The sequence below is a fragment of the Nuphar pumila genome, chromosome 1 (genome assembly GCF_984573655.1).
Source record: "Nuphar pumila chromosome 1, dmNupPumi1.hap1.1, whole genome shotgun sequence".
NCBI classification, from domain to species: domain Eukaryota; kingdom Viridiplantae; phylum Streptophyta; class Magnoliopsida; order Nymphaeales; family Nymphaeaceae; genus Nuphar; species Nuphar pumila.
The window spans coordinates 67,948,865-68,020,953 of record NC_143249.1 but is presented as its reverse complement, the minus strand read 5'-3'; positions in this window follow the sequence as shown (position 1 = coordinate 68,020,953).

The following is a 72,089-nucleotide window of genomic DNA, read 5'->3' as shown; positions in this document are numbered from 1 at the left end:
TGAACTTGAATTCTGATGAAAGGTCAGCGTGAAAACTGCACCTAAGAGATCGAATAACGCGACCAATGGGTACCAGTACGAGCACTGGATTTTGAAAACGTACCAGTACAAGCATTATGTTTTGAAAGATTATCAGTACGAATACTGGGTTTTGGAAGATTACCAGTACGAGCACTGGATTTTGGGAGATTACCAATACGAGCACTGGATTTTGAGAGATTACCAATACGAGCACTAGACTTTAAATGGTTACCGACTGACGATGACTTGAACGCCTTGCCGAGGTCTCAGGATTTATCCCTTATCCTGAATGGGGAATTCGATGCAAATTGATGCAGATGAATGCATATGAATGCGAATGAATGCATGCAAATGCAAATGAATGTAAATGGGTGCACATGCGTGCCAAATGAGGGATTTGTTTGATCCTGCCTGCATACAAGGTATTTGTAGATAAAATAAAAAATTAAAATGCCCCAGTGTAATGGGGGAAGAATATTTTGAACAAAAGGATAAATGATTGATGTTCGAAGAGCGCTCTCTGAAAATGACACGGCAACTGGCTTTTGGTTGATTGAGAAGAGACTCGGAAGAGGTCATTCCTCATAAAAAAACATTTTGCAGAGAAGAAGAATAAAAGATGATATCAAGTTCATGAGGAAAATGGATAATTTATTCAATCATTGAAAAGAAATAACAAGTTGGTAAGAAAACTGGGTCTGTATTGTCCAAAAGCAAAATGATTAAAGATGACATAGCCTTGGCATTGTCAGTTTCTTGGGAAATTTGATCAGGATAATCAACTGGTATTTTCCCCATCTTCAATAAGGAGATTCTTGTCAATGTAGTCTTGGACAATATTTTTAAGGACAAAGCAATGCTCGGTATCGTGACCCATTGCCCGATGAAACTGGCAGAACTGATCTTTAAACCTTCCCATGGTTACAGGAGGATCTGCTATCTTGGGGAGTCTAACCACCCCTTTGGTTATCATATATTTCAGAACTTGTTCGAGCGGTTGTTCTAAGGGAGTAAAATTACGATCGTATCCCCAACCGTCATGCTTTGGTCTCCCTTGGGGCTTTAATTCTAGTTGGATGCTTGAGAGAAGGCTGTCATTCTGCCTGCTGATTCTGTCCTCTTGTTTTATTTGATCATCTCTGTTAGGATTTGAGCTTCCTGATCCACCAGTGCGGTTCTTTCTGCCACCTCTTTTATTTTTACCATTGTTGTTGCCTGTGGTATTCACCGAGAAGGTGACACATAATTTCTTGGTATCGGAGCTGCCTTTTGAGAGAGTGAGGCTCTCATACACTCCATTCTCTAATCCCATCTCGAGTCATTCAGCTCGTTCTACCAATTCGATGAAAGATTCAGAATTGAATCCACGATAATAGAGGACATCAACGAGAATAGAATATCTAGCAGACACGCGCCGAATCACTTGTTGCTCTTGCCAGTGATATTCTGAAAGAAGGAGACAAATGTCTTCTCCTTGATGGGAGACTTTCTGAGACTGTCTTCAACTTGCTCAGACATCATCCTAATCATCATTTTCTTGAACATCTGATATGTAGCCGGATCAATGTCATCCCTATCATTCATACTCTGTCTTCTGGCAGATCTTGGAGAATCCATTTCTTCTTGCCTGCTTCTAAAATCACTGATGCACTGACACAGTGGTGTCTTCTTGCTTGATCTGATCTGAACCACTTGGGAATACTGATGCTCTCTACAGAATGAGATAGATGATTAAATTTCAATTATGAAGATTCAGGATAGAAATGAATATAGAAAAAAATATTTGATGAGAATTTGGTAGACAATTGGAAGAACATCCCATTACTAGGGATTGGGTCACCGCTAGAGTCACGACAATTGCGTTGTCATTCCTTCACAAAGGAAATAAACAACTGAAAATTACGCCTCATTACCTAGGCGAGGTCGTCAAACCAAGAATGAAGAATTTGAAAGATTTTTATTCATTGAAGGGAAAACATGATTGCATTAATAATAAACTTGAGAAAGAGGGGGCAGACAGACAATTTGCCACCACTCTTTATAATCAGTAGAGACACGAGGACTGGAGAAAAGAGTGAGAATGATGAAAGAATCTCAGCCATATCTGGCAGAATGGTATGTTTTGGACCACTGTGCTGATGCAAGGTTGAACTCTGGCATAACCCCTGATAGTAGCCGAGCTTCTACGTACTTTTGTCTCTGAGAAAATTGCCTGACGCATCACTCTGGATAGTAGTAGGTATAGGAAAATGGGCCAAGTAACTCGAACTGCTTGCCATACACATATGTATATCTGGGAAGAAAGCGAGCCCTTCAGTGCATATGACCATCGCATACTGAATTCTTTCTCGAGTTGTTCTGGATAATGAGTTGACTTCTGCAAATGCCCCATACTGTCGGTAGATCTCGATCAGTTTCACATAGTCATTTTCATTTTCTTCAATCAGTGGCAAAGACTTGCGTCCTGTCATGCGAGCTACAGCATCTTTAGGGGTCCAAACCCTTGACATTGATTAGAAATTGCTGCTCTAATGGATCTCCAGGCTAACCAGCTGGCTCAGGCAGTCCCATAATCTCTGAAAACTCATCCATCAGTAGTGTCATCTCGCTCCATGGAAACCAAAACGTGCAGGTACGCGGATTCCACCGCTCTGCCAGCGCATGGATCAGATTGCCGTTGACTGTCAACTTTCTCACTACAGATGCCAGTTCCAACTCGTAATCGCTCAAGTGGTCCGGAAACATATGGGAGAAGTTTTTGAACCAGACATAGTACCACCGGGGGAAGAAGGGTCCGGTATTGAGAGTTCGATGCTCAGGAAGACTTTGTCGCACCTCGTAGGAGATGTGACCCTCAGAAAAAAAAAGAGTTGAGCTGACTGAATGCCATTGGATAGGAAGATTGGAATTAGACTTTGGAAAAATACAAGAATTTTGAAAATTGCAGGCAGGATAAAGTGAAATGCTGAAAATTCGAAGTCCAGAGGAACGAAAGAATGAAAAATCACCTGGAGTTTTGAAGAAAAAGTGAATAATTTGGAAAAATTGTCCAGGGTTTACAAAGAAATGCTTTATAAATGGGAAAATGAAGTATTTTGGAAAATTATCCAGTATTTTGGAAAAACTGGGAAAAATATGGGAAAATAAGATGGAAATGAATATCATACATTCAATCACAAACAATTATGCACATACAACATTCCCTAAGAAGCTGACTCTAAATGCATTGATTTTGAAAGAGCTTTAGGACCCTAATCCTGACTCTAGGCTCAGATCAACTGTGTCCAATCATGCTATGCCGATATACTCGAACCGAGGCTCGATGTACGTGGCATAAAAATTCATCTCCGGGTTTAGGCTTGTGTTTTCCCAACATCCTTGAGTGCCTGCCGATATACGTTGGACTATGGCCCTTGGTACGTGGCAGGGGGGCGTTAGCCCAAATAAGTGGCCCAGTTGTGAGGCTCTGTCCCGAACTATGGTTCTGGAAGAGAGCCCAGCAACGTGAAGACCGGGTAGACATAGGTGGGGTGGTTTTTGAAACATGATCACATGCAGACAAACAGAGGGCTCTAAGTCCTAAAGAGATAGAATTTTGAAATTTTTTTGAAGAAGCAAACATTGTTTTCATACAAGTCCTAGATTGAGGAGTGTTGTATTTCAGACCTAAGTCTATGTGAGCATGCATAATTCTCCTCAATAAGGTCCTACCAAACCATGCCTAGTCTACATGCAATCCATGTCAACTGGGTTCAAGTCTAGGCTCCTAGGTTCACATGATATCAGAAATTAAAAGCTGACAGTTCATAGAGCATAATTTTGATAATTGAGCTAAGTCAAAGCACATAATTGATCAGACGAAGACAGGTCCCATCACGGTCGCCAAACCTGTTATCATTGCAAAAATTTTTTTCCCTCCCTCGCAAGAGAGAAACAAATTTCGCGAGTCAAACTCGACCAAAGTTTTGAAATTGATTTTGAAAATTACTCGCCTCCGTTTTAAAAATTTGTGGGAAAATTCTGTAGAATGGGATCCGCCTGTCGGTACGAGGTTCAACCGTTCCTGGCGCCTTTACCAGGGGTAATTGAACCAAGGATCAATTACGTGCTTTAACTCGACTCAAATATCTAAATCATGCTCTATTTTTCCTAGAATGCACAAAGAATCAGGCTTGTGCTATGAATTTTTGAAACTAATGCAATGTTTGAGAAAAAAAATGATGCTTGCTTTGGAAAGTTTGAAATATGCTGGAAAAATGATTGGAAAAGTACTTGAAATTGGGATTCCTGGGAAAATCATTGAAGTTCATTGAAAATCAGAAATTTGCATTGGAAAGTGATTTCTCAGGAAAACTTGAACTTTGGAAAATCGATTTTGAAATTTGGAATTGCTTTTCTGAAAAAATGGATTTGAGAATTCTGAGAAAATCTAAGAAATTCATTGGAAAATGACTTTTGAAATGAAAAATGGATTCTCAGGAAACTGAGTTCTCAGGAAAATGGGAAATCTGAGAAAATCGATCTTTTTGAAAACTTGAGACTTTGAAATTTGAGAATTTTAAAACATTGGAAAATCTTGGTTTGAACTTGGGAAATGCTTTGAAATCTCTTTTGAAAACTCAGGATTTTAAGAAAATCAGATCCTTAGAAAGACTTGGAAATTCTTGAGAAAGCTGAATTTTCTGAAATTGAAATTGGAAAATGAATTTGAGAATAATGCAATTTGAATGATATGAATGAATGAATATGAGTTTAAAAAAGAATTTCAATTGAGGAATTGGAAAATCCTTTTAAAACTTTGAAAAATGCAGTGCATTTTGAAGTTTGCCTAAGTGTGTAGGCTGAATGTGGCTAATATGAAGATCAGAAATCTTGGTTTTCTTCGTATTCTGACTATGGCCATAAATATGAATCCCACCGAGTTTATAAACTCCATAAGCGCTTGTGCACGTGCCATTCGTGTAAACCATAGTGAATTTGAAATAATGTGCATGAATCATACATCACATATTAAAATTTGTATAAATTAAACTATATGTAATGCAACCCTATTCTAAGCAGAAAAGTAACTCTTATTCCAAATATTACATTGATTTTTACATTGAATTGAAATAAAAGAAATAAAAGTTAAATCTTCTTCTTGAATGTTCCTGCAAAACTAGAAAACAAGGTTAGCACAAAAATGTAGGTTTTTCTGAATTTATCCGAAAATATGGGAAATTATCGGATATTATTCAGATATAAACCCGAATTCATACCCCCTTTGATATAAACATGATAAATAATGAATAAATTTCGAAAATAAACTTGAAAATTCGAAATTGAGGTCAAAATGACCAAAATACCCCTAATGACCTTGAAATCAAGGTTTTCTGAAAGATTTTTTTATAAATTTTGGAATTTTGAAAATCAAATGAAATAAATCAAACATAATATGATAAAATATGATGACATGCATGAAATTTTGGAGAATTAGAAATTGAAATTTCGAAATTTAGGTCAAAATGACCAAAATACCCCCGACAACAAGACTATGGCCTTGAAACCAGGGTTTTTTTGAAATAAATTTTGCAAAAATGGAAAATGTGAAATGCATATGACATTGAAATCAACCCTAATATGATTCTATATGCTTATGTACATGATAAAAAACCCTAAAATGATGAAAATATCATAAAAAAAATCAAATTTAACCTGATTTTCGCCTAATTTTCGCTTCTGAATTTAAAGATAAACTAACACATGGAGCAAATGAACTTGGAATTAAACCAAATTTGGCATGGACACCTAAAATAACCCTAGAAACAGAATGGAGATCAAAAATCTAATTTTTTTGTATTTTTAAATATAGAAATTCAAGTAAAAGCCCTAAATTTTGTGATTTTTGCCTAAAATGTTGATTCTAAAGGGGATTTAGGATATCAAATTTCTATAAAAATTTCCCAAATTTTATAGGGTGAGAGGGGACAGTAAGGCAAGGATTTTTTCCTTTTAAACTTTCTGGTTTTGACCTATGGTCGGAGCTGTACCACTCCGGCAAGTCGGATCGGAATCCGGCGACTCTAGTAAATGAAGGAAATAGACAGGTTTCGGTAGAAAATGTGGGGAAAATGGAAGACAGATGGGAAAATGGCTGACATTGTGATAAAATGTCCCTGACAAACAGAGTAAGATTTGATCTTTTGACACCATTGGGATTCGGGTTACGGTTTGGAAAAGGCCACACTGTTATCAGAGACCTAAATCTCTGGAATTTCTGGACATTGGAATCTGTTAGACAAAAAGAGAAAATCCGAGAAAAATAATGAAACAGATCCAAAAATTTCCAAATTTTGGGAAATGACAGGAAATTATGTTAGGAACAACTTTTGTGTTGAAAGTTTTTGCAAACTAGCTACAGATTGGGCGGACATGATGCATTAGGGTCTGTCTATACCCTGACGAAGGAAAATCGATATTTTCCCAGGGTCTGAGAAATCCGATTTTTTACAGAGGTCAAAACTAACTGGAAAAACCTCAAAATTTCCAGATCATTAGTAGATTCAATTAGAAATCCACTGTGATTTTCGAAAGACAATCCGAATCTCCCACAAGGGTGGTGCCGGAGGTTCTTGTCTGCTAAAACACAAACTGGAAATTCTGAGAGACAGAAAACCCGATTTAGGGTTTGATCAGTTTAGATGGGTTTCGAAACCCGAACAAATTCAAAATTTTGGAAAAAGATCATAGAGAAATAATAACATCTATCATAAAATTTTTAATATTTTTGAATGAAATTCTTTACATGAAATCATAACTGGACTACATGCCTAAATGAAAAACCTATAAACTAACAAGATATGCATTAATGAACTAATGAAATATACCTAATGAAATAAATCAAAAAAAATACCTAAATTATACCATTTATATGAAAACAAAACAAAGTAAAAGCATGGAGGCAAAATATTGATTTGATATAGCCATTGAAATGAGGGGTTCAATCCATTGGCTGGATGAATCCTCTCATTTATGTATGCATTATCATGAAAAGTAAAAGAAAAAAAAAAACAAGCAAACTATCATTGTTTCCTATCATCTACATCACCAAGAGGGTCGTATTTCGATAGACCATCAATAGGCAAACCATATGGCACGTGGCATGATCAACACAAACATAAATAGGCCTTACCTTGGGAGCAGTTGCAGCTATGGAGACCTGGAACGCTGGTTGGCGTCTCCAAGTATTGGAACGGGTGTTGAAACTTTTGCTGAATGAAGGTTTGAAATCTTGGACTTGAAGGGGCTGCAAGAGGGATCTGGGCGTGAGAATGGCAATAGGGCGGCACTGTTGGTGAGCTGGAGCGATGGCAACAATGGCTGCTGTGGGAGCCTCTGGAAGAGGTGGTACCGGCTGGAGCTATGGTTTGGGAGAGGCTGCTGCACCGATGAAAGAGGGAGCTTCCTTGGAGGTTCTTATTGAAGATGTGGCCTGAAGAGAGTCTGCTTCAAAGGAGATGGGTGTGAAGGTCTTGCTGCTGGGCGTGGATCTTCAAAGGGGAAGCTGGCTGGGCATGGAGGAGGAGACCTGCAGTTTGAGATGACCGGAGGTGGCTGGAAGTAGTTGTGTTGAAAGGCTGTTGTTGGTACTCCCCTTGTGGTGGCTGTATGGTAGTAGGTGGCTATAGAGAGGTTAGAAGGCTGCAGCCAAGAGGTGAGGAAGAGAGAGAGAGAGAGAGAGAGAGAGAGAGAGAGAGAGAGAGAGAGAGAGAGAGAGAGAGAGAGAGACGGGAATAGGCAGCCGTATGGCTCCCCTTTTTTCTTTTATGCTAACTTAGGTTTTGATAAAATCAAAACCTAAGTTTCCTCTAATATGCCATGGGTAGCCCCACGTAAATGGTTGTAGCCTTCTCCCTTTGAAAAAGATGGAAAGGAGGTAAGGAAGAAAAGGGAAAGAAGGAAGGGAAGAAGAAAAAGAAAAGGAAAGAGGAAGAAAAAGGGAAAAAGAAAGAAAAGAGAAAAGGAAAAGAAGAAAAGGAAAGAAAAAGGGAAGAAAGGAAAGAAGAAGAAAAGAGGGGCTGGAGGTTTGGGTGACCATCTTGTGGGTCCCACCTCTCTAAAATAAAATAAATAAAAATTAATAAAAACAAAAACAAACAAATAAAAAGAATCTTTTTTTGTTTTTTTTTAATAAAACAGAAATGTAAATGAATGGGCCATCTCAGAGTGGGTCCAAATTTCAATTTTGAAATTCATTTTGAAAATTAGAGGGGTAAAATAGTCTTTTCAGAAAATTTTCAGATGAAACGAGCTATTTTTGGCAGCTTTTGAAACGGGCTTGGATTTTGAAGTTCAATACCTCATTGCGAAGCAAATCCAATGTAGAATTTGAAAATTTAATTTTGAAAGAAATCCAGATTGTTTTTCTCGAGAAAATGCTTCCAACAAAATGAGTTATTTTTGGCAGTTTTTGAAACGAGCTCAGATTTTGAAGTTCAATAGCTCGTTGCGAAGCAAATCCAGTATAGAATTTGAAAATTTGATTTTGAAAGAAATCCAGATTGTTTTTCTCGAGAAAATGCTTCCAACAAAATGAGCTATTTTTGGCAGTTTTTGAAACAAGCTCGGATTTTGAAGTTCAATAGCTCGTTGCGAAGCAAATCCAGTATAGAATTTGAAAATTTGATTTTGAAAGAAATCCAGATTGTTTTTCTCGAGAAAATGCTTCCAACAAAATGAGCTATTTTTGGCAGTTTTTGAAACGAGCTCGGATTTTGAAGTTCAATAGCTCGTTGCGAAGCAAATCCAGTGTAGAATTTGAAAATTTGATTTTGAAATAAATCCAGATTATTTTTCTTGAGAAAATATTTCCAAATTTAGACACCCGGGGGTAAAAATGTCAATTTTGGAAACCCAAGGTTTGAAATTGATTTCTGAAAACTTTTAAAACTCAATCTGGATTGAAATTTATAAAACTGGAGTTCTGGACTTCGAAAATGAAATGAGATGTGATGCGATGTTATGAAATGCTGAGAAATGATATGAAATGATGAGAAATGACATGCGAAATGCAGACCCTGAATAAAGAATTTTGGATTTTAAACCCCGATTAACACTTGTACCAGTTCAAAAAGCATTAAAATTGATAAAATTTGCAAAATAGCCCAAGAAATGGTTTTCGGGACTCTACTAGGTCAGAGTGACACTGAAAATTGAGGTTCGAGCTGGATTGAACTGAAATGAGCTAGATTGAGCTGGGTTTTAGAGTTTTAGAACTCAAATGAACTGACCAGGCACTGACTCAACTGACCTTTCTGATTGAATTTTCAAGAAAAGTTGCCATTTTTAGAGAAATGGTACGGAATGATCACTGGAGTGAAGTGAATTAGGAACCTGAACTGGGTTTGAGCTGAAACAAAGGTCAGTAATACTGAGATAAACTAAAATCGAGGCTCAAACACTAGCTCAACTGACTGAACTCGGCTCAATTTTAGCTGAAAGAGCTGAAATTGACTAAAATGGGCTCCTAAACACTTAGAAATGGTTTTGAACTGAAACGGAAGCACTCAAACTCCTGATGAGCTCAAGTTAGACTCTGAGGAGTATGACTGACTATGAATGACTGACTCAGAGACAATTGGTTTGGATTTGAGTGAGAAATGAGCTCATTTCTGAAGAAATGATCCCATTTTGGCAGGAATGGTCAGAAATGAAAATGGTCTGTTGATTGTGAGCTCAGATGAGCTTGAGATGACTGATATTTTACTGTCCTGAACTGACCAATGAGCTTGGTTGACTCCGACTGACTGGGGCCTGGGATGACCTAGGGGTAAAATGGTAATTTTCCTAATAAAAATGGGTAAAATGGTGATTTTCTGAAACTGACTCGGGGTTTGACTCCTACACTGACCTGACAGGGTTGGCACTGTACGAGGAGGGTTATTTGAGAATGGATGAGGAAAATTTGGGGTGTTTACACACCATCATGCAGTAATTTGTACATTTTAGTGGCGGTAGATTATGTGTCCAAATGGGTCAAGGCGGTGGCAACCAAGACCAATGATCACAGAGTGGTGCTTAAGTTCATTAAGCACAATATTTTCAGTCGTTTTGGTGTGCCACGTGTGATGATAAGTGATGGTGGCAAACATTTCAGGAATGTACAGATAGCTTCTCTTCTGAGAAGGTATTCTATCAATCATAGATTCACCATTCCTTATCATCCGCAGACTAGTGGACAGGTCGAGGTTTCAAATAGGGAGATAAAGCGGATTTTAGAAAAGACAGTTCGTCTGAACCGCAAGGATTGGTCCCAGCGCTTAGATGATGCACTTTTGGCATATAGGACTGCATTTAAGACTCCCATTGGCATGTCCCTGTATCGTCTTGTCTTCGAGAAAGCATGCCACCTTCCTGTCGAGCTGGAGCACAGGGCATATTGGGCCATCAAAAAATTAAATTTTGACCTCAACCAGGCTGGCAAAGCGAGAGCATTACAGCTTACCGAGTTAGAAGAACTCAGGAATGATGAATATGAGAATGCCAAGTTATATAAAGCTCGCACTAAAGCATTTCATGATAAGCACATTGTCAGAAAAGTGTTTGAGCCGGAGCAGAGAGTTTGGTTATACAATTCTCATTTGCATTTATTCCCAGGCAAATTAAGATCGAGATGGGAGGGACCTTACATTGTGAAAGAAGTGTTTCCACACGGAGCAGTTACATTATTTGATCCACAGACCCAAGGTACATTCAAGGTGAATGGGCAAAGACTGAGGCCCTACATTTCAGATGCCTTACAGGTTGGTGAGGGTGAGGTCTGGGATCTCACGAAGGCATAAGAATTTGAGCAGAGGATTGTATCATATATAAATAGTAGAGTAGTTTTGTTTTTCATTCAGCATTTGCTTTTGTTCATTTATTTTATTTCATATGAAGTATCTTTTGTTTTGATTCATGCATGTTGTATCTAATATTTAATGTGTGAGAATTAGTTACCAAGTATAGGGCAAAGCTTTCAGAGCAGACATTGACCAGATTAGCAGAAAATTATGCATTTAGATATGCATAAGATGCTGCAAAGTCAAGTCAATCATCAACTTCAAAAGCTCGACACATATCAGGTTATATCTATCCTTTCTCCCGTATTTATTTTATTGTCTTTTAGTGTGCATTTGCATTGCATGTTTACATATTTTGTATGCCACTAGGGACAGTGTCATTCAAGCATGGGGGGGTGGTTTAGATGCACACTAAAATTTTTTTTATACATGGTAGCTAAATCATAAAATTAGGTCATTGAGAAAAAGTTTGTAGCATATATGAATGTTTTTGGCATAATCTAACAATTTAGAAATTTTTAAGCCCATGTGAATTTTTTTTTCTCTGATCTGACCCAAATAGAGTAGTTATTTATGACAAAATTCAAAGAAAAGATAGTATTTGAATGTTAGAAAGTTTTGAATCACTTCAGTATAAGTATGCACAGTATGTTTTGTGGAAGAAATAAGCAATGGAAAGATGTTTTGAAAAATGAGCTTAAAAGAAAAAGAGCTACATTTAGTTGTTGATGTCGTCGTCATTCCTAGTAGTGGAACTTAGACACAAGTTGAAGTGTTTGAGTCTCTTGACGAAAAGGATAACGAAGGAGATCATCTTCTTGTCTAGTCGATATTTATGGCCTTTGTGGTTCGAGTAAGTAGAGTCTGCAGGGTATTTTACACCTGGTGCCCTAAAGCCATCTGGTTTGGGAGCCACCGATTCAAAAGCTTGTTACATGAACTGCATAGAAAGCCTAAGAGATAGAGACATTGCACATGATGAGGAGAAGACTATACGTAACTCATTCAAATAGAAGGTCTAGTGACTCGAGCAATTAAGTCTGAGGGATACTTTGTATCTGGTGCCCTAAGGTCGTCTGGTCTGGGAGTCACTGACCTAAAGCTCGCTACACGGGTCACAAAACTGTATATTTGAAATAGTGCTCAAAGTGAGAAGAATGCTCAAGTGAAAGAATTGAAAAAAGGGTGAAAAATTGAAAATCAAAAGAAAAAGAGTGAGCTGAATGAGAAAAAATTCATTGCTTAAGAATATTTGTGAAGTACTGTGCAAAAAATATACAAGTAAAGATAAATGAGTGATAACATGATAATACTTGACTTTCTGAGAAAAATCATAGATAATTACAATTTTAGAAAAGTGAAGGAAAAAGATTTTTACTGTGGTGGCATGAGATTTCTGAATTTGTTTTGAGAATATTCATTACAAGAAATATTTACTTAAACTGATTTCTTAATTACCTAATATTTTTGAAAAATCATTCCTGCATATCATCGATGTTTGTGGGTAGCATCTCTGCAAACCCTCACGAGACCTTACTCGTCCCCTGGGGTAACCCAGGGGTTTAAAGAGCTTGTTGCATGAGCTAAATGCAATCGTGATTCTTATGAAAGTGAGTTAGGATTTTAATATTTAGTTGTTTATTTCTCAGTTTTATAACATAGTTAGTTGTTTTTAAGGGACTAACAAACATTCAAGCATGAGGGTATTTAATGATGCATGAAATGCACATCATGGTATTACAAAATTCATGCATTTTTAGATGATTTTAAGGTTTAAAATCCATGATTGGATGCATCTTAACATCAAGGGGTATGGTTCGAATTTCAAAAGAATCGGAGTTAAATTGAGAGAGTTATGGCTATTTTAGTGTTCAGACACGGATTTCGAGGTAGATTGGATCCATATCCGACCCAAATGGACTGTCTTGGGCCTTGGACCAGTACTTAAAACCTCATAATCCATGTCCAAAGTGACCCAAGATCCATTTAGAAAAGGTTTTCAGAAAACCCCCTCCAAAAGGGGCGCAGTGCAATAAAGTTTTTTATAAACCTTTTTCTGAAAAGTGCCAAAACTATAAAATCAAATTTGCAGCAAACCCTAAAATGTTTTTGCCTTGGAATTCATGCCTTCTCAACTGATTGCTCCAGCCCCCTTCTCTCCTCTCATTCCACGCCACCTTCATTGAAGCTTGGAGTTTTGCTTGAATTTCAAGCATTCTTTCTTGTCTTTTCTAAAATATCTTTTCAATTCTTCTCATCCTTGTTGGATATTCACTGTGTTTGCTGTGTTTTGCAGGTGTAGCAGAGGTTGAAGACAGTTTTTCTTGCGTGGAAGTGCGAGACACTCCAACAAGAAGGATCGGCTCTACCTCCATCCGATCTTCTAAGCCACCCGATCGAGAATCAGCTCATTTTCCATCCTCGGTGGACTTCAAACGTGGTGCAGCTGCAAAGGAGGGTTTCATGATGATGAGGCATGTTTCCAATGGTTGAATCCGCTCTTTCCATCCCTACAGTGGTCGGATCACCCTGGAGGTTGGTCTTATTCTTTCTCCATTCTTCTAGATAAACTCGTGTCCACCTAGTCATTTCCTCTATCTCAGCCCACTTTTTGATAATTTTTCATTATTTGACAGCAAACCATTGTCATTTTCTTGTTTTTCCTGGTGTTGAATGTGTGCTTGGTTCTAGCTAGTCGTTAGATTTGTAGTTTCAAATCATTTTAGTCCAAAACGTGAAAACCAGCTAGATCCCTTCTAGCCGATTTTGACATTTTTGATTTTCTGTTTTCTGCAGTTTTGTGGTGGTGTCGTGGGTCAATCAGATCTTATTTCTAGCTTAGAGGATCTTAAATCTCAAGTGGCTTAGTCTTAGGTGTCGTTGAGTCTAGTTTTGAATTTCGTTTTAGCCAAAATAAAAAATTCTGCTAGATCTATTCTAGCCGATTGGGTCAATTCCTTATTGAATGGTTTCTGAAATTTTTTTGATAGTTAAAGGTGTTAAAAAGGTAGTGTTTCTAGCAATTTAAAGTTTTGTTAGATTTAATCTTATATTGGATTTGCAATCATTGAGTAGGGGTGTCGATTTGAGTCATTCGATTGATGTGTCTTGTTTTATTCTAGTGATTTTGTTTATTTTTAGTTTAGTCTAATTTTGTAGTTATAATTTCAGTAGATTGTGTCTGAAGTGATCTGAGTTTGGCCATAATTAGAGTGAAGCTTGATTGTATTGAGTTTAAAGTAGCGTCCAAGAGAAAAAAAAAATTGGGTTGTTTTTCTTAATTAGGTAGAATCGATTTTTGTTAGGTTAGATAGGTCTTCTTCCCCAAGCTGGACGTCTGCCATTAGAGGTCCAGCTGAAGGTTAGGACATTTGGTAAGTTTGAATTGAATTAGGTAGGGTCATTCTATTGTCTACATTCATTGAATTGGGTATTAGTGTAGAAACCGTTTTTTTTCATGCTTGTTTAGGTAGTTTTTGCTTTGTGTGGATTGGTTCAATTAACTTTTCTGGAATTCGTATTTCATATGTCATACTTACCCATTTAATTTAGTTGTGTAGGGGTTAACTTAGTTAGGGCTATGCTAGTATAATTTAATTAGTTAGGAATTTCGATTTTTAGAAGGAGGGTAATTAGGTAAGTTATGGTAAAAAACGAATTTGGTAATGTGAAAGGCTCATTTAATTTCGTGAAATCCCATTGCATATAATTGTAACACCTCTTGGCCAGCAAATATAGAAGGCTTTTCCCTCCTTTACCCGTTTGGAAACTAATTTTAAGTTTCAAAGCTCTTTCTAAAAGCGTGTACAAGTCTTTTGGAAAGATATTTTCAAAAATTGTCTAGTGCTTTTAATGCTAAGTTGAAAACGTGTGGGACCCCTTTCTTGCTGGACGGTTTTACATTTTGAAACTTTCCTTTTGTTTTAACAAAGCATTTATGGTGAGGAGTTTCATTGTCAAACTCGTTTTTAGCATTAATCCCCTCTTCTTCTAACTTTCCATATTAACCTAGATTAGAGTTAGCCTTAATCCTTTTAGTAAAGTTGAATTAGTTTTAGGTTAGTAATTAATTCCCCAGTTTAGGTAGGCGTTAATTAGTTCTTATTTTAATTCCAATTAGACGTGTAACTAAGTTAGCTTAGTTAGTCCTCATTTTCGGTTTTAAATAAGTAGTATTTAAGTTTTAGGTTTCCAATTTTATTAATTTGTCTAACCTAGTCAACCTAGAGGGTCCATAGTAGGTCGTGAGCCTAGTCAAAGTCCAAATCTAGTCCAAACTGTCCCTCTTTAGTAACCCTAGTCCCCTCCTAACCCTATCTAGTCAATATCTTTAGTTAAATTATTTAGTTCATTTTTGAGGTGATAACTTGTTCTTCTTAACGATTTCATTTAATTGTTGGATTGACTGTGTGTTGAGTAGTTAAGAGTTTAATTTAGATTCAGCTTAGTTATTAGCATTAGTCCTCTTACTTAGTGCATGCAACTTATTTTATCATAGCTTAGGTGTATTAGTAATTAGATTAATTTTCCAAGTAGTTTGTGTAGTTCATGTTTAAGTTAGGGTAGTTAATTTAAGTGTTCTTAATTCTGTTATTTTTTATAGTTTAGTAGTCAATTAGTAGTGTTCTTACTGTTGTTGAATTTAAATTATAGTCATAGTGTCAAAAGTGTATTTCCCAAGTGAATAGTGTATTGATTTTCAAAACCGATTTTTGCCCTATCTTGCAATCGTTATTTTATGTGCAAATTTCTCGAGTTTTCTGAAAATTTTTACTCTATTCTCTTCCTTAAGGTGTTCACTGTCTGCAGACCAAAATTTAGCTCATTTTGAGTTGATTTGGTTCGATTTTTAAGCATTTTGCGAAAATAGCTTTTTCAGGATTTTCAATTTCGGGTCCTGCGATTTCCAGATTTTTCCTAGTTTTGAAACGCTTATATCTGGAGTTCCAGAACGAATTTTTCAATTCTGTAAAAACTGTCAGATTCTTGAATCTGTCAGAAATAGAATAGAAGAAATTTTAGGAAATTTGAACTTTATTGGCTTTTCAAACACTCTGTTTGCGAAAAGCTATCAGAATTCACTTTTGCACTAGTTAGGGGTAAAATAGTCATTTTAGTGTTTTTATTGATTTTCGTGTATTTTTTGTGTTTTCTGCATTTTAGTTTGTGCATCTGCATCCATTAACGTAGTTAGACCTAGATTAATTAGTATTAGAATTATTTTGGTATTTGATTTGATTTTTAGTGTTAATTAGATTTTAAGCAGGTTAATTTCTGTAGAATTAGGTTTAGTTTAATTTTTTAATTTATTTGATATAATTGTTTACTGACTTTTTATTTTCTGTGTTTTAGGTTGAAAAGCTACTAAAGATTAAAGGTTGATCTTGTCCAGAGTGAAAAAGTGACATTTGAGTGAAAGGACAAAATTGCCCTTGGCGAGCAGAAGAAGCATTTAAATTAGCTTTTCTAGTTAATTGTAATTGTTATTCTGTTATTTCATTAGAATTGTAATTATTTACTTAGATTCAGAAGTGTAAATTAATAAATTGAAATTTTTAGAATTAATTTGAATATTTCCCATTCCCTGTGGATTCGACCCGTACTTGCCACTTCTGTGGAAAGTCGGTTTTATTACTTTTGGTTGACGATTTTCCCATTGTTTTTATTGAAAATATTGTTTTAAAAATATCATCTCCACAAAGATCAACCAGTTATGACAATGCAAGTCAGACCCCGATGCATTTAGCAGAATTTGTTTTAGGAAGGGATAAAATGCTAATCCACCACCAAAATTCATGAAAAATTATGAGAGCAATGTTAATGAACAAAGAAGCATATTTCGTTTTGACAGATTCAGGATTCAACCAACTATTACAAAAATATAAATCTGGTAACAAAGACCTAATTCAGCTAGACAGGAATAGGCAATAGAAATATAGGTTTATCCTAAAATTATTGGAAAAATATCAAATCTTTTCAAAAAATCATGAAATTTTAGCATCATATAGCAGACATCCGAACTACTAGATTCCCTTTTTATAGACCCAATAACAGACTTACAGATCTGAGGCGAAGATTAACCTAAGTCAGTCAATGGCATTGTAAATCTGTAACAGGCTTTGCGATAGGGTTTGTGCAAACAGGAAAAAGGAAAAATACTAGCTCACGTCCGAAATATCTGATAAAGTCATATTGAAAACTAGACTTACCTATGGAGATGCTCCTATTTACAGATCTTAAATTGGATTTCCCATGAGGAAAATCTTGATTTTTCAATCTGACGACACTAAACTAATAAAAAGCTAAATCACACGAATGAAAAAGAAGAAAACTATGGAATTTGGAAGTGAACCTAGATGCAGAACATTAAAACCATATGAAATAAGCATAGCAAATCCAAAAATAACTAAGAGGTATGATATTCTATTAATGTAGGCTATTGGAATGAAAGGTTCGGTCCATGAGAAGGATGAACTGTCTCATCCACTTAGTCTGAATATGAAAGCCCTCCAACTATCTCCTTTGAACCCATTTGTTATGATAAAAACTGGACTTCAAATGAACATTCACGACACATTCATTCCTTTCAGCAGATGGCAACAAAATCTGATTTAATAAAACTGAACAAAGGGTAAAGTAATGTAAAATCACATTACCTTGGGGTCTTTTGCACCAACTGAAACCGTAACAGCAATGGAAAGACTGGTTCTTTTTTGCTTGAATGAAGGAAGCGGGAAGAAGGAGAATTTGATAGGTGATTGTAATGTTTGGGAAGACTGTAGCAATAATGGAGGAGCTGGTTCTTGAGTTTTTGACTTGGGATCTCTTGCACTAATTGATACCGTGACCAACAATCAAGGGGTTGGTTCTTTTCTGCCTGGCTGAAGGAAACAGGAAGAAGGCCTGTTATCACACGTCCATCAATGAGGATAAGAGCTTGGAGCCGTGAGATAGAGAAGGAAGAGGAGAGAAGTTCGGGAGAAAGGAGGGAAATTGGGAGAACCAAAGTCGCCCCCTTTCAATCACAATAACCAAAGCCTTAAATAAACCTAGGTTTTGCTAAAGTAACTAAGGGAAAATCAAAAAAATTAAGCTACTTTTCCTAAAGTCTAGGGAGAGGGATGATCTTTGCTTTTTTTTGTTTTTTTGAACTTTTGAAATGCCTAACTAAAAGATAAAACCTAAGTCTTTTGAAATTTTTTGAAATCATGCTACTTTGGAATGGAATGGACGTTAGTTCTCAAAAAGGTAAAATTAGAGCTTTCGGATGTGGCGCCACTCAAGGTGAGCCCACATCCGATTTTGCTTTATTTTTATTTTATTATTATTATTTTTTTTATTGATTGAAATGAAAACTAAAAGGGAAAAAGCAAAACATAAAACCTCTTTTTGGGTTTTTCCTAAAACTCAAAACTAATTAGCGATTATAAACTAACTATGAGAATTTTTTGAAAGAAGGTGGCCCTTTCAAGGCAAATTTGCAGAAAAATGATTTCGAAATTGCTGATAATAAGGTTAAAATAAGAAGATTTTACAAAATTTGCAAATTTGGCATAAAAATTCTAATTTCAAAGCCTCGTCCCCTTCTGGAAGAGTCGGTTCTACTGACAAAATTTGAAAATCACTATTGAAAATTATCCAGATCGTTTTCCTGAGAAAACATTTTGAAATTCGGGGTCCTAGGGAGGTAAAATGGGAAAAGATAGCAATTTTGAAGACCCAGGGGTTAGAAATTGATTTTGAAAGAGTGTGAAATTCAAATCTGGATTGAGAATTTTAAAATCACGAGTTCTGGACCTCGAAATGACATGTTGTGTAGTGAAATGATATGAAATGCTTATGCGATGACATGTCTCAGGGAATTCAATGTTGCACAGAAAATTGGAGATATCAATCTCCTTATATGAATAGGATTTTGAAAATTCGCGACTGGAGGTGAATTCTGATCCAAAATATGAAAATTTTGAGGATTGTAGACGAAGTTTGAATTTTGGTAGGGTCCAGGCTCAAAAATTTACCATATTGCCCTCTGAAGATCTTGGAGGACAGACTGCAATGATTGGTGGAAGTGTGAGTGAAAATTTGGGGTGTTTACAGTTACTTGTTATGGGTAAAAACAGGGGTCATAAGTAATGAAGGCATATGTGAGACTGGGTACCGGTAAGTAAAAAAAAATGTAGGAAGACAATGGGTATAGCAAGAAGGTGTTGATGATATACAATGTTGTGAATGACAGCAAGTGAATCATACATTGCCATAGATGTTGTATGGTGGTTGACAGCAAGTGGAATGGGGACGGGTTATACCAGTGTACTGTTGTGGCAATAGAAGGTGCAAAAAGTGATGCTAAGTGAGGTTATGTGAGTGCAGAAGAATATATATCGGTGTGTGACAGGTGAGTTAAGTGTACAGGCTGGTGAGGTAAAAGGCGCTGAAGTGGCAGTGAATATGCATTTGTGACGACAGTAAGTAGGGGAAGAAAATGATATTGAGATTATATACTTGATATGAATGCTGATAGAGGTGAAGTGAGGCAGCTGTGTAACAATAAGTGTTGAACATGATGGACGGTGTTGTGCTATGAAATAGGTGTAGTATGATGACTGTGAATGCTGGGATATGATATCAAGTGTGAGCAGATTGTGCATTAATGAAATATTCATGCTGTGATGAAATGGAAGTATAAAGATGGAAGGTACGGGACCTGTAAATATGGTGCTGCTTGGTGGACAAAAGACAAATGAAACCACAGTACAGATATGATCGATACAAATTAAGATCTGGAGATGCAGATGAGAGATAAAGCAGAAAGTAAAATCGACTTCAGGGACAATTGCAACTTTCTCTTTTCTTTCTTCTTTTTTTTTATTATGAAGCTTGGAGATTTTTGAGAAAATTGATACTCCACAGCCTACCTGGTTATGAATACTCAGATCAGTAAGCATTTGAGTTTCTCTCTCTCTGAAATTCCATCCGCTGCTCAAATTTTCTATGGAACATATAAGTAAATCTTCAAGAGAGAAAGAAAACAGGAGTATAGCAAAATATTGAATGGCTCGATAAAAGTTTCTATATCAATGGTCTGACAAGTCAAAAGGAATTAACTTGTTAAACCTAGTTGTAGATGAAGCTTGCAATCCTTGTGCTGATTATCAATGATCAGAGGAGAAACACAGTGGGTTTCTCAAAGAACCCTGGAAGCATTGACACCATTCCATAGCGTTGGGAACTATTTGAATCACAATAATCTCACTACTTCAAGGGTGGTGATATCACAGTAAGCATGGCTAATGTAAACTTGGCTCAGGACCTAGTTCAGAGGCATGGAAGTTTCTTGCTTTCTGGATTCTCAACATTGAATAGCATTTACTAGTTTAGTTGGCTTCTTCATCTCTTCTGGATACTTGTGAATAGTCAATACTCATCATATGAAGGGAGTCTTCTAATATCCAGGGATCGTAAACCACATTTTCTATCATGATTCTTGCCTCGAATGGTGAGTTTTTGTCTTCATTATCAAAATGATTTCAGAATGAGGTGTTTAGGTATGAAGATAATGTATCCCAAAAATGGCATGATGACACAAAAGTTGTAAACATCTATTCCTCCCTAAACACACGCACGCACATTCAGAAGCGGGTTGCAGAAATTCTGAGAGAGGGAGCCGACGCTCCTTTCGTGAAACCAGAGGGGGGGAGTTTACTGATTCCCTTTGCTTGCAAGAATTTCGAAGGAGGGAACAGAGGATGGCAAGCAAGAGTGGATGAGTGAAGATGGATCGGTGAGGGCAGATGCTGGAACGCTAGATGATTGTGAAAAATGGATCATTGTTTATATAGAAAGGGGAAAAAGAATCGAGAAGGGAGCGGTTGGAGATCGACGAATGAGGGGAGAGCATTCGATTGAAGGGTGGAAGGTTTCGGGAAGGATCACACATGGGGGAGATTAGGGAAGGATCAAGAAGACGGTAAATCTAACATGAAATCCATAGTAACATCTTCCCATTTTCATTGAGGAATCTCGATCCTCTACATGGAACCTCCAGGACATTGGTGCTCGATCTTGATTTACTGACAAGTCAAACACCTCGATACGTAAGCTGCTACTTCTTGCTTCATACCGTTCCACCAATATTTTTGCTGAAGATCTTTGAACATCTTCGTACCACCAGGATGAACGGTGTACTTCGATAGATGTGACTCATCAAGAATTTCTTTATTCAACTCAGGGTCATCTGGTACCCAAAGTCGATGCCTCATACGGATGCTAACGTCATCATCAACACAAAAAATTAAGCCATCTTTCCGAGCTCGATCTACGAACTTCTTGTAACGCGCATCTTGCTTATATGCCTTGATAATCTTAGGCAAAAACTCTAATTGAATGGTCAAACCAGACAATCTGATGGTTCCACCTCCAATCAAAAATGACTTTCAAGACATAAAATCTTCAATCAACTTCTCGCTTCACATAGAACTAGCCAGAATACTGCTCGATTTGTGACTAAGCGCATTTGCTATGACGTTCGCCTTACCAAGGTGGTAAGACAACGTGAACTCATAATCTTTGATAAACTCGAGCCAACGATGATGTCTCATATTCAATTTCTTTTGAGAAAATAAATACTTGAGACTCTTGTGGTCGGAAAAGACCTCAAATGTATCTTCATACAAATAATGTCACCAAGACTTCAAGGCGAACACCACTGCTGCTAACTCTAGGTCGTGAGTTGGATAATTCCTCTCATGAACCTTCAATTGCCTCGATGCATACATGATAACTCGATCGTGCTGCATTAGCACGCATTCCAATCATGTTCCTAAGGCGTCTGTGTACACCACAAAACCACCTCTGCCAGAAGGTAAAGCTAATATCGGAGAGGTCATTAGCTTCGTCTTCAGGATCTGAAAACTCTCTTCGCATGAGTCAGTACACTCAAACTTAACTCCTTTATGCAAAAGCTTCGTCAACGGTAGTGCAATTCTGGAGAAATCCTTAATGAAATGCCGATAATACCCAGCTAATCCAAGAAAACTTCAGATATCGGTAACAGTCTGAGGTTGCTTCCAATCTACCACGGCTTCAACTTTCGCTGGATCAACTGACACTCCATCACTGGATATCACATGACCCAAAAACATAACTCACTTGAGCCAAAACTCACATTTGGAGAACTTGGCGAATAATCTGTGCTCCCGAAGTACTCTGTAAACACCCCAAATTTTCCACCTTCATTCATAAGCCCTTTCCTTCTGTCACTGGGACCCACTCTCTGCAACCTTCAGGGAATCAATTGGTCGATATATGAGCCATGACTATTCATAGGCCAAATTTCACAATAGATTTCAATACTTCATCCTATAATCAAGATTCAATCTTCATTTTGGCTCAATCTCAATTATTAGTTCTTATCCTCAGATGAGAATCTCCAATCCTTTCTGTGTGCCAGGGGTTCGGGATTCTAAGTCCCTCATCCAGGGTTTACATTTCATGTGTCATTACATATCACTATATGCATTTGGTATATCATCTCATATCATTTCATGGCATTGCATCTTATTTTCATGATCCAGCATTCTTATTTTTCAAAATATTTAATCCAGATTTGATTTTAAGACTTTTCTTTCAAAATCAATTCCAAATACCTGAGTTTTAATTGACATTTAGCCATTTATTAACCCCCAAGATCTTATATTCTTTTATTTCAAAATATTTTCTTTACAAAATGATCTAGATTTATTTTAAAATCAATTTTTTACTGATCTCAGTTCTTAGATGAGACCCATCTAGGTGGTGTCACTTCTGGATTCCTTCATTTCTCAATTTTCTCAAAATTTCAAAGTCCTAGTCGGATTAGGACTCTGTCTTTTTACCTTTTTAAGCCTTTTCAAAATTCAATTTTTGTTTTAAACCAGAAGTAGACCTACCCTTTGTCCATTCCTTTCATTTTGGCCAAAATTTTAGAGTTTTGGTTGGACTAGGACTCTGTCCTAGAGTTTTAGTTGGACTAGGACTCTGTCCCAGAGTTTCAGTCGGACTAGGACTGCATCTCGATTTTATCCTTTACTCCTATTTCTCACTTGTTTTAGAAAACCTTCTCATCTGACTTTCGAAAGAGCCAAAATCTCAGAGTCCTAGTTGAATTAGGACTCTTTTTCAGAGTCCCAGTCAGATCAGGACTCTATGTTTTACTGCTATCTCTACCTGTTTTTGAGAAAACCTTTCAAAATCTTTTATTTTGGCCCAAAATTTCAGAGTTTCAGTCGGAGTAGGACTCTTCTTCAGAGTTTTAGTCGGATTAGGACTCTATCTTTCGTTGCTGTTTTCACATACTTTTAGGAAATCTTCTAAAATCTTTAGAAAGAAGTTAACAACTCAGAGTTTTAGTTGAACCACGACTCTATTCAAAGAGTCCTAGTTGAATCGGGACTTTGACCATAACTTCAATTTTGAGAGAATCTTTCAAAAATCTCTTCATTTATCTTTTCAGAAACCAAATTTCAAAATTTGTATAATTTTAACACAAAGTTTCAAAATTCTGGGACTCTATCATAGAGTCCTAATCGAATCAAGACTCTATCCTGATTTCATTTTCTTATTTCATTTCTACTTGTTTTCAAAAGTTCTTTTTAAAATCTCCTCATTTGTTTTTTAGAAAACCCTAAATTTTAAGAGTTTTAGTCGAATTAGGACTCTGTCCTAGAGTCCCAGTTGGATCAGGACTCTAATTTTGATTTCAGTTTTTATCTTGTTTTCACCTATTTTCGCAAAAAGCTCTCAAAATCTTCTTGTCTATTTTCAAAAAAATTAAAATTTCAAGAGTTTCAATCGAATTAGGACTCTGTCTCAGAGTCTTGATCGAATCAAGACCCTGTTCTGATTTCTGTTTTAACTCCTATTTTCACTTATTTTTAAAACCTTTTTGCCTATTTTTTGAGAAAAGTCCAATTTTGTAGAGTTTTAGTCAACTTAGGACTCTATTTCAGGAGTTTCAGATGAACCAAAATTCTGACCCTAAGTTTAATTTTTAGCCCATTTTATCAAATTCTGAGAAAATATTTTAAAATTTCTTTATTTATCTTCCAAAAATCCAGAGTTTTAATCTGATCAGGACTCTGTCCCAGAGTCCTAATCCAGTTAGGACTCTATTTTGAATTTTGTTTCTACTTCCATTTTCATTCTCTTAATCTGTTTTTCAAAACCAGTCTATTTTTGTAGAGTTTCAATTGATTCAGGACTCTATTTCAGAGTTTCGGTTAAGTTGGGACTCTAACCCTGACTGTATGTTTTGACTTATTTTCACTAGTTTTGATAAAATCTTTCAAAAACTTCTTTATTTGGCTTTCAAAAACCTAAATTTCAGAGTTTTAGTTGGTTTAGGACTCTAGAGTAGAGTTTTAGTTCGATTAGAACTCTATTTTCAAAACTTCTAATTTTCATCCAGTGATTTTAACTCTATTTTGAAAACCATTTTTAGTCTTTATCTCAACTTTTTCAAAATCCTGGTGTGGAACCCACTCAGTTGGTGCCATATCTGGAGAAGTTCAGATTCAACCATAACTCCATTTGGTTTAAAAACTTTTAATTTTCATTCCAGTCCTAAACCTCTTTTGAAAACCTTTCATTTTCAAGTTTTAAAATCATTTTTTTTAATCCAGTGCGGCCCACTCTGAGTGGCACCACATTTGAGGAAGTTGGGGTTAAATTAGGGTTAGTCAGTGTCCTAATTAGGTTAGGAGTTTTAAAAAATTCCAAATTGATTTTAAAATTTTACTTTAGTGTTTTTAAACCTCATTTTAACTTTTAAATTAAAAATTCTTAAAAAAAATTGTGGGCCCCATAGATGGTGCCACATTTGAGGGGGTTTTAGGGTTTAGTTAGGAGTCAATTAAGCTAATTAGGTTAGTGTCTCACCTAGGTTAGTACTCTTCGCAAAATTGCCCCCCCTAATTAATCCAATTAGGAAGTGTTTCAAAATTTCTGAACTCTTTAATTAAGAGTTTGAAAAACTATAAATAGGGGCAAAAGGGGGGGGGGGTGACCCCTAGGGTTTCTCTCTCTTTTTCTTGCTCTATCTCTCTCCTCCAACAACTCTCCTTCCTCTATTGAAGTTGCAGCAACCCAAGGTGAGTTTTGTTTATTTGTTTTCATTATTTTGTTAATTTTATTGTAAGTTTTTCATGGTTTTCACCATAGCCATCCCTTATTTGTTGGATTCAAGCTTAGATTTTATTCAAAAATCATAAGATCGATCCAAGAAAGTGATCTAATGTTGTTTAAGGATGTTTTTCATGATTCTAATCCATTGGAACCATTTAAATTGTTAATTTTTATGTTTATGCCAAATAAAAGATGAGATTAGCCCGTTTAATGAGTCGAATCCCTCTTTCCAAAGGCTAAATCAAACCCAACATTGTATTCCTTGATATTTTTTTATCATATTGATATTTATTTTACTTACTCAAGCATCAAATCCAATTTCGTTGTGCTATTTGCATATTTTCTTCATTATTTTTCATATTTAGATTAGGATTTTAATGTTTTATCTATAATCTATGTATTTCAATCTCGGGTACGCGAAAATCATGTTATTTCATGTTTAAATTTCTATAAAAAAAATACAATTTTTTAAGGTTGTTTCATGGGTTTGTCAGTGATTTTCTTTAAAAAATCAAATTATTTTGGGTTCTGAAACCATGTCAAAAAAATAGAAAACTGAACCATGATTTTTAAACCATGAAATCGCTATGGGGATTTGGGAACAACTTGCAGAGGCAATATCTCCCTCGTTAAAGATTCAGTTGATGATCTGTAAGTTAAAGTGGTTTTGTGTTGATGTCTAGTATTTACTGTAAATTGTTCATATTTTTATGCATTTGTTTATTATTTTTCCACTGTCAGAAAGTAGAATTGGTTTTTCAGAGCCTCATATATATTGTTTAAACACAGGTTGATGTGTGCTGATCATATCTCCTGAACCAAATATTCAATCGATGATCCGTAAAAAGTAAAATGCTCCTCTATGTATTTTCTATTCACTTATAAAATTTTATAATTTTTAAATATGATTTACTATATTTTCCTATACTCTAAACTGGATGTACTTATTTTAACTCATTATATATTCGTCAAAATTGATCCTATATTGCCAGAACAATATCTCCCTAACTGAAGATGACGTTTCTGATCTGTAAAAAGGAAAATCTTTGTTTTTATGTCTAGTATCTCTTTGTAAATTATGAATTTATATAGTGATTTGATCCCTGATTCGGGTCTGACACTGTGACAGGTACATGCTTGCAGGCAAAATTGTGTATTTTGGGGTTTTATGCGATTTTCATATTAAAATAATGTCAAAATTATATTTTTTTGAATGCATTTTAATTATAGGGTTATCAGAACTATCCATGTCAATTTTTGTTAATTTTTGAGTTCATTTGATATGTTATTTGATTAAATCATGAAAAACAGGATGCCCGCAGAGTCTCGATTCGAGTAAAACATTGGCAAAAATTATTCTTTTTATGATATTTCAAAATTTTATGCATGGTTTTCATGTTTTTAATGTTTAATCATGTTTATAATCATGTTAGGGTACTTCACACCTGATTTGGTGTTTATTTGAATCCATTTGAATCCTAAATCTAAAGTTTTACAGAAATCTTTTCTGAAAATCCTAATTTCAAGGCTATAGTCTTGTTTTCGGGAGTATTTTTGTCATTTTTCTCTAAATTCTAATTTTTAAAGTTATTTATTTTTATTATTTCTTTAATTTTATATCATATTTTATTATGTTTATCTCAGGGAAACATGAAAAAAAGCTTATATCCTAATAAATCCAATAATTTTTAGATATTATTGGATAAATCCAAAAAAGCCGACATATTTTCACTAACAAGTTTTCTAGTTTTGCAGAGATATTCAAGACTGTATTTCTTTTTATTTTCCTTTATTTAAATTCAATTAGTGATATAAATTAAATGTAAATTTGGAATAAGAGTTTATTTTTCCTGCTTAGAATAGGATTGCATTGCATATAGTTTTATTTTTCAATAATGTTAATGTGTGATGGATGATGATTCATGCATATTTAAACTCACAATGGTCTACATGAATGACACATGCACCAGCTTCTAAGGAGTTGATAAACTCGGTATGTTTCGTATTTATGGCCATAGTCAAAATACGAACGAAACCTAGATTTATCATCTTCTTTTAAGCCACAATCGGCCTATACTCTTAGGAATTTTCAGAAATCATAGCATATTTTCAAAGTTTTCTAAATATTTTCTCATTTTAGAATCAAATGAACTATATTCAATACATATTCGTGGTCATAGTGTAAACACTCTAAAATTTTTAAATTTTCAAGAATTCCCTTTTTGCCCCTAGCACTCACCTTTTTGAGCAATTGGGTCAATCTTTATTCATTTTTTTGGATCCACTTGCCCAAGATCCGAAATCCAATTTTATTTTCCTCTATTTGACCCAATTTTGGATCCAGATCAAATATCCAAATCCAATTATGAGCTAGATTCTCTTGTGTTCAATTTAAAATCTAAAAAGATACAAAATCAATTTTCTGAATAGCTCAGACATTTCATTCAGATCCAATATCCATTTGGATCCACTCATTTCATTTCCTAAAGTTTAAGATCCAAACTTGAATGTTTAATCAAAATCTCGGATCCAGATCCGTTCTGAAAACTCAATTTTTAAATAAATTTCACAAACTCTCCTTTTGTAAAAACCTCAAATTTTAAAGTCAAATGTTGTATAAAACCTCATATGGATCCTCTCCATCAAGTTTTTAGGTTTTTATTTCAAAAACTTAAAAGAAAAAATCTTAGAAAATAGCTTCATCTCCTTTTCTGAAAAGCCTTGTAAATTACAACCACCTTCTTGAAAATTTTCAAAACAAGAGGGAACCCTTTTGAAAAATTTTCAACAGTTTTTTCTTATAAAAAATAGCATGGGGGAGATCAATTTTCATCCATTTCTCACCCTAGCATCCCTCTCCTATCCATCCGTCTTCACCCCTCCACCTCTTGCATGATCCGCTTCCACCCTTCTACCCCTCTGATTCGTTCTCACCCCTCCACCTCTCTTATCGCTTGCCTTCCCCATTTCCCCTTTTCTCCTTGCTTCCCCTCTCCTTTCTCCCTGCTTCCCCTCTCCTTCTTCCCTTTCCCTCTTCTTTTTTTGCCTCTGTTTCTTTTCTTACCTAGTGAGGAGATTCGAAGCTGCAGCAGATAGCCAAGGTAAGACTACCTCCCCTCTCCCATTTTATTGACTGCTAATTTATGTTTTGATGCCATATTGAACTCATCACAGTTTTATATTCGTTACATATCGTTGCCTCTGTTGCATTTTCCGGATCCAGTAGTTTGATTGCATCATCTAACTATCTTTGTGGTGTGCATCTGTATTTTGGGTCCATCATCATCCTCAATGGCATCAGATGTTTAAAACTCATTGCATCAGTTGATGTGGTTTACATTCGTGATTGCCTTACATGTTAGTAATCGGTAATGCCTCGCAATGACATCACCGATTCACCTGGACATTGCATTCCAATCTATATCATGTTTCATTTTAATTTCCGCTTTCCATTTTGATTTCCTTTTTTATTTTCGATTTCCTATCTACATCTTGATTTCTCTTCTAATTTTTGATTTCCTGTTTGCATTTTGATCTCTCTTTTTTATGTTCGATTTCCTATTTTTGTTTGATTGTCTTTTGATTTTGATTTTGTTCGTATCTTGATCTCCAATTTGCACTAATATTTCATGTTTCGTGTTGTTCACTACATTTACGTTCACCATTCATGCGTGTATATTCATACAACCCAACATAGCACCATCGGATGCTTTGTGATAGCATCCTGCATCACACAACATATGCATCCGAGCTGTTGGAAGATCATGGCAGAGCGTCAATTGTCAGTCTATATCATTGCATCATATTGATCCAACACGATATTTCCCTCACATTCCCTACATCTCGTTCAGCATCACATCATCCCCACTATCTCCAGCATCCCTGCACCATTTGCATCTTGATCATTCTGCATTATTCAACATCCATTATCATTACACCTTATATAGAATTCATACCTCATTTGCATCCAAAATCTGCCTTATTATTTTATGTTTTCATTCCACGATCTAATTTGCATTTTGCTTCATTCTATTTTGCTGCATATACTATTCACCACCCACAATTCTAGTTGCTATGTATCTCAACATTTATCTCAAATATCATACCCATTGTTTCCATTATCTTAAAACTCCCCCTCTGATATTATCGCATATCCGAGATGATATTAAGATGCCTTCACTGAGTTCATTCCACCATATGCACGTCCACTAAAGCATTTTTTTATCATTCACTAAGATCATTTTTCTTTTTTTTTTGCCCATCGGCAACATGGTCATCCCGTCTGCTCCTGCTTTTCCATCTATCTGTTTTCATTCATTTTTTTGTATATCCTTCACAAATGGACATTGTAAAGTGGAGTCCAGTAAAAGAGGAGTGGTGGATAGGGTCTGCTCCTACTGGTCTGTGAACACCCCAAATTTTTCAAAATTTTGCAAATATTCCCTTTTTGCCCTTGGCCCCATTTTCTAAGTAAATTGAGTCATTTTTTGCTCAAAATTCTAATTTATTTATCGGATTTACTAGAATCAAATCCATTTTTTTTATATCTGACTCGATTTTGGATCCAGACCCCGTATCAGAATCCAAATCTGAGCCTCATTATGAAATTTTTAAACCAATTTTATAAAAATACCAAAAATAATTTCTGAAAGGCTCAGACAGTCCATCCGGTGTTCGTTTGATCCACGACTCTATATTTCTCGATTCGAGGTTAAAAAAAAAAACTTGAATATTTCCTCCAAATCTGGATCTAAACCCATTTTTTGAAGAAATCGAACCCGAATTCTCAGAAAACTCCTTTTCTTTGTAAATATTTCTCAAAAATCCAAAAAATAGTTTTAAATCTCTTAGTTTTAAAGTTTTTATGTCAAAAATACAAAAAAATCAGAAAATACAAAGAAAATACAAAAAAATAGCGCTTAAACCTCCTTTTGAAAACATCTTTTAGCTAAAACCACTTTTTGAGAAAACTTTTGAAAAGGACCACCTTTTTGAATACCTTTAAAAATGAAAACTCGTTCTTTGTTAAAAGGCCTTTAACAACCTCCTCCTTCAGGAACTCTCTCTCTCTCTCTCTCTCTCTCTCTCTCTCTCTCTCTCTCTCTTGCTCGCTCGCTCTCACTCGATCGCCATCGCCCAATCGAGGAACCCACCCCCCCATCGACCTCTTCCTTCACGGATCACCATCGATCCATAACCCACCTTCCTCAACCCGTCAATCTTCAACGAACCCCTTCTTCCAGAGCCTTCATCACCCTCTTTAAAAAGAGCACGAAGAGGAAGCCCTGAACCATCACCTCTTCACCCCAGCACCCCTCTTCCTCTCTAGGATCCGTTCTCATCACAGCCCCCCGTCTCCCATTTTTTTCAATCCCCCTTTTGGCATCCATCAGAATTCCTCTCTTCCTCTCAATCTCCTTCTTCTCCATTTACTCTGACCGCCTCTTCATCCCAGCATCAACGAGAAGAAAGGAAATCCTCTTTCGGATTTGAGAAGAGAACCCTCTTCCCTCCTTCAGAAAAATCTTGCGAAACTACGGTAAGCACCTATTCTTCCCCTTTGGGTTTTTGGTTTCCCCCTTTTTGATTTTCGGTTTTTGGCCCCATTAACGCATCTCTGGTGGTGTTGAGTTGCTTGTGCTATGTCAACCCACCTCTGTGCAACAGTAACAGAGCATTCGTTCTAACATTTCCCTTGATGCTTATTGAATTTCTTTTGGCTATGATCAACTATTGGTTTATACCCCATTTTCCTATTCTCATTCCTGTCATTATCTGTTTTCCTATCTGCAATCCCTGTTCGTTTTGATCATCGGTTGAATCTTAAACTTCTGTTCCCATCTGGATTGGTGGTTGAGCTGGATGGTCGTGATTTCCTTTTCTCACATCAGATTCCATTTCCTTCTCTTATTTCGGCTTTTGATTTCCTGTTTTAACTTTAAATATTGGTCGATATTTGACCCCTTGCTTTGATAGCAATCAATGGTATCTTATTTTCTTTTGTTCGAGATATCTCGCTTGTATGCTTCATCACATACGATTGTTTTGTGCATCACTCATCATGATCATTTCATTTTCCTTTCAGTTGAGTTTATTTTATGTTTTGTTTTAACTTCTGCATTTTATTTTTGTATTTTGCCATCTATACTTTCTGCGTGTTGGAATTGCATCATCGGTATTTCGATTTTAACGTTGTGAGGAAGTACCTTTTTCTAAAGCTTCATCATGAGCATATTGCCATCCACTGTTACTATTTGATCAAACATTAAGTCTGCAAGCTTTCTATCTTCAGATCGGTGTTGATCGCTCACCCTTTTCCCTTCTGTACCATTCGATTCATTTCATCAAATTGATTCTTCTCCTTAGTTACCATCATTTTTCTGTTGTGATTTCTTCTTTTATTTCATTTGTTCGGAGGGATAATCGTTACAACATGAGTTACCTGGGGCTACTCTGATTAAGGCCCTCTGTGATCGGTTTGTTGTAGTTTTATTATTGCTTACAATATAATATCATCGGCATTCTACAAGAATTCCAATGTCCATCATGACATGCTACAAGCGAATGTAGCTTTGGCTTGCTGAAAGCAAACCAAGTTCTGGTTTACCTCTCTGGAATTATTCTAAATCATCATCTATTGATGATTTAGAATTTCTCCTCTTCCATCTGATTTCATCATCCATTAGCCTCTTATCATCATATTTGTGTTACCGTTGATAATTTTTTTTTGTTATAACTTTTAAGATTGTATATCAGTTGATGAGTTGGTTTCATTTGCAAATATTAGTTTGTTTCATTCTTTAAACGAGCATTGATGTCGATTGTCAGGAATTCTTTAATTTATGTAATGAGCAATCATAGATTAGTTAAGGTTAAGTAGTGAAACCAGACCCTTATGAATCTCATCCTGGATGTTTGTTCGGTGGGAAGTCTACCTATTCATTTCGAGAGATTCATCTATCGTCTCTCTCTTTGCTGAACCAAGGAACAGGACGATCCATGAAAATTGGGTTCCAGTTTTTTAGGACGCCTATTATAACTATGATGATCATGTTCAGAATGATGTTCTAGAAACCAATGTTTGCCCCATAGCTGGCGCTCAAATATTGTTGATGTTCAGCAGTGTGAAGCTAATCGGGTTTACTCTTGAAACCAGATTATAAGAGAAAGTGTTATGCCCTGTGGATCAGTATAAATGCAGTCGTTTTGAGAGCTTTCTTGCATTATCATCACATCCCCACGCATCTCAAGTGCCATGTTTCACTCCTACCATTTCATTGGCTATACATCACCGTCCCACCTTCAGCCACCACTTTCCTCCTAAGCAGCAACCAGTTCTATGGCAATGGAAAGTGACAATTTGTCGGAGAGAGATGACACCCATTATGAGGATTCAGATTCTAAAGATCAACAAATGGTTAATGAGAAATGAACAAATGTTAGAAATCAAATTGAGCAAAAGAGGAAGGACCAGTGGCTGCATTTGATTCCTATGCTCCTATAGTTGTTTGTGCTCTTACGTGTGAACTGCATTTTCTTTCCTCTTGTTTTATGAAATGACAGACCCTCCATCTCTAGAGGCCCAGCCATTGCCAAAGTCCATTGGGTCATCGGATGAATGGAGGTCATTGTCAACATGAATCATGAAAATATCTAAGGTTTGCACACCTCGACGAGGTGACTAAAAGGCTTGGTTAGACTCAACAGAGATTGGTTTTTGCAGGGGTTCTCACAGATTTCTAGAGCTTTTACAGGGTTGAAATTCTCACCTCCAAACTTTGTTCATCCTGTGACAGGTTAATTCCTCCAAGGTTATCCTGCTGGAACGTAATAGATCCATAGATTTTTAGAAGGGTGTCAACACAAGTACCTTTGAGACTGAAGATATCATGAGAAGATACAATTTCTAGGGGTCTGAATGCCCTGGTAAAGCTATAAAGGCAAACCGCCACCAGGTGACACGAGTATCATCTTCTCTACCATTACTTGTGATTTTCTGCACATGGCACTATTCACCTTCCATTCTTAACACTCTCACTGCCCCACTATATTCCATCACGTTGCATCTTAGACACCATTGTGCACCCATTCCACCATCTTTGCTATCTTGCATTTTCCTCTTTTCAAGGTAGTTTATCACTTTGGTTTCATTATGATTCTATATAAGCATTAGTTGTTAATTTTCTGCAGCTTTATTTACCCTGATTAATCTTTTTAACATCGTTTCCTGTCATATATAGTTTTACTATTTGCCATACAAATGGAGTCTCGTAATCTATTGCATTTTCTCTGGGTTAGCAATACGTTAATAGCAATATCATATTCGTCATATACTGATTGCTGTGGTCATTTGGATTAATCTTTTAAGAGAATGCGAAATTGACCTGTCAGAAAATGAGCTGAAGTCATTTGGCTCTGAAATTGACAGGATGGATATTTATCATGCAGCCACTCCATCTGTGGGCTGCCATTTCCAGACGTAGCCAGTAAGCTCATTCAGGGAGCTTACCCATGATTTACACCATGTCTGTTGTGATCATCGCAAAATTTTTTCTCTTGTGGTTTCTCTCTTTTCCTCCTCTTTTCCTTTCCAACCTCTATTTTCCCCTTTTAAAGGGGAAAATAAAAGAGAGAAAAGAAGAGAGAAGAGAAAGATGAACTCTTTTGCGAGGTCTCACTTGACCTTAATTTGAAAAATATTTAGAAAATTACTCGCCTCCATTTTGAAATATTTGCGGGAAAATGGAGAGACGGGATTCGCTCGTCGGTACAAGATTCAACCGTTCCTGGCGCCTTTACCAGGGGTAATTGAACCTAGGATCAAATTTATGCCTTTTGCTTTGCTAAAATATCATCTAAGAATTTATCCTAAGTATAAATGCACAAAGAATCATGCTTGTGTGAATGCAAAGATGTGTACTCTTTTGAGAAGATGATTTGAAAATTTCCAAGTTTTCTGAGATGAAATTGATAAATGAGTGAAGAAATGATTTTAAAAATTGAATTTTTGATGTTAGATTTTGAATCCAACTTCGGTTTTGAAATAGATCCGGAAGAAGAGACTTGAATTTTTCAGGTCTTGGAATGATCAGGATTTGGGGAGATAAATCAGTGGATGAAGAGAAAAGGAATTTTAGAATAAAAATGATTTTTCAAAGTCATAATGGACTTTGAATTGGGATCGATTTTCAAGAATCAATTTTGAATTCAATATCTAAACAGGAATTGAATTTGAATTTAGACTTAAGAAACAAATTTGAAATTGGTTTTGAAAATTGAGAGTTGGAATTAGATTTTGAAAAGGAAATTTTGATCTGAAGTCGAATATCCAAGATGGAACTGAATCTGAGATCCGAGATAGGGTTGGATCCGGATTCTGGAATTTCTAAATGAAATTGGATCTAAAGTATAAGATCCAAGATAAAATTGAATTCTGGATCCTAAATGGAATTGGATCCGAAATCTGAGATCCATGATTGGATTGGATCCGGAGTCTGGAACCTAAATTGAGTTGGATCCTAATTTTGGAATTGGATTTTGAAAATCCAAATGGGATTTTTGAAGATGGATCTAGGTTTTTGGAAAACCCAGTACTGAATTTAAAACTTGAGAAAAATCGAATTTTGAGATTTAGAATCAATCTCAAACTTTGATTTTTGATTTTGAGAATCAAGACTTTGAAGATAGAACAAACTTGATTTTAAAGTTTGAATTTGAAATCAAAGGATGAATAAGAAATTTCAAGGTTAATTTGAACTTTTGAAATTGATTTTTGAATTTAATTTGAATCTTGAAAATGAATTTTTTATTTGAACTTTGAAATTTGATTTGAATTGGGAATTGAAGCTTGAATGTAAAATAAATTTGAAATTTTAAGGTCCAATTGGACCTTGGAATTGAATTTTGAGTCTTGAAAATGAGATAGAATTGGATTTGAATCTATAAATAAAGATAGATTTGAGAAATGAAGAAGATACTCAAAATCACTTGGATTTTGAAAAAGAATTTTGAAAACATGATGCAATTCTACCCTAAATGATGAATGAATTTTAAAGAATTTTGAAATCGGATTTTGAAAAGCATATTTCATTCTTTAAATGAATTGAAATAAGATTGAAAATATAATACATCCCTGACTATGGTCATTGAATGTATTATATAATAATCATATTTGAATTCAGGTGAAAAATAAAACATATTTTGGTGCTTTTATAGAGTTTAAAATGAAATTAACTCTCAATATATCCTGACTATGGCCATTGATATATATATTGAGCTAATTTTAAACTAAACTCTGATAAAAGAGAAAAATATTTAGAAAAATATGATGATTTTTTAAAAGGATCCAGTGTGGACCCAGTGTTATTCCATAAAAGATGAAAATCCTAAGTTTTGTTCACATCCTGACTATGGCCATTGATGCAAATCATCAACTTAGGATTTTAATCACCTCCTGTTAGAATGGTGCTCGTGTCATTCGGGTTCCCATTCATGAAATTTTGAAATGAAAGGTAAAATGAGATAAAACAAGCAACTTCTAAGGTATATATATGTTCATACATTCTAAATCTAGTGTAAGAAATTAAATTTCTCATTAATACCTGAGTTATCACGACTTGAATTTAAAACAGAATTAATATCCCTAATCTAAGTAGGAGATCAACATTTTACATGTGTTCTCTGCAAAAAGAGTTGAGTTAGCTACAAAAATACACTATCCAAAATGTTGAATTTAGAATCAATGCTAAAATAGACCTACTGGTGAAAGGAAGAACATAGATGCATCTAAAGATGGTATTTATGTTAACAATATATGTGATATATATATTAAAGATACACATCTATGAGTTATGAGACAAAACATGGAAATATATATATGTATATATATAAGCAATGTTTTATAAATGTATATTCTATACAGGGTGGCAATAATATATACGGGGTACAACCATGTAAAGTAATAGGGATGGACAATTGTTCTGCATAGTATTTAGCTATTAAAAGGGGTTCTGATCCTGTGATTAGAATTTTGGACGACCATGAAACCTCTCCTTGCTATTTTATAAACATTACCTCGCATTCTGCAAACAAGATGGAAGTTGGACATGATATAGATAGTACATGAGCACAGGTGGCAAGGGCCATCGATGCATTTGACAAGTTGTAACAGTCCAACTATTTAAGTAATTTCTGCATATAAAAGCAACAGACAAATTTCAAGTAGAAATGATGGCAGCATATGATAAGATATAAGATAACATAATGTTCACAACAGCAATTTACAGTCAAACATGAGCATAGAAATAGAATAAAAGAATGATTGAACTGCAAGAGGTTCTTACCTATTAGTATTTCAATTCCTGCGCTACCACACCAGTGCAGCTTGGGCAGAACAAAAGGCTGTGGAGATGAATGATTTCAAAACAAAGAGAGTAACCACTAGGGCAAGGCCACCAACACCAATCCTGGCTACAGGTCTTGGAACTGAATCCGGCACAGATTTAATTCCTGCTTTAATCCCATCCTTGTCAACCCTCAACGCAGTTGACAGAACTGCTCCAAAGGAGTTACATGTAAAGTTAGGCATCTACGTGTTGAGCTAGTCATAGATGTTCTAGCTGAGACTAATGCCAACACACGAGATTAAAATGGACATTTGCTTCTAGAAAGAGTTCAGAATTCTGTTCTTTGATCTTGTAACATTGATAGAAGCAGCTCCTGCTATTGTGACACTGGGGAATGTGTGGAAGACGCCTATTAGCATTTCAATTCCTGCACTACCACACCAGTGCAGCTTGGACTGTGGCGAATGCATCATAAGTGATCAAATGACAAAAGATTGTATTGTGAGGATTCAACACCCCATCCACAGATGCCTTCATAACTATCAAACAACCAAGAACTACAAAATAATACATTCCCAGTTATGAACCCAGGGCTCTTTGGATATTCAAATCAAATAAAACCAGATGAACAATTGACGACCCAAAAGTTTGTATTTCTACTTTTCAATCATCCCCCCCCCCTCAATCTCTGAAATGACCAACCAGAATTGACGTGAAGCCATGAAACACCATAATTTTCTGTTTAAAACCTACATGCGCATATATGCTGAAATAGCACTAAATTCAAAAAGAATATTTGGAAATAAATGGAAGCCACAGGGAACATTTGCTTAGGAGAATTATATGACAATTATGAGCAGAACAAATGGAGCAAACATGTATAAGTCCTCATATCAAAGTCCCTATCTGAAGATGATGGACATTCCTATTCTAGAGATGCAGCAAATGAAATGCTTTATCATAGATTGCTTCCTATGATGAAGTTTATACACATATATATGTTTTTTTTTTTTTTTGATGAAGGCTCTCACAGTATTCCTATAAGGTTTTTCAACATACATGGTTAACCGTGTAATAACATATTTGACTAGAAAGCACATTAGAGAACTTATAAATGAATATGTTCAAGCATTTAGCAAGACCAACACTTTCAATACAACCTCATAACTAGCAACTAACATTTGTCCATACATTGAAGACACCTCTGGCATCTTCAGGCTAAATTTCATAAAGGTACCATCACTTAAAATGAACATGACGAAGGAAAAGACATAACAAGATTTCATTAGAACCATGAATTAGAATGTCCAAAAAATGTCATTTTTGGATATTGTCCTTTTCTTAACAAATAACTGGGTAAAATCCAAGAAAACATCAAGAAGAATTAAATACAAAATGTATCTTTTAGATATAAGACAAAAGTTTTGGGACAATATGAATATAATCCTGTGATAAATTGATACTGTTATGATAAACTCAAAGTGGACATAAAAAAAATTAAGCAATGTTTTCAAAATAGCATAAATAATTTGTGCTAAACAGAAAAATGCTAAAAAAAAGGAATGTTTTACTCAAAAGAATCTGGTAAACAACTTTATAAAATAAAATACATCCCAACACACAAATATTTGCTCCTGAAGTGGTCTCAAAAGCAAAAACTCTCAAAAAAAAAAAAAAAAAACATATGGAAAATTACCAGGTGTTTCAGTCTTTGGGAGAAAACTGGGGAAATCATGTGAGATTATATAGAAAAATGGTGAGATACATTAGTGTTGTGGGCATAGGTTGTGAGGAAGTGTACCATGGCAGGTGCAATGGTGACAGTGAGGTGGTATGAAGATGATGTTGATGCATAATGAGTGATTGTAATGGGGCAACCAACAAATGTAAAAAAAAACGTATGTTACAATGTGACAACAGGGAGGAAGCTACACAGGTAATTACATCAACGTCAGTCAACAAATTAGCATTTAACTAAAGATGAAAATTGCAGGTAAAGTCAGTAGTTAACAACCAGTAACTATTTGATTGCTGGAATTAGATTTCCTCATTTGAACATCAGGAATTAATATGCTTCAAAAAAAAAAAAAAAGATCTTCTAGAGATGTTAATAACACAGACATTGCTTGTGAACATATTTTCAGTCAATGTTCTAAAGAAAATATAAAAAGAATCTATAGGAGACTTCAAACAGTCTTACAGTCATATGGAAAACACTATTTCTGTAGAGACTACTAACACAGGGACGGCTATAAGCATATTTCCAATTGATGTTCTAAGGGAAGCATAAAAAAAACCTGTAAGAGCCTTTAAAGGGTCTTATAGCCACCTGAAAATACAATCTCCTGGAGATGCCAACTCTCTATATTGATTCAGCATTAAGATCACGTCATCTCCCCTTACCGTCAATGGTCAAGACAACCATTGTAAGTGATTGGTCATGCAGACTTTGGCTAAAACTGTCCTCTGTGCTTATGAACAAGTCACACAAATTGAGCCACAGAGTAGAGGAATGAACGTAGATACCATGTACTGCAAGAAGCATGAATCAGATACAACATAATCATATAATAAAATAGATTGAACTCAACTTAAAATTGATGAAAGTGCGATAGACTAAGCCAGAGGTCTGACTTCCTTCTAGAAAATTTTACGTTCATTCAACAAATTTGATCTTGTACATTGGAAATTTCCAAAGAGGAAAACCATTTTGTAACACCACCGCCAGTTACCCAGATCTCATACCGCAAGTGTTGTCAATCCCATCCCTTACTGTGAACGTTGAGGGGAGAGAGAGAGAGACTCCTGGAACTAGGCTCAAGAAAACCAACATGAGAGAGAAACGAGAAACATTCTGAACATTTGTAAATCCATGAAAACCCAAACCCAAACAAGGGATATACTCGGTACACAGCCGATGGCAGACGAGCAATGGCAATCTTTGAATTACCTGACTAGGGCCCTCACATGCACATCAACAGATAAGAAAGAATCACAAGACACGCCATTACACCATGCATATGCCCAAGATATGATTAAGATGAGTATGAATTGGTAAAATAAAGTAACAAAGAAATTATGGTACGTAATATAGGGATTAACAGTGGGGGATTAAGATAAATGTGGATATGATTTCAAATAAAACTGAAAATCAAGGGAAGACAGCCATAAGAGATTCAAATGCAAACAGGAAATGAAGTAAGAAATTACAGACTATCGAAGTCAATATGTTAAAACGGAGACGAAATTGAAATCAACATTGGATAACAGTAAAGGGAAAGCCTCACAAAAACCAGAAAACATATCACCACACAACAAGATGCTGCAATCGAAATAAATAAAATAAAAAAATGCTGAAGATTAAATAAACTGAAGAAAACCCAATTTGCAGCAAAAGGGAAATGGGTGTTGGAACCTGTGGGTTCCATTGATGTCGCATAGGGTGGGTCGATCCTGCTACAGGCAGGTCGATCCCACCATTATGCCTTGTAACATAACAAAAAAAATTAAAAAAAAATGAAGAAAATGACAGAGAGAAAAACGAAAACCCAAAGAAAACAAGGTGATGCTATGAAAGGAAAAGGCGATTTCTGAAGGAATCAGAGAGAGAAGAGTTACTTACCTGTAACTTTTGGGAATCGATCGACTCCCTTCAGTCGGTTGGGGAAGAATCAAAATGAGGGGGGGGGGGGGGGAAGGGGACTTACTCATAGTTGCAGGAGCTTCAATGGTCGACCCCCCTTTGTCTGGTAAGAAGAAGAAGAATGACTGAAGGAGAAGCAAAGGGGGTGAAGGCGATCGTGGAGATGAAGAATAGGGAGTGCGGGGGTGAAGAGGCGGTGAGCTCAGGGTTTCCCCATTGTGCCCCTCTTAAAGAGGGGGAAGAAGATTCAGGAAGGGTAGAAGTTAGAGATTGACGGCTGATGAGGGGGATGGAGAGGAGGGCGATGGAGATGAGAGGTTTCCAGCGAGTTTGTTGGTGGGAGGCCGAGAGAGATGAAGAGAGAGCTTCTGTAACCCTAAAAAAAAAAAAATCGTTAAAGGGCTTTTATCAAAGACGATTCCATGTTTAAAGATTTTCAAAAGGGCGGTCCTTTAAAAGTTTTTTTCAAGAAAATGGTTTTAGTTAAAAGATGTTTTTCAAAAGGAGGTTTTCTAAAACTATATTTTGATCTTTTATTTTTTGTTATTATTATTTTTTTTCTTTTCTTATTTTCCATTTTTTTGGTAATTTTGAAATAAAACTATGAGACTAAGAAAAATAAGGGATTTAAAAATCATTTTTTAATTTTTGAGAAATATTTACGAAAGAAGGGTTTTCTGAGAAATCGGGGTTATTTTTGGAAAATTTATTCTGAAAATGGGTTTTTGGATCCAAGTTTTGAGAAGATATTCGAGCTTTAAACCTCGAATCGAGGAATATAACGCGATGGATCCAAATGGATATCGGACGAACCGTCTGAGCTTTTCAAAAGTCATTTTGGTAATTTTGAGAATTTGGTTTAAAAATTGGATGACAAAGCTCAGTTTTGGATTCTGATATCGAATCCGGATCCGAAATCAAATCAGATATATAAAATGAATTTAATTTCAGTAAAATTTGAGAAATAAACTGGAATTTAGATTTAAAACTGACTCAATTACTCAGAAAATGGGGGCCAGGGGCAAAAAGGGATTATTTACAAAATTTTGAAAAATTTGGGGTGTTCACAGATGCCCCTCTTTGCTACTAAGCCGGTTGAAAGCCGAGCTTAGTGGCAAAGAAAGCACTCCAATTTTTGAAAAAATGCCTCAGTCAGCAGATCTAAACTGGGTGTGAAAGAATTTATTTGAAAGACATGGCTTCTCAGGCTTAATACCTTATCCTGAATGGCTTTGGGGAGACGAAATCCTCGAAAATGATATGACTGAATAATAGAAATGAGGAAATCGTGATGGGACTTTGGGCAAAGATCTCGAAATGATGAAAGATAAGAATTTTGATTAAGTCTCATGGGTGAGACAAGATCAGCCTTGTGGAATGACTCAGGTTTAGCCCTTAACCTGGATGGGATGAATATACATGAAGATGAATTGAATGGGGAAAGGAATATATGAGGACCTTGATGGGACATTTTTGAAAAATGTTTCATGAGATGAAGCTCAAGTAGGATCCTATCCTGGATAGATATACAAAGCATGGATTCCTCGATGGGAAGAACCATGATGGGACTGGAAGCAACACCTCGTCGAAATAGGGAGTCTCGTCGGAACGAGACTCAGGTTTAACCCAAACCTGAAAAAGGAAGATACCTCAAAGGGCGAGGTTCAGGCTTAACCTTTAACCTGAAGGCGATGACCAAATGGAATTCTCGAACGAAGAAACCATGATGGGACTTTTTGGAGTTTGGACGAACAAATCCGAAAGGGATTCGCGAAAGGAGAGAAATGGGGTTCCCTGAAGCCTGAAAAAGGGATGATCTTGGGCGTCTCATTTCTGAGACTAAATCAACTTTTGAAATTGATGACCTCTCGCAGAAAAGTACAGGTTTAACCCTTAACGTGAGTGGGTACGACCATACAGAATTCTCGAATAAAGAAACCGTGATGGGACAAGAGAGATACTTCAACTGAATGGGGCAACTCTTCTGGAAGATATAAACAACTCTGGGTTGCATCAAAATGGATATTGAATATTTATTTCATTCTTGGAATAGCTAAAAAAATTTGCCAATAAGATAAAATTGTAGTTGACTCAAACGCTTGAAAATGTGCACGTATGTGCAAAAGACATTCCCTCTCTTACCTAGAGTATTTCCTCTAACGAGGTTAACTTCTTGGTCTTAAGAGTCAAATTCAAAATTTCAGTTCTGATGATTTTCTTCAAGGAAGCTATCCATTTCTCTGATATGAGAAGAGAAGAAATATTCTCAATTTTATAAAAGCAAGTAATGAAAAGATATTGATAAAAGAATTTTGCACGAGAAAAGATGACTTCTGGCAATTTTGGTAGTTTGATATCTGGGTGTCTTCCCATGATGATCTTTTGCACTCTTTTTTGAGTCATTGAACTTTCTTGGGTTTTTACATCATCCTTCATTTGGATGTGTCCTGACTTTTCTCTCTTTTTTGGGGAAGGGTACGTCTCAAACTCCTTCATCTTGGAGATGTTCCGATCCTTCTTTTGTCTCAGGTATTATATTGATGGTATTGGCTCAAAAGGTCTTTAGATGATAGCAGAAATCAAATATCTTTTAGGGTTTGTCGGTAGATTCATCACATTCGCCTTCATCTTGACGGTGATCTGAACTTTCCTCAGAAGGATCCTTCACAAACTCCTTCATCTCGGAGATGATCCAAATCTTCTTTGGCCCCGGGGGTCTAGCTCGCATATTCGTCTTCATCTTGACGACAGTTGAGAGATCCCTTTTGCAAATATTTGATTGCAGCTAAAAATGGATTGAGGAGACATGGGTTGAGTGGATTCTTTTTATCGCTCAGAAAATCGTCTTTAAAACATGCGCCATAGCCATGATCAATATCAATTCACTTCTGGCTTTTCAACATCATGATAGTAATATGGCTACAACTTATAGATTCTAAATTAAATACAAACCAAAACCATACAAAATGAACAATATGAATAATGAGACTAGAATAAATACAATACTTAAATATGAACCTACATGGAATATGAAAAAAAAAAAAAATTGACAGGGATATGATTCCGTTTTGATGTTGGCTCTAAAATGAGATATTCGATCCAACCGGTGGATGAATCTCTTATTTCACTAGCCTCAATAGACAAGGTGATTATCGCATCTACTTGATTTAAAACTAGGAAAGAGACATTCATGTGGTTTCAAATCTGACTTTTAACTTGATTCCATGACATTCATACAAAAAGAAATCCAAAGATCTCCAGTCCACGGATTCCATGGACGAATCATCGTAGGGGCTTTATTATTAGCTAATAGAAATCACGAATCGAGAGAATAGTGGCTCACCTTGAGGAGGAGTCTGCTGCAACGAAGAGGGCTGGCTGGAATAAGGCTGCAAGGAAGGTTGGGCTGCAAGCAGTATCTTGATGGTGCTGGACTGTTGGTGAAGGTAGAAGGCTGCAGTTGTTGAAGGTAAGAGGGACCGGCTGTTAGTATGGCTGGAGTCGTGTGGCAGCAAAGAAGGAGGATGATGGTGGCTGGAATGGAGTTGGTTGCTGCCGGCTGGAGGCTGCTTCAACGTAGACAGATCGGCTGGAAGTGGTCTTGCGTTGTTGCTGAAGCTGCTACAAAGGGAGGATGATGAAGGTACTGGTGCTGTAGCAGCAAAAGGAAGAGGCAACAGAAAACCAAAGGGCGTCAATGGGCTGGAGAAGCCAAAAGTGCCCAGCCGTATGACCCTTTTTGGTTGAAAACTTACGAAAAATAATGATTTTCCTAAGTTTTCATGGAGAGATAACCTTGATGAGGAGGAAGAGAGAGAAAGGGCTGTGGCCTACGTGAATCCTGGGAATAGGTAAGTGAAGAGGCTTTAAGGTAGAGAGGGAGAGAGAGAGAGAGAGAAGGAGGTGCCTTGAATGGATTTTTCACCAGCCGTATCTTCTCTTTCTTTCCAAAATCTAAACTTAGGCTTTAATATATCTCCAACTTAGGTCTTGATTGTTTAATGAAAAGAAGATAAAGAAGTTTACGTGAATGGCTGGGCAAGAAGGAAAGAAGGAAGGAAGGAAGGAAGGAAGGAAGAAAGAAGGAAAGAAGAGGAAGAAGAAAAAGAAGAAAAAGAAAGAAAAGGGAAAAAGAAAGGAAAGAAAGAAAAGGAGGGAAAAAGGAAAAAGGAAAGAAAAATGAGGAAAAAAAATGGAAAGTGGGGCTGGAGGCTTGGGCGACCACCTTGTGGGTCCCACCTCTCTAAAACGCAAAATAAAAAAACAAAAATGAACAAATAAAAAGAAAATTGAAAGGAATAAAAGAATATATTTTTTTTAAATAGAAATATAAATGAGTGGGCGATCTCAGAGCTGGTCCAAATTCTACTTTTGAAATTCATTTTGACGATTAGAGAGGTAAAATAGTCTTTTCAAAAAATTTCCAGACAAAACGAGCCATTTTTGGCAGTTTTTGAAACAAGCTATTTTTGGCAGTTTTTGAAACGAGCTCGGATTTTAAAGTTCAATACCCCGTTGCGAAGCAAATCCAATGTAGAATTTGAAAATTTGAGTTTGAAATAAATCCAGATTATTTCTCTTGAGAAAATATTTCCAAATTTAGACTCCTGGGGGTAAAAATATCAATTTTGGAAACCCGGGGTTTGAAATTGATTTCTGAAAGCTTTTGAAACTTGATCTGGATTGAAATTTATAAAACTGGAGTTCTGGACTTCGAAAATGAAATGAAATATGATGAAATGTCATGAAATGCTGAGAAATGATATAAAATGATGAGAAATGACATGAAATGCTATGCGAAATGCTAACCCTGAATGAAGAATTTTGGATTTTAAACCCCGATTAACACTTGTACCAGTTTAAAAAGCATTAAAACTGATAAAATTTGCAAAATAGCTCAAGAAATGGTTTTCGGGACTCTACTGGGTCAGAGTGACACTGAAAATTGGGGTTCGAGCTGGATTGAACTGAGATGAGCTGGATTGAGTTGGGTTTTAGAGTTTCAGAACTCCAATGAGCTGACAATGATACTGACTCAACTGACCTTTCCGACTGAATTTTCAAGAAAAGCTGCCATTTTTAAAGAAATGATACGGAATGGTCATTGGAGCGAAGTGAATTACAAACCTGAACTGGCTTTGAGCTGAAACAAAGGTCAGTAATACTGAGATGAACTAAAATCGAGGCTCAAACATTAGCTCAACTGGCTGAACTCGGCTCAATTTCAGCTGAAAGAGCTGAAATGGACTAAAATGGGCTCCTGGACACCTAGAAATGGTTTTGAACTGAAACGGGAGCACTCGAACTTCTGGTGAGCTCAAGTTAGACACTGAGGAGTATGAATGACTATGAATGACTGACTCAGAGACAATTGACTTGAATTTGAGCAAGAAATGAGCTTATTTCTGAAGAAATGATCCCATTTTGGCAGGAATTGTCAGAAATGAAAATGGTCTTCTCACTGTGAGCTCAGATGAGCCTGGAATGACTGATATTCTAAATGTTCTGAACTGACCAGTGAGCTTTGTTGACTCCGACTGACTAGGGTCCGGGATGACCTAGGGGTAAAATGGTAATTTTCTGAAACTGACTCAGGGTTTGACTCCTACGCTGACCTAACAGGGTTGGCACTGCACGAGGAGGGTTATTTGAAAATGGATGAGGAAAATTTGGGGTGCTTACAAAGTCTTAAATTGAAAAGAATAAAGAGAAAGAGGGTTTTGAAGCTGAGATAGAAAAAGTGAAGTTTCAAAAGTCAAAATGGACTTTAAATTTGAATTTTGAATCTGGATTTCGAAATGGAGATGTAATTTGAAATGGAATTGGATTCCAGATTTAAAGTTCGAAATCAGGATGGAATTTTGGATTTAAGAAATTCAAATGGAATTTGAAAATAGAATTGGATTTAAGAAGTCCAGATGTGATCTAAAAATGGAATGGATTTTGAATCCGAAGTTTGAATCCTAAATGAAATTTAGATCCAAAGTCTGGAATCCAAAATGGAGTTGGACCTGGAATCTGGAATCCTAAATGGAATTGAGTTCTAAATCCATAACCCAAAATGGATTTGGATTCTGAAAATTTGAATGGGATTTTGAAGACGGATTTGGATAATTTGAAAAACCCTGATTGGATTTGGAAGTGAACTTTAAACTTTAGGGAAATTCGGATTTTGAGATTCAGAATCAATCTCAAAACCTTGATTTGGAAATTGAGTTTTTTGAAAAATTGAATTTGAAATTTCAAAGTCAAATTGGGCTTTGAAATTGAATTTTGAGATGAGATAGAATTTGAGAATAGAAAAGAAGATTTTGAATTTACAAGAATTGAAGACTGATTTGAGAAGTGAAGAAGATATTTAAAGAAAAATCACTTGGATTTTGAAAAAGAATTTTGAAAATATGATGAAATTCTGTCCTAAATGATGAAATGATTTAAAGAATTTGAAAATTGAGTTTGAAAAGCATATTTCATTCTTTAAATGAATTGAAATAAGATTGAAAATATAATACATCTTTGACTATGGTCATTGAATGTATTATATAGTAATCATATTTAAATTCAAGTGAAGAATAAAATACATTGTGGTGCCTTTATAGAGTTTAAAATGAAAGTAACTCTCAATATATCCTGACTATGGCCATTGATATATATTTTGAGTTAATTTTAATTTAAACTTTGATAAAGGAAAAAAATATTTAGAAAATATGATGATTTTTTAAAGAGATCCAGTGTGGATCCAATGTTATTCCATAAAAGATGAAAATCCTAAGTTTTGTTCACATCCTGACTATGACCATTGATGTAAATCATCAACTTAGGATTTAATCATCTCCTATTATAATGGTGCACATGCCATTCATGTTCCCATTTGTGAATTTTTGAAATGAAAGAAAGAAAAAATAACGTGAAACAAGTATTGCTAACAAATATGCATGCTCATATATTCTATTCTAATATAGGAAGATAAATATTCTCATTAACGCCTAGCTATTGCAAATTTAAATCAAATTTAGAATTACAAAAGCTTTCAACTTAAAAAGGGAAAACCTTATTTTCCGCATAATTTTTGCAAAAACAGGGTTAGCACTTAACAAGAATACATAAATACAGGAGCAAATCATGTTGAAATTGACATACACATTATCACCTTTGCATTAATGAAGAGGTGCCTACACTATATGCAATATGTGGTAGGCATATGATACATTGTGGAAAATGTAAGTGATGTGAGAAATTTTGCTGAAAAGATGAATGATATCACTGTGAAAGGCAAAGCAATGGTAGACAGCAAGTGGAAGAGAAAATTTGGTATTCAGTATAACAGACTAAGTGCAAGAAATGTATACAGGTGATAGTGTGTAATTCTTAACAGATAAGGTAGGAGGTGGGCAAACTGTGTTGGTGGACCATGGGACCAAATGCTAGAGCTGCAATAGATGCAGAGGGTATGGTATATGGGCAGGTGGATGGTGAATGGTGAATGAAAAAGTATGGCTAAGGTGATGTACACAGGTTACAGGGAAAATGACAGATGTTTTTATGTAAACTAAAGGTGAATGAGAGGTTGATGTACGGGGAGTATTCGGTGGATGTGAGGAATGCAAGTGCAATGGTGGTAAGTACATCTAATGCCTCAATGAAGTGTTGAATGTAAAGTGTATGCAGATGCTGTGAATAGTATGGTATATAGAAGACAAAAACAGTTGTGTTACAGAGCATAGGTGAATATATGCCTTGAAATGATATGCAAGGCATACAGGGAATGAATTTTACGCAGCGAAATGTCATGGCATAAATGGGGATATGTATAATGTTGATAAATTATCACAAATGAACCTATTTATACGCAAAATGAGGAATGTACATGATTTGCTAAAAGGAAAAAAAACTATATGTATCTCTACAAATGAGATGCATATGCAGGGATTTAAAATACACATGAGATAGGAAATACATTTAAAGGATGAGTTATGCATGTTAACAAACTAAATATGCCCACGTAGTACTGTGTGTGAGTAAGAAAGGTGAATGTTCCAATGAAGTTAAAATATTATGCAACTTTCAGACTAAAATAATTGTGGGAACATCACCATTTACCTTAAACGCATAAAGCAACGCAACTGAAATAGACAGTATGTACCTTTTCAGAGCTGGCTGGCGAAACTTGCTTAGGTTGGCTAATGAGGCACTTTCTTTTGAAAATATCCTTTGCCCAGTTCTATCGACAATTCAGATATAACACCCATTAGGTGCTCTTCAAAAATGTGACCCTAAACTTTTGACTTTCCCTTAGCTTTAGTCTTAAAATCTAAGGTACTGGCATTCAATTTCGAACACAGACTTCTCAAGTGCCATAGGTCGTCTGTCACTGCAGCTTCAGTTGCCTCAGAATCAGTTAGGAAGAACTTACCCTTGAATGATCTCGCATATGGTGACAAGAGAGAAGAAGGAGGCAGCATTGTAATATGATGAAGATGGGTGTTCTGTATTAAGTGAAGTGTACAGATGAGTATGGTTGTGAAAACAGTGGTGTGTTGATTCATGGATGCAAATGAAACTATTCAGTAAATGAAATTTACAGCAGAAAGACAAGCATCCATGGCACTGGTAATTCTGAGCATTTAATCAAATATACTTTTGGAACATGCTGGAATCAATCAACACTTCTATAGATAGAGCATGTGGAAGATTACAACAATGCTAGGCATTGTTGTAAGTAAATGGAATGTTACAACAGAGAAAATAATGTTATGCGCAGGTGAAGGGAGTGATTTATGATGCAAAAAAAAAAAAGTGTGTAAATGCTGGTGGTGACAGCAATGTAGTATGGGAGATCATGGGTGATGGACAGCTTGTAAAAAAAACCACACGAGGTTTTGCACCCTTTCGTACTAGCAGCAATGAAATATTTTTCTTGTAGGCCTCCACCAATCGAGCTTGGACTTAAGGTCACGAAGAAGATATCAATACAGAAATAGCTCTTGTTGCAGAATTTGGGCAACAAGGCTTTGGTTTAAAGAAGTAACATTCACAAAGAGTCTCACAACTGAAGTTGTGTCTTTGCTTATTCAAAACCACGATTTTCATGAGATCAAGCATATCACTCAGACATTCTCCATTTTGCTGAGTCTTTCTCTATTGAGATTGAACGATCTTTTGATTCCTGCTGGCTCATGGCAATACCAGCACTTGTATGCCCCTTTGATTGTTGCTGCATTAATCCTCAATGCCTTGCTGAATGGCTGACAGCTTCAGATCTCACTCGATGGAGTGAGAGGAATCTGATATGCTTAGATGGTTGTTAAGGCCACTGATGCTGCAATATGACAGGATTTTCTCTTTTTTTTTTAGTATCTTTCACAAACGAAAGAATCAAGGCCTTAGCCTGTCCAAGCCTAAACAGGGTATTTTATTATTTCTAAACCAGATATCAATGCTCATTTACCCAGTGTTAGCAATCCCATAGATTTTCCTGCAAAAACAAAACTACATCAACATGATTGAATAATAACATAAAAAAAAAGGGATGGGGGTGGGGGGAGGATGACACAACTACATAATATCTTTCCAACATTCTGCATCTAAAACCTCCTTTCGCTGTGATACCAATTTCCACAGAACATATGCCATCACGATTACATGCTGAAAGGAGACTTCACAGAACGATGGACACCCATTGAATATCTTTGTGCCGAACTTGTACTGTTAGTAGAAGCCACGACATATTTCCAGTAATATGTCCCCAAATTAAACTCCCTGAATGCTTGAGCCGCAGAGAGCTTTTGCAGATATGTAGGAATAAAAAAAAAATCATCTTGTAAGACGCCTTTTCTTTGGTTAACATAAGGCCTATTTCATGGCCTTAGTTATCGGGAAATCTCAGCATCCTTATAAATCCAAGGAAGCAACAGATATCAATCTCTAGCAACATTTGTATTATTTATTGCCTACTTCAAGAACAACACAGATGCCCCATAAAGGGACCATTTACAACTAGTCCTAAAATTTTTGGTCTCTGCCATTTCCAGTGGGATTTTGCTTTACAGGGAGAGCATTAAGAATAATAGATTAGCGACACAATCCAAGGCAAATAAACATCTAGTGGACTCAAGTCATATGCGATGACTTAATCCAATATGAAAGTCATGAATGATACACTCGTCCTGCTGTACAACTAAATCAAGCACTTTACTAGATAACTAAGCCACCAGAAAAACCTTCTGCTAAGCACCTAGACAACCAATCATGCTGATGACATTGAATCCATCAAACTGAATCACGTAAGAGAGTTCTGTTATAAATCAATCATACAACGAGCATTACTACCTATCCATATTCACTCAGCAGGCCAATTGAATACTATGGATGAAACTCACGGGTAAAATGGAACAAAGGGAATCATGAATACCCTGGAGCACACACGGTGAATAAATGGCACTTTGGAAGGATAAAGCCATGATACTAGATTAAACTTTCTGTCGATGCAATGCTAAATGCAGGTGCAAGAATAGAATAAAAAAAACAGAATGACTATGAAATCTACATAATAGTATGCATAAACTACAAATCAGTGAGTAACATTGAAAATGAAAACATTAGAAACAGGCCCAACATGAAAAGAAACCTTACAGCTAGAAACCAAAAAAAAAAATCTATTGCTGTTGGGAATCTAAACCAGATGTAAACGCATAATAGAAAGAAGAGAAAAAGAGAGAGAAAGGAGAAAAAAAATATTGGAATATGAAATTCCATCAATGTCGCACATAGGTAGTGTGATCATCGCAAAATTTTTCCTCTCGTAATATTCTCTCTCTTCCTTCTCTTTTCCTTTCCAACCTCTATTTCCTCCTTTTTGAAGGGAGAAAATAAAAGACGGAAAGAAGGAGAGTAGAGAAAAGAAAAGAAAAGAAGAGAAGATGAACTCTTTTGCGGGGTCTCACTTGACCTTAATTTTGAAAATATTTGAGAAAATGACTCGCCTCCGTTTTTGAAATATTTGCGGGAAAACTGGGAGATGGGATCCACTCGTCGGTACGAGGTTCGACCGTTCCTGGCGCCTTTACCAGGGTAATCGAACCAAGGGTCGAATTTTATGCCTCTTGCTTTGCTAAAATATTATCTAAGAATTTATCCTAAGTCTAAATGCACAAAGAATCATGCTTGTGCAAAATGCAAGGATGTATGCTTTTTCAAAAAATGATTTTTGGAAATTTCCCAAGTGTTCCTGAGATGAATCTGATGATAAAGTGAAGAAATGGTTTTTAACTCAGAACTTAAGATTTAAAGTTTTAAGTTTTTGGAATAATCAGAGCTTTGAAAAAGATAAAAATGATTTTGAAGTTGAGATAAAAGGAGAAGAAAGGAAGTTTTGAAGTCATAAATGGACTTTGAATTAGAATAGAGATAAAACGGAATTAAATTCTAACTTTTGAAGTTTGAAATCAGAATGAAATTTGGGAAATTTAAATAGAATTGAGAAATAGAATTGATTTGAAAGTTGGAATTCAAGATGGAATTTGAATCCAAAGTCTAGATTCTAAATAGATTTCAAAATTGAATTTTGGATTTTAAAACCTGGAAATAGGAATTGGATTTGAAAATCTGAGATGAAAAATGGAATTGGATTTAAGAATTGGAATTCAAGATGGAATTTGGATCTGAAGTCTGAGATCCAAGATAGAGTTGGACTCTGGACCCTAAGATGGATTTTGGATCTGAAGTCTGAGATCCAAAATGAAGTTGGATTCTAGATTCTAAAATGGAATTGGATCTGAAGTTTGAGATCCAGGGTAGAATTAGGTTTTGGATCCTAAAATGGATTTGGATCTGAAGTCTGAGATCCAAAGTAGAATTGGGTTCTGAATCCTAAAATGGATTTGGATCTGAATCTGAGATCCAAGATGAAATTGGATTCTGGATCCTAAAATAGATTTGGATTTGAAGTCCGAGATCCAAAGTAGAATTGGGTTTTGGATCCTAAAATGGATTTGGATCTGAAGTCTGAGATCCAAAATGGAATCGGATTCTGGATCCTAAAATGGGTTTTGGATCTGAAGTCTGAGATCCAAAGTAGAATTGGATTCTGGATCCTAAAATGGGTTTTGGATTTGAAGTCTGAGATCCAAGATGGAGATTTGCACTTGGAAATCTGGATCCAAGTTGGGATTAAGATCTAACTTTGAATTTGGATTCTGAAAGTCCAAATGGGACTTTGAAGATGGATCTGAGTTTTTGAAAACCCAGATTAGATTTAAAACTTAGAAAAAGACTTGAAATCAATCTCAAAACTTGGGTTTTGAAGATAAACTTGATTTTGAATTGGAAATCAAAAGATGAATCAGAAACTTCAAAGTTAAATTGAACTTTGAATTTGAATTTTGGATATACAAATGAATATCAGAGTCAAATTGGACATCGAATTTAGAATCTGAAAATGATATTTGAATTTACAAGAGTTGAAAATTGATTTGAGAAGTGAAGAAGATATCTGAAGGAAATCACTTGAATTTCTGAAAAAGGATTTTGAAAATATGATGCAATTCTATCCTAAATGATGAATGAATTTGAATAATTTTGAAAATTGAATTTTGAAAAGCTATTCCATTCTTTAAATGAATTAAGAATGAGGTTGAAGATATAATATATCCCTGACTATGGTCATTGAATGTATTATATAATAACCACATTTAAATTCAAGTGAAGAATAAAATACATTTTGGTGCTTTTATAGAATTTAAGATGAAATTAACTCTCAATATACCCTGACTATGGCCATTGGTATATGTATTGAATTAATTTTAATTTAAATTAAATTCTAATAAAAGAGGAAAATATTTAAAGAAAATATGATGATTTTTGAAAAGGATCCAGTGTGGATCCAGTGTTATTTTATAAAAGATAAAAATCTTAAGTTTTGTTTACATCCTGACTATGGCCATTGATGTAAATCCTCAACTTAGGATTAATTACCTCTTACGAAATGGTGCACGTACCATTCGTGAATTTTGCAAATAAAAGGGGAAAATGACATGAAACAAGCAATTGTGAAGGATGTACATGCTCATACATTCTAATTTAGTGTGAGGAATGTAAATTCTACATCATTAAATGGATCCTAAATTAAGAAGAAAAAACAAACCGTTCCATATAACTCCTGCAGAATTTGAGTTAGTCATAAAGTAACATACAAAATATGAAAAGAAATTAAAAGGGCTAGAATGCATAAGATGGTGCCTAAATGAGAACAATATACAAAAAGCAAGAGTGTATATACCAAATCCTAAACTAACCATGAATTCTAGGACATCTGGATAATACATTGTCTTAATGAAGAGCACCTATTGCAATACATGTAACAGAGTGATCATGATATGGTAATGGATGCTGTGATATTTCTTACAACAGGTGGCAGCCAATGAGTGGTAAAAGTGTAAAAGGATGTGGAGTAAGTATCTGACCATAGGTAGTGCAATGGGAGGCTGACAGGGTGTTATGCATTATGTGGCAGGTATGGTGGTTACTATTGCAACAGCAGCATGTAAAGGAAGTGGGTGCAAGGGAGGTTGTTGTTAGAGTAGATGGTAAGTGGTGGGCAGTAGGGGATGTTGGCTGCTGTGAAGGAACAACTTATGCCCAGGCTGCTGTAAACATCACTGTAGCAGCGAAAATAACCAGTGACAGGGGAAGGTAAGGTATCATGATGAAGCTCATAATGGTAGCAGATATGACCTCATACCAATGTTTTATGAATCTAATCCATCTTTAGTCACTAACTGAGATGAAAACATTAAGCTCAATGGAAGATCACTAGTATTTGATGATATAGATTTCTCAGACTCAGGAAGGTTCAACATACATGGCGTAAAAGCCTTGATCAGAATTTTGGCCTGGACGAAATCAGATCAGACATATTTCTTGATCTGCTCTCCAATCTGGGGCTTTATCATTTTGTCTTTGAAGAATATGTTTTACTGGAGCCGACTTGCACATGGCACTGTCAGCTCAAAGACACTCCTGTTCTACAAAACTTCTTGCTATAATTGGTGCCCATCAGTACCATTTTCACATTATGGTGGCTATAGCATAGGTTGGGAGAATGGATGTGCAAGTGACAGGGATAATACATCACGAGTGACAACAAAGGACGTAGCAGAGAATTGTACAGGAAAAGAGAAAAAAAAAATGAGTGTTGAGATAATAACCAACGCATTCAAGCTTTGATGTCCTGCTCCAACCTACAAAACTGATAAAACCAATCATTACTACCCCATTACATTCCCTTATGTACCCAAGCCTAATGGCCTGGATATAAAAGGTAAGCCGATTCCAGCACATCTGTTGCTAATATAATATATATCATATAGTTCCAGAATTTACATATATGTAATAAAATGCCATATGAATATACAGATTGGCATAAATGGACATACACAGCCCCTTAACGTCGCATGGAATGAAGCTTAAACAAACATATTTGTATGTGCATCCTGGGACCAAATTTCCATTCGATAAAAAAGATCATTGACTTCATGGTGGCATATGGTCAAAGATTTTCTGGCATACTTTACCTGTAATAATTGAAGCACATGAGTACATTGGTCGCCCATGTCTGTACAGATGAACTCGACACCAAGATGAATATGGGATGCTACAGTGGTGATTTTAGAAGTGACTATAGTGGATGTGTACAGTGGAATGTTAATCCAGTATGTGAATAGGAGATAGGCAATAAAAGGTATTAAGTTGGAAAATATAGGCAAGTAATTTATAACACAGGTGGGAATCGCTGAAGTCCAAGATTGAGCCCTGGGTAATAGCTCTTTTTTTTTTCAAAAATGATCTCATACGATCGGTTAGCTTTATTACAATAGGCCTTCGCAAGCTGAGACACATGCTATCGAGATAATTGATTACGCCAACCATTTCTAATGAACCTGAATTTGCACAATACCACTAATTATAACCCTCCAGCTGGAATCATTACCAAACGACAATTGTAACCCAACAAGGTTGCCAGAGTGAGCATCCATATAAGTATCAACTTAATGCGCAAATTACAAAGGGAATGCACAGTGTAACTCATCAAAATACATAGTCAATTGACAAATGAATGAATTAATTAACATACTAAAATGCATGATGTGGGTACATAAATGGTGCTTGGATGAAATGGTGTGAATGCTTAATCACATGGAAAAAAAATAATCTGTGCATAACAGCTACACATTCTGAATATTAAAAAGTGAGATTACTAACCTGCCGGGAAGAGAAATCAGAACATATTGACAGGAGGCCTTACTGCAGCTCTGAATACGAAGAAATGATCAGAAAATTTTCTCTGGTGAACAACCTTCTCAAGCGATCAGGAGTGGTGTCAAATCCCATTTGCAGTGGAACTGGATTAATCTAAAGAAATTTTCACTTCATGGACTCCCTAATCTCCATTGTAGCAGCCATTTTATCCTACTGGTGACGATGAACCATAACCTTTAGTTAAAACTTTCACCACACGCTGATGTCTGCCAAGTGGTGGATGTGGCTCATCCTTTTAAAGCCGGATCGTGACAAAAATTCTTCAATCAGATGGCAAGTTGGTAGCAATTTAGCCAACATCCTTATTAGTACCAGCGTGATGAACCCGGTGCCTATAGGTATGATCATCCGAGGTGTATCTTGCCGGGTTTTTGTGGCTCCAGACGAAATCGTAACAGAGGTTGCAGAAGCAAAACAAATTACAGAAATGATACAAAGAACAGGAAAAAGGGAAGAAATGACGTGAAGGTTGGGAAACATCAATCCGACATAAACAAATATTTAGAAAATAACAAATCAAAAGAGTGTCACGAGGCCAGTCCAAGTGAATCTTGGCAGGACGCCACCGACTTACTAACAGAGGTATGGACGCAGGGCATCTCCTTTGATGTGAAGAGTCCATGATGGGCAACACCATTATTAAATTGCAGATGTATATTATCAGATCAAAGAAAACTGAAACAAATGTTATGACGCATGCCAGCAGAACCCTATAAAAACCACAAAAGATCTTCAAAAGACTGAGAGAAAAAAAAAAGATCACAACAAAGTTTTATTGGAACCTAATCGTTCCTTTTGATGTTAGCTCGTTTACATAGGTTGATGTTTGCTACAAGCAAGATCAACACCATGTAGGTGCTCTAATAAAGCCACAAACAAGAAAATTATCAATACGAAGATAAAAGCAACTAAAAGAAAAAAAAATAATAAAAAAGAACGGGAAGAAGCTGAAAGGGGGTATTACAAACACCGAGAAATTTTTTTTACCGGAAGTCGAGGGAGGATGGAAGTGATTGCTTACCTTCGATTGCAGGGGAGATCGATCTCCTTAAAACTTCAGAGTGGAGTTTTGTTTTCAGGAAGAGTAAAAAAGGGGAAAACTGAGAAGGAGGTTAAAAAAATCATATGCGTAGAAGGGTGAGGGGGTGAAGCTGGATAGTGAAGGCTTCTCCTTCGTGCCCCTTTTAAAGAGGGAGAAGGAGATTCGGGAAGGCGGTTCGTTGAAGATGAGCGACTGGAGGAGGAGGGTGCCGTTAGGCATCGGTGGCGGAGGAAGGGGGGTTCGGAGATGGAGGGTTTTGCCATCGAGCGTTTGGGCGAGAGAGGGAGATGAAGGTATGGAGAGAGAGAGCCGATGCGAGAAGGAGAGAAGGCCTCCGTAACCTTAAAAAACGAATTTTCCGTTTAAGGAGGTTCTTTTTATCGAAAATTTCAAAGGCCGACTCTCTTAAAAAGTTTTTTGCAAAAACTGGTTTTTGTCAAAAGGCTTATTTTTCAAAAAGAAGGTTTCAAAAACCGATTTTTGTTTCTATATATATATTTTTATTTTTTTATTTATTTTTTATTTTTTATTTTTTATTTTTGCTCTTTTCTTGAAATTTTCTAAATTTTTTGTATAAAACTCTAGAACTAGAGAAAATGAGAGATTTTGAACTTTTTGAGAAATATTTACAAAAAGAAGAGTTTTCTGAGAATTCGGGTTTTTATTTTTTGATTTTTTTTTTCAAGAAGGGGTTTGGATCCAATTCGGATCAAAACTGGGTCCTAGATAAGACTTTGAGTCCGAATTCTAATGAATTCAATGAATGAATGGAATTTTTGGTTAAAAATTGACCTGATTACTCAGAAGATGGGCTCAAGGGCAAAAAGGGGGAAATTTTGGATTTTTTGAAAAAAAATTGGGGTGTTCACAGGTAGATCGACATTGCTATAGGCAACTCAATACTACCCATAAGTGCTTATAATAGGGGATAATAAACAAGAAAAATGAAGAAAATCACAGAAAGATGAAGGGTCGTTGGGACTCACCGTGGATCGGTGGAGACCGCGAAGAGAGAGGCTCTCTTTCTAGATGCTGCAGCTGCAGAATTCGATTTCCTTGCTGAGTAAGAAGGAAAAAAAATGGGAAGAGGAAGGAGGAGAGGGGAAATCGAGAAGTTGTGGTGAAGAAGAAATATGCGATGGTGAAAACAGATCATCGATGAGAAGAAGGGGAGATGCTGGGGTGAAGAGCGATTGTGGAGATGAAGAAAGGGGAAAGGGTGAGAACGGTCATCTGAAGGAGAGAGACTCGGGTGGAGAGGTGAAGAGGCGATGCCGATGGCTTCCTCTGTGTGCCCCTTTTAAAGAGGAAGTGGAAGAATCCGAAAGGAAGATGGTTGAAGATCGGTGGATGAGGGAGGGGAAGAAGCAGACGGTTGGCGATGGAGGGTTCGAGCGAGAGAGGTTCGTGAAGGAGGAGAAGGCAAGTGGATTTCATAAAATAAAGTCGTTCGTAGGAATTCTTCAAAAATTCAAAAACAAGGCTCTTTTTAAAAAATTCTCAAAAGGGGTTTTTAAAACCATTTTTTTGTGATTTTCTTTATGTTTTGAATTTTTTGTTCTTTTTCTTCATATTTTCTATATTTTTTGTTATTTTTGAAATAAAACTTTCAAACTAGGGGAAAATAAGAAGTTAAAAACTTTTTTTTTTTGGATTTTTGTGAAATATTTACAAAATAGGGGTTTTCTGAAAATTCGGGTTTGATCTTTGGAAATTTTTTAGAAAACGGGTTCAGATCCGGGTTTTGAGGAAATATTCGAGTTTTAAACCTTGAATCGAGAAAGTACAGCACCGGGGATCCGACTGGATACCGGATGAACTGTCTAAGCCTTTCAGAAATTAGTTTTGGCATTTTTGGAAATTTAATATGAAAATTAGATAACGAGGCTCAGATTTAGACTTTAACACTGGATTCGGATCCGAAATCGAGTCAGATATATAAAACTAGAGTTTATTCCAGAAAATCTGAAGAATAACTGAAATTTATATTGAAATTGACTCAATTTTCTCAGAAAATGGGGGTCAGGGGCAAAAAGGAAATATTTATAAAATTTTGAAAAATTTGGGGTGTTCACAACTTACCAATGCATGAGCAAAATTATAACATGCAAGAGTTCCTTGACCTTCAGCAAGTGAGCTCTACACTAGCAGAATATGTCACTAAGTTCAGAAGCTTGGAACACTATTGCTCGAATGTCTACATCACTGAGAAGGATCGAGCGATGAAATTTGCTCGTGGATTGAAGCTTGTTCTTCGTACGAAGGTTTACACACGTGCCCCTATGACTCTAGATCAAGCTTTGAAGATGACTACTCTCTTGGAGCAGGATTGGTCTGAATCTTAGAAGACACAACAGTTCAGAGGGAATCAACATTCAAGCCAAAAGAGTTGGCCTAAGAAGAGAAATTTTTAGAAGAACCCCAGTGAGAAGAAGTTTTATCCACCAACAAAGAAGCATCGCCCTCAGAGCAATAACAACAACAACCAGCATCGTCAGAACCAGCAACAGAAGCAGATAGCAGCAACACCAGTTTGCCCAAAGTGTCCCATTGATCATCCTAGACGACCATGTCCTCGCGACATTGGAGGATGTCTGTATTGTGGCAAGATGGGCCACTACATCAAGTACTGCCGGAAGAGGTAGTCAGATGACATGAAGAGAAACACCCCAGAAGCATCGCAACCGGTGTATCAGTGGCTGCCTCAACAACAACAATCTTATCAGTAGAAGGCGGGCAATTAGAGACCAGTGGTAGGACAAGCCTATGCAGCGATCGTAGAGCAAGTGACTAAGGGAGAGTTGATCCAAGGTACGATACTAGTCACAGGACAAGTGGCTTTTACTTTATTTTATTGTAGTGCTTCCCATTTGTTTATTTTTGTTAGATTTGCTAGAACATTGCTTATGTTTGTGGAATCATTGAATTACCCGTTAGAGGTTTGTACTCCGACCGGTGATCAGTCCTTGTGTGTTTCATATATTTCAAGCATTGAGGTGTTAGTGGCAGGTCAAAATTTGCCAGTTGATGTAATCCTGCTAGATATGACTGAGTTTGATGTCATTCTAGGCATGAACTGGTTGTTTGAGTATCATGCTCAAGTTATGTGCAGAGAAGGCAAAGTTGTTTTATATCAGCCTGATCGTCCAGTTTTGGAAATCAGACTCTCTTAACCCATTCGAGACAGTCACTTGATTTCATCTTTCAAGGCAGAAAAGTATTTGCGGAATGGAGGTACTGCGTTCATGGTCAGTATCACCCCAGTTGAACTAGAGATAGTCCCTATCGAGAACTGAGATGTAGTTCAAGAGTTTCCTGATGTGTTTCCTGAGGAATTGCTCGGATTACCTACGAAGTGCGAAATCCAGTTTTGTATCGAGCTATTGCCTGAAACGACTCCAATTTTGAAGGCACCATACCATTGGCTCCAGTAGAATTCGAAGAACTGAAGCGTTAGTTGGAAGAGTTGATGGAACAAGGATTCATCGAACCCAGTGCATCTCCATGGGGTGCACTTGTGTTGTTCGTGAAGAAGAAAGACGGATCATAAGGTTGTGCATTGACTACAGAATGCTCAACCAAGCGACAATTAAGAATAGATATTCGTTACCAATAATCAAAGATCTTTTCGATCAGTTGCAGAAAGCGAATATATTCTCGAAGATCGACCTCAGATCGGGTTATCATCAACTCTGAATCAAGGTGGAAGATGTCTCGAAGACAACATTATGGACTAGATTTTGGTTGTATGAGTTCGTAGTGATGCCATTTGGGCTCACAAATGCACTGGCAGCGTTCATGGATTTGATGAATTGGATATTTCGTCCATTTGTGGACACCTTTGTGATCATGTTCATCGATGATATCTTGATCTACTCAGAGAGTTCTGAGGCGCATCAAGAGCATCTGCGTATCATCTTAGGAGTATGTGATCATTGCAAAATTTTACTTTTGCAAGTCAAACTAACCTTTGAAAAAGATTTTAAAAATAACTCACCTCCATTTTAAAATGCAGGATAATTTTAAAGAATGTGATTCGCCTGTCAGACAAGGTTCAACTGTTCCTGATACCATAACCAGGGGTAATTGAACTAAGGATCAATCATATGCTTTGCTTTGCTCAATTTATCTAAACCAATGTTCTATTTCCTAAATGCACAAAGAATCAGGCATGTGCTATGAATTTTAAAAAATAAGATTTGAAAACATGATATTTGCTTGGAATAATTAGAAAGATTTGGAAAAGGGATAATTGAAAACCATGAATTGCATTTGGAAAACATTTCTGAAGAAATCTTGAAGTTTTAAGGAAATTGATTTCTGAGAAAACTCAAAATGACATAGAGAAAGTTGATTTCTCTGAATTTGGTCTTTGAAATTGAGAATATAACTTAGAAAATCATGAATTAAGTCTGTGAGATACTTGAAAAATCTTTGAAAAACCAAGGGTTTTTGAGAAAATCGATTTTGAAGAAAACCAGGGCAAATTTAAGGAAAATCGATTTTCTGAAATAAAGTTGAGAAATAAATCAAAAGAAGGTGTGTGTGGCCCTGCAAAATATGTTCATGACGCAATCTAACCTAGATGATGTATGAATGCAATTTGAGAAAATATTTTCTGAAGAATTTGAGGAAAATCTTTGAAAACAAGATTTTTGTGCTTTATAGAACTTAGCTAAAATGAATTATTTACATATCCCTGACTATGGCCACGAATATGTATTGAATATAGTTCATTTGATTCTAAAAGGAAAAAATATTTAGAAAACTTTGAAACTATACTATGATTTCTGAAAATGCCTAAGAGTATAGGTCGATTGTAACTTAAAAGAAGATGATAAATCTGGGTTTCGTTCGTATTGTGACTATGGACATAAATACGAAACCCACCGAGTTTATCAACTCCTTAGATGGTGGTGCACATGCCATTCATGTAGACCATTGTGAGTTTGAATATGAATGAATCATCATCCATCACATATTAATATTATTAAAAACAAAACTATATATAATGCAATCCTATTCTAAGCAGGAAAAGTAAACTCTTATTCCAAATTTATATTTAATTTACATCACTAATTGAATTTAAATAAAAGAAAATAAAAAGAAATACAGTCTTGAATATCTCTCCAAACTAGAAATTTTTTTAGTGAAAATATGTTGGTTTTTCTAGATTTATCCAATAATATTTGTAAATTACTTGATTTATCCAGATATAGGCTTTTTTCTATGTTTTCTTGAAATAAACATAATAAAATATGATATAAAATTGAAGAAATAATAAAAATAAATAACTTTGAAATTTAAAATTTTGAGAAAAATAACAAAAATACCCTCGAAAACAAGACTATGGCCTTGAAATTAGGGTTTTCAGAAAAGATTTTTGTAAAACTTTGGATTTAGGGCTCAAATGGATTCAAATAAACACCGAATCGGGTGTGAAGCACCCTTACATGATTATAAACATGATAAAACATTAAAAACATAAAAATCATGCTTAAAATTTTGAAATATCATAAAAATAATAATTTTTGCCAGTGTTTTACTCGAATCGGGACTCCACAGGCATCCTTTTTTTCATGATTTAATCAAATAACATATCAAATGAACTCAAAAATTAACAAAAATTGACATGAATAGTTCTGATAACCCTAAAATTAAATTGTATTCAAAAAAATATATTTTTGACATTATTTTAATATGAAAATTGCATAAAACCCCAAAATACGTGATTTTGCTCACAGGAATATACCTATTATAGTGTCAGTCCGGAATCAGGGATCAAATCATCATAGAAATTCATAAAAATTTGCAGAGGGATACTAGATAGAAAAGCAGAGATTTTTCATTTTACAGATCGGAAAAATCATCTTCAGTTAGGGAGACATTGTTCCGGCAATATAGGCTCAATTCTGATGAATATATAACGAGTTGAAATAAGTACATCCGGTTTAGGGTATAGAGAAATATAGCAAATCATATTAAAAAATTATAAAATTTTAGCAGTGAACAACAGATACACAGAGGAGGATTTTTCGTTTTACGGATCATTGATCAAATTTTCGGTTAAGGAGATACGATCAACACAAGTTGATCTAGTGTTTAAACAAGATATATAAGTTTCTGAAAAACCGATTGTACTTTCTGTCAGTGGAAAAATAGTAAAAAGATGCATAAAAATATGACAAATTTATATTAAATACGAGACATCAATACGAAACCACTGACACTTACTATTATCAATCAAATCTTTGACAAGGGAGCTATTGCCTCTGCAAGTTGTTCCTGAATCCCCATAGCAATTTCACAGTTTAAAAATCATGGTTCAGTTTTCTATTTTTTTAATAAGGTTTCAGAACCCAAAATAATCTGATGTTTTTTAAGGAAAATCACTGACAAACCCATAAACCAACCCTAAAAAAATAATATTTTTTGACAGAAATTTAAACATGAAATGTGATTTCCATGTGCCCGAAATTGAAATACATGGATTATCGATAAAACATTAAAAACCCTAATCCAAATATAAAAAAAAAAAATATATGCAAATAACACAATGAAATTGGATTTGATGCTTGAGTAAGTAAAATAAACATTAATATGATAAAAAAATAAAAAATATCAGGGAATACATGGTTGGGTTTGATTTAGCCTTTGAAAAGAGGGATTCAACCCATTAAACGGGCGAATCTCATCTTTTATTTGGTATAAACATAAAAAATAATAATTTAAATGGTTTCAATGGATTAGAATAATGAAAAACATTCTTAAACAGCATTAGATCACTTTCATGGATCGATCTTATGATTTTTGAACAAAATCTAAGCTTGAATCCAACAAATAAGGGACAGCTATGGTGAAAACCATGAAAAACTTGCAATACAATTAACAAATTAATGAAAACAAATGAACAAAACTCACCTTGGGTTGTTGCAGCTTCAATGGACGAAGGAGAGCTGCTGGAGGAGAGAGAGAGAGAGAAAGAGCAAGAAAAAAAGAGAGAAAACCTAGGGGTCAACCCCCCCCCCCCCCAACTTTTAACCCTATTTATAGTTTTTCAAACTCTTAATTAAAGAGTTCATAAATTTTGAAACACTTCCTAATTGGATTAATTAGGGGGGGCGATTTTGGGAATAGTACTAACCTAGGTAGGACACTAACCTAATTAGCTTAATTGACTCCTAACTAAACCCTAAAACCCCCTCAAATGTGGCACCATCTATGGGGCCCACATTTGTTTTTTTTAAGACTTTTTAATTTAAAAGTTAAAATAGGGTTTAAAACCATTAAAGTAAAATTTTAAAATCAATTTAGAATTTTTCAAAACTCCTAACCCAATTAGGACACTGACTAACCCTAATCTAACCCCAACTTCTTCAAATGTGGCACCACCTAGAGTGGGCCCCACTTGATTTTTAAAAAAAAAATGATTTTAAAACTTGAAAATAAAAGGTTTTCAAAAAAGGTTTAGGATTGGAATAAAAATTGAAAGTTTTTAAACCAAATGGAGTTTTGACTGAATCCGAACTTCTCCAAATATGGCACCAATTGAGTGGGCTCCACACCAGGATTTTGAAAAAGTTGAGATAAAGACTGAAAATGGTTTTTAAAATAGAGTTAAAATCACCGGATGAAAATCAGAAGTTTTGAAAATAGAGTCCTAATCTAACTGAAACTCTAGGTTCGAGTCCTAAACCAACTAAAACTCTGAAATTTAGGTTTTTGAAAGCCAAATGAAGAAGTTTTTAAAAGATTTTATTAAAACTAGTGAAAATAAGTCAGAAAATATAGTCAGGGTTAGAGTCCTAACTCATCCGAAACTCTGAAATAGAGTCCTGAATCAACTGAAACTCTGCAAAAATGAACTGCTTTTTGAAAAATAGGTTAAGAGAATGAAAATGGAAGTAGAAACAAAATTCAGAATAGAGTCCGAAGTGGATTAGGACTCTGGGATAGAGTCCTGATCAGATTGAAACTCTGGATTTTTGGAAGATAAATAAAGAAATTTTAAAATGTTTTCTCAGAATTTGATAAAATGCGCTGAAAAACAAAGTTAGGGTTAGAATTCAGGTTCATATGAAACTCTTGAAATAGAGTCCTAAGTTGACTAAAACTCTACAAATTTGGATTTTTCTCTAAAAATAGGCGAAAAGATTTTAAAAACAAGTGAAAATGAGAGTTAAATAGAAATCAGAACAAGGTCCTGTGATCATCGCAAAAATTTTTTCTCTTGTGTTTCCTTCTCTTCCCTCTCTTTTCCTTTCCGACCTCTATTTCCCTTTTTAAATGAGAAATAAAAAGATAGAAAAAGAAAAAGAGAAGAGAAAAGAAAAGATACAAGAGAGAGAAACTCTTTTGCGAAGGTCTCACTTGACCTTAATTTTGAAAATATTTAAAAAAATTACTCGCCTCCATTTTTGAAATATTTGCGGGAAAAATTGGGAGACGGGGCTCGCTCGTCGGTACGAGATTCAACCATTCCTGGTGCCTTTATCAGGGGTAATCGAACCAAGGATCGAATTTTATGCCTTTTTGCTTTGCCTTAATATTGTCTAAGAATTTATCCTAAGTCTAAAATGCACAAAGAATCATGCTTGTGCAATGCAAATGCAGACATGTATGCTTTTGAGAAAACACTTTTGGAAATTTGAGATTTTCTAAGTGACTCTAAAATAAATGTGATAATGGAGTGAAGAAATGGTTTTTGAAAGTTGAATCTAACTTAGAACTTGAGATAGATCTGAGAAGATATTTGGAATTCTAAGTCTTGAAATAATCAGAGTTGGGAAGATAAATCTTGATTTGAAAAGAATGAAGAGAAAAGGGAATTTTGAAGCTGAGATAGGAAAAGAAAATAAAGTTGGACTTTGAATTTGAATTTTGAATCTGGATTTCGAAGTGAAAATGGAATTGAATTCCAGATTTAAAGTTTGAAATCAGAATGGAATTTGGATTTAAGAAATCTGAATAGAATTTTGAAAATAGAATTGGATTTAAGAAATCTAGATGGAATCTAAAAAATGGAATTGGTTTTGAAATCTGGAATTCGAGGTAGAATCTGAATCCGAATCCGAAGTCTGAATCCTAAATGGAATTGGATCTGAAGTCTGGGATCCAAAATGGAGTTGAATCCGAAATCTGGAATCCTAATTTGAATTAGATCTGAAGTCTGAGATCCGAGATGGAATTGGATCCAAAGTCTGGAATCCTAAATGGAATTGGATCCGAAGTTTGGAATCCAAAATGAAGTTGAATTTTGGAATGGAATTGGATATGAAGTCTGGGGATCCAAAATGGAGGTTGGATTTGGAAATCTGGATCCAAAGTGGAATTGGGTTCTAATTTTAGAACCCAAGATGGAATTTGGATTTTTGAAGATTCAAAATGGGATTTTGAGGATGGATCTGGATTTTGAAAAATCCAGATCTTGAATTTATAACTTGGGAAAATTTGAATTTCGAGATTCAGAATCAATCTCAAAGCTTTGATTTTTGAATTTTGAGAATCAAGGCTCAATGAAAATAAAGGGTAAACTTGATTTAAAGCTTGAGTTTTTGAAACCAGAAGATGAATCAAGAATTTCAGGGTTAAATTGAACTTTGAATTTTGATCCGGGAAGTTAAATTGATTTTGAAATTGAATCCTGGAAATGATTTTGGAATTTCAGAGTTGATTTGAAATTCGATTGGAAATTGAATTTTGAATACAGAAATGAATTTGAAATCTCAAAGTCAAATTTTGAGATTGAAAATGAGATAGAATTGAGAATGAAAGGATGAATTGGAATTTACAAAAATTGAAGATTGATTTGAGGAGTGAAGAAGATACTTGAAGAATTAGTTCAGAATCACTTGAATTTTGGAAAAGGATTTCGAAAACATGATATAATTCTATCCTAAATTATGAATGAAAAAAGAATTTGAAATTAAGTTTTGAAAAGAATATTTCATTCTTTAAATGAATTGAAATAAGATTAAAGATATAATACATCCCTGACTATGGTCATTGAATGTATTATATAATAATCATATTGGAATTCAGGTGAAGAATAAAACATATTTTGGTGCTTTTATAGAGTTTAAAATGAAATTAACTCTCAATATATCCTGACTATGGCCATTGATATATATTTTGAGTTAATTTTAAGTTAAACTTTGATAAAAGAAGAAAATATTTAGAAAACATGATGATCTTTGAAAAGGATCCAGTGTGGGTCCAATGTTATTCCATAAAAGATGAAAATCCTAAGTTTTGTTCACACCTTGACTATGGCCATTGATGCAAATCATCAACTTAGGATTTAATCACCTCCTATTAGAATGGTGCACGTGCCATTCGTGTTCCCATTCGTGAAATTTTGGAATAAAAGGTAAAATGATATGAAAACAAGCAGTTCATGATATGTACAATGCTCATTCATTCTATCTAAAAGCTGGAAATATAAAGATTCTCATTAGTATTTGGCTATTACAACTTTTAGATTGAAAATTTCAAAGGATTCCTAATTTATGAACGACAATAGCATTTTCCATGTATCTCCTGCAAAACAGGATGAGCATAAAGCAAAATACAAAAATATGTAAGGAAACTAAGATGCTAAAATTGCATATGCTGATGGAAAAATACATGTGAAAATGCATATACAAATGCATTATGCTAATGAGAAAACATATATAAGAACGCATACGCAATGCCAAAAGCTAATGAAAATATGCACATGAGAATGCATATGTAATGGGAATACAACAACTAATGAACTATATATATAGTGTTTGTACTAATGAAGAAAACATGTATGTGATGGAGTTTACAGGTTAAGTTAGTTATGACTTGCTGTGAATGCCTATAGAGGGAAGTGATTGGAAGTTGTTAGTGGTGGAACCGGGAATATGACACATACGTAGGAAGATGATATGTGAATGACACGCTAGCAAGGAGTTATAAGCAGACTCTGGGGGGTGCAGAAATACATGTAATTAATATGCATATGCTATTATGACAGATGATGAAGCTAAAGACTAATGTGCAGAAGCTAACATACTGTGGCAGGTGGTGAACATGGATGGAATAGGGTGCATTTCTGTGCAGCAAGGGGCTACAAAGGGGGGGGTGGTGGTGGTGGGATGCATACAGGTATTGACAGACAAATACAATCATAGGTGGGCGATATATTTTCGCAATAATCACTGAAACATAGCTACCTTTTGAAAACATCATGGATAACCCAACATTCCTAACAACTATGCAATGACTAATTATGAATTTAATAGCACAAGAGGCACAACTAAAATGTGAAATAGAAAAGAGCTTGCTGCCTTAATTCCTTTTCAGCAAAACTCAAAACTTGGTTTTGAAACCTCAACGAATCAAATGATCAGGGTATCATATATCAAGCAAATATGATTTCAAAGCATGCGGTAAGACTCTTCTTAAAGAGATCTCAATAGAAATGGCATCATCAATTTGAGAGCTATATGAGGTGATCTTTTGTTGCAAAATATAAATTGAGGCTGCTATGAACAGGAATCTACATTACACAGGGAATGGAACAGGAAAGTAGTTGATATATGCCTAAAAAAAAAACACACACAAGTACGTGGTAGGCAAATGGAGATGATGTTGCATGGGTTAACTTACTGAGTCTGGGATTACCTACCAAGTCACCTTGATTCTTTAAACATACCCACCTGAAGTACAGGATTTACTCTGAGGTTTTACCCTCCGGAGTTAAAGTCCAAATTCGTGAGGGAACTCTGGGAACACCAAATGCTAAGTCATTTCTTGCTTTTATGCCAGAGTGTTGGTACTGGTTAGAACTAAGAAATGCACCAAAGGGGCCCTCTCGTTCCGATGCAGTTTCAGCAGATAAAGGTATCAACTGATCAGATTCCTTATCATAGTAATGGATATTCCAGATATAAAATCCAACAAATACCAAATTACCCAAGACATGTCGTGCTGGAGTAACTCACAAGCTTCACCCTCTTCTTTTTTTTTGTGATACTAAGTTGAAAAGATCATAAGAGTTAGATAACATGCATAGATGATCTATCAAACAAAAGATAACATGGTCATATATCATACTTGATGAGGATTTCAAGAAAATAGCCACCGAAAGATGTGAAAGAGCTATTGGGGCTCAGTCTCTATAACTCAAGCAGTAGATTGCTTCTGATGATAATAAGATATTCCCTATGCCTATAATCTCTATATAAAAAAAAACTACTTCTGCTGAAGATGATACTATTAGAAACGAGTAGCCAATGGCAGGAGTCTGAATCAGATTTAACTAATGCAAGTTAGGCATAATATTTAGCAAATGTAATTCATACAGGTGTTACTCACCGAATACAAGCCATGGATCACCACAACCTAATGATTAAAACTAACTCTATCATAGCACCCTTCAGAAACATGAATCACTATGGGATGAATGCTATGAAACTGAATTAAAAGAAAGAAAAGGATTAGTTGTGCAGATTAAATGGGTGATGGTACTATAACAAAATTGAATAGGAAAAGTATCCAATCATTGCCATCCAATAGATTTTAGAAAAAGAAACCATTGCTTGTCAAATACAGGTAATGTAATGCATAACATAAAGCCAAAAATTAAAGATAAATAAAAAACCAGACTGAATGTAGGAAATCAATGATACCAGTAAGAAATCACATATAATGGGTGATTAAACTGGAAACAGGAAATCAATAAATAATAAAAAAAAGAATGGAAGAAGACGAAAGCAAGCTATCAAAGTAAAACAAAGAGTCGGATATACACATGCAACAGGGTGGAATCAATGTTGGTTAAGCATATGCAGGGTGATGTATAAAATGACGTGGAATCAATGTTGGTTAAGCATATGCAGGGTGACGTATAAAATGACGTTGAGTCTCCGACGCTAATGAGAAATCAAGATAGTCACAGGAAATGCAATGGACGTTGAACATGAAAGCAAAAGAACAACTATTAAAAAGCAAGATCATGGTATAAACAGGAAATCAAGACTTAGATTAAAAATCAAGATGTAAATAGGCAATCAGAGTTCAATAAGAAGATGAAAATAATAAAAAATAAATAAATAATAATAATAATAATAAAAGATAAAAGAGGACCATTAGGATGAAACAAAACATCCATGAGATGTAAGGGATGAGAATGAGTTATTGGCACTGACCTGAAGCTAGAAAGCTTGCAAGTTTGATGCTTTAATCGATTGACCACCATGGGTGTCAATGGGAAATTAGAGTGAGCCCAAGAAATTAAGACACAACAAATAATAGATAAACTGAACGGCAGACCGTAAATCAAAATATGTAAATAGAAAATCAAAACAAAAGTGGAGTCAATATACAAAATGATTATCCGAAACGGGATAAAAAATCCGGTGTAAACAAAAAATTGTAATAAGAAGAGGAAATAAAAAAAATAATAAAGAAATAAATAAAACGAGTTGTGGATTGGAATGATGCGATGCCATACTTATACCGAACATGGGAAAATTAAAGGAGATTGAAAATAACTTGCAGAGGAAATAAAATGGATGTTGGAATCGAAGATCTCGTCATTGTAGCAATAGGTGGGTCGACACTGCTAGATGCAGGTCGATCTCACCCTTTTCCCTTCTAAAAAAAAGAAGAAGGAAATGAAGCAAGGCGAAAACCAAAAGAAAAGAAAAGAGGAAGAAAAAAAAAACAGAACGATGATACGAAAGTGAAAGGGGATTTCTACGAAGAATCAGCGAGGAAGGAATTGCTTACCTGTGACTGCCGAGATGATCCACCTCCTTTCGATTACTTGGGAAAAATCAGAGAAAAAAATGAGAAGGAGAAGAGGATTGACGAAGAGAGGATATACAGAAGGGTGGAGGGGTGAAGAGGTGGTCCCTGACCCCTTCCCCCTGTATTTTTTTTATAAAAGGGGAAGCAGCATCGAGAAGGATTTTTTTTTTCAAAAAACCCGAGAAATTTTAATAAAAATCAAAGAGACAGATCTTTTATAAGATTTTTTTTAAAAAGGGGTTTTACTAAAACACGACTTTTATAAAAAGAGGCTTACTCGATCAATTTTTTGTATTTTTCTTTCCTATTTTCTTATTTTTTTATTTTTTTGCTCTTTTCTTTGTGTTTTCTATTTTTTTTTTGTGTTTTCTTTTGCCTATATATATATATATATTTTTTTCTTGATATTTTCTACATTTTTTGGACTTTTGAAAATAAAAACACTAAAACTTATGGGATTTCTAATCTATTTTTAAAAGTTTACAAATTTTTACAAAAGAAGGCTTTTCTGAGAATTTGAGGTTATCTTTTAGAATTTTCTTTAAAAAAGAATGGGTTTACATCCGGATTTTAAGAAAATATTCGAGGTTTAAACCTCGAATCGAGAAATACAGAGTTGTGGACCCAACAGGATACCAGATAGACTGTCTGAGCCTTTCAGAAATTATTTTTGGTATTTTTTGAAAATTTTAATTTGAAATTTTGAATAACGAGGTTCAGATTTGGGTTTTGACACTAGATCCGGATCCAAAATCGATTAGGACTCTATGATAGAGTCCCAAAATTTTGAAACTTTGTGATAAAATTGTACAAATTTTGAAATTTGGTTTCTAAAAAGATAAATGAAGAGATTTTTGAAAGATTCTCTCAAAAATTGAAATCAAGGTCAGACTCCTGATCCAACTGGGACTCTTTGAATAGAGCCCTGGTTCAACTAAAACTCTGATTTTTTGACTTCTTTCAAAAGATTTTAGAAGATTTTCTCAAAAATAGGTGAAAACAACATTAGCGAAAGATAGAGTCCTAATCCGACTGAAACTCTAAAGAAGAGACCTAATCCAACTGAAACTCTGAAATTTTGGGCTAAAATAAAAGATTTTGAAAGGTTTTCTCAAAAACAGGTAGAGATAGCAGTAAAACATAGAGTTCTGATCCAATTGGGACTCTAAAAAAGAGTCCTAATCTAACTAGGACTCTGAGATTTTGGCTCTTTTGAAAGTCAGATGAGAAGGTTTTCGAAATCAAGTGAGAAATAGGAGTAAAGGATAAAATCGGGATAAAGTCTTAGTTTGACTTAAACTCTGGGACAGAGTCCTAATCCAACCAAAACTCTAAAATTTTGGCCAAAATGAAAGGAATGGACAAAGGGGTAGGGTTGCTTCTGGTTTAAAACAGAAATGAAATTTTGAAAAGGCTTAAAATGGTGAAAAGACAGAGTTCTAATTCGACTAGGACTCTAAAATTTTAAGAAATTTGATAAATGAAGGAATCCAGAAGCGAAATCACCTAGATGGATCTCATCTGAGAACTGAGATTAGTAAAAAAATAATTTTAAAATAAATCCAGATCATTTTATAAAGAAAATATTTTGAAATAAAAGAATATAAGATCCTAGGGGTTAATAAATGGCCAAATGTCAATTAAAACTCAGGTCTTTGGAATTGATTTTTAAAGAAAAGTCTTAAAATCAAATCTGGATTAAATATTTTAAAAAACAGGAGTGCTGAATCTCAAAAATGAGATGCAATGCCATGAAATGATATAAGATGATATGCCAAATGCATGCAGTGATATGCAATGACACATGAAATGTAAACCATGGATGAGGGACTTGGAATCCCGAATCCTGGTAGACATAAAGGATTGGAGATTCTCATCTGAGGATGAGAACTGATAATTGAGATTGAGCCAAAATGAGGATTGAATCATGATTATAGGATAAAGTATTAAAATCTATTGTG